Raw genomic sequence first — 72089 nt, 5'->3', positions numbered from 1 at the left:
CTTTTTAAGCGAACGTCTGATTGAAAAAGAGTTTTTGGTTTTTGTTTGTTACAGAAAATGGGGAAACCACTCGTCTTCGTGACTGGAAATATAAAGAAACTAGAAGAGGTCGTATCAATATTGGGGAAGAATTTTCCCCGTGAGATCATAAACAAAGACATTGATCTAGCGGAATATCAAGGGGATGCGGATGATATAAGCATAGCAAAATGTCGTGCAGCGTATGAAATCGTAAAAGGTCCGGTGATCATCGAGGATACGTGCTTATGTTTCGACGCGATGAACGGTCTACCGGGTCCTTACATTAAATGGTTCTCGGACAAGCTAGGACCCGATGGACTGCACAAAATGCTAGATGGTTGGAAGGATAAAGGTGCTGAAGCAATATGCACGTTTGCTTACACGAACGGAGACTCGGACGGATCTGTCATCCTTTTCAAAGGTCGTACAAGAGGAACAATCGTCAGTCCAAAAGGTCCCCGGGACTTCGGTTGGGATCCCATTTTTCTTCCAGACGGTTTCGACCAAACTTATGCAGAATTACCGAAATCGGTAAAAAATGAAATCTCACACAGACACCGAGCATTAGAAAAATTGAAGGATTATTTTAACGGCAAAGAAACTCTCGTACATTGCAATTAATTTTTTACATATTATATGTTAAACAAATGTACCATCATTAAAATTTCATTTTCAAACACGATCATTATTTTAACGGCTTATTTATTCAATCCCTCGAACCTCTCTCTTTCTCACTCTTTTTCGCTGTCTCTCTCCATCTCTCTCCATCTTTCCATTTCTCTATGTATCAATTCGCTCTATTTCGTTATTCCTCTATATATCTATCTATCTTTCTAAATTTCTATCTTTTTCTATCCCACTCTAACTATCTCTTTCTAACTTCGCTTTGTTATCTCTCTTCGTCACTTCATTTCTCTTTTTCCATCTTTGCATTTCCCTTTCTCTCTATCTTTTTCTGTCACCTTACCACTACCTACCATCTCTCACCGTCTCTCTCGCTCACCGTCTCTCTCTCTCTCACCGTCTCTCTCTCTCTCTCTCTCTGTCCCTCTCTCTCTCTTTCTCTCTCTCTTTCTCTCTCTCTCTCGCCGTCTCTCTATCTTTCTCTTTCTCTCCCTCTCTCTCTCTTTCACTGTCTGTCTGTCTCCCTCTCTCTCTCTCTCTTTCTTTCCATCTCTCTCTATCTTTCGATTTTTGTATCTCTTAATTCGTTCTATTTTGTTATCCCTCTAACTCCCGATATCTATCTATCTTTCTATCTCTCTATTTCTTTCTATCCCTCTCTCACTATCTTTTTCTTACTTCGCTTCTATATCTATCTTTGTCTCTTTATTAATCACTCTATCTCTGCGTCTCCCGTTCTCTCTATCTTTATACCTATTAACTATATCTATCCCTAACACCGAAAGTTTTTCTCTCAATAGTCGTTTCCCCCTCTGAATCGCACGAGCCAATGGCGATCGGCGTTAGAGAGGACAAGAATTGACATGCACATGCGCCTTAACGCTTCATGTTGCATTTACTTCACACGCTTCCGTAAACGTTCACCAGTGTAGCCTCCAATCCTCGGGGGCCTATAAAAGTTTAAAATGAAAAAAAAAATTGTGCAAATTTGTTTCAGTTTTTATTCCTATTTATATTTCTCTCACCTCTGAAGAGTAGCGAAGCGTAGCGTGGCCGAACGATGAAAATACAATAGTTACGTTCGAGAACGCTACTGTACAGATGGCGCCACTATACTTTTGCCGGAACGACGCGCTCCGAAGCTTCGAGAATGCGCCACTCTTGGGCTGGCTGGCCTGACCGGGCAGTCTGAGCACAGGACTGGAAGAGAGCGGACGCGTAATCTTCCGAATAGTGCAACATTAAATAAAATATTTCGAGGACGCGTGCAGTTTTGGAGTACAATCCCATCGGTCTCTGATAGCTTCGTGGTCTCGGTACGTCTGAGCGTAAAAAGACTAGATCACGACGAGATCCTACATTTTCCCTGTGCCAGTATAAAATCCAAAAGAATCGCTTGTTACTTTTTAAGCGAACGTCTGATTGAAAAAGAGTTTTTGGTTTTTGTTTGTTACAGAAAATGGGGAAACCACTCGTCTTCGTGACTGGAAATATAAAGAAACTAGAAGAGGTCGTATCAATATTGGGGAAGAATTTTCCCCGTGAGATCATAAACAAAGACATTGATCTAGCGGAATATCAAGGGGATGCGGATGATATAAGCATAGCAAAATGTCGTGCAGCGTATGAAATCGTAAAAGGTCCGGTGATCATCGAGGATACGTGCTTATGTTTCGACGCGATGAACGGTCTACCGGGTCCTTACATTAAATGGTTCTCGGACAAGCTAGGACCCGATGGACTGCACAAAATGCTAGATGGTTGGAAGGATAAAGGTGCTGAAGCAATATGCACGTTTGCTTACACGAACGGAGACTCGGACGGATCTGTCATCCTTTTCAAAGGTCGTACAAGAGGAACAATCGTCAGTCCAAAAGGTCCCCGGGACTTCGGTTGGGATCCCATTTTTCTTCCAGACGGTTACGACCAAACTTATGCAGAATTACCGAAATCGGTAAAAAATGAAATCTCACACAGACACCGAGCATTAGAAAAATTGAAGGATTATTTTAACGGCAAAGAAACTCTCGTACATTGCACTTAATTTTTTACATATTATATGTTAAACAAATGTACCATCATTAAAATTTCATTTTCAAACACGATCATTATTTTAACGGCTTATTTATTCAATCCCTCGAACCTCTCTCTTTCTCACTCTTTTTCGCTGTCTCTCTCCATCTCTCTCCATCTTTCCATTTCTCTATGTATCAATTCGCTCTATTTCGTTATTCCTCTATATATCTATCTATCTTTCTAAATTTCTATCTTTTTCTATCCCACTCTAACTATCTCTTTCTAACTTCGCTTTGTTATCTCTCTTCGTCACTTCATTTCTCTTTTTCCATCTTTGCATTTCCCTTTCTCTCTATCTTTTTCTGTCACCTTACCACTACCTACCATCTCTCACCGTCTCTCTCGCTCACCGTCTCTCTCTCTCTCACCGTCTCTCTCTCTCTCTCTCTCTCTGTCCCTCTCTCTCTCTTTCTCTCTCTCTTTCTCTCTCTCTCTCGCCGTCTCTCTATCTTTCTCTTTCTCTCCCTCTCTCTCTCTTTCACTGTCTGTCTGTCTCCCTCTCTCTCTCTCTCTTTCTTTCCATCTCTCTCTATCTTTCGATTTTTGTATCTCTTAATTCGTTCTATTTTGTTATCCCTCTAACTCCCGATATCTATCTATCTTTCTATCTCTCTATTTCTTTCTATCCCTCTCTCACTATCTTTTTCTTACTTCGCTTCTATATCTATCTTTGTCTCTTTATTAATCACTCTATCTCTGCGTCTCCCGTTCTCTCTATCTTTATACCTATTAACTATATCTATCCCTAACACCGAAAGTTTTTCTCTCAATAGTCGTTTCCCCCTCTGAATCGCACGAGCCAATGGCGATCGGCGTTAGAGAGGACAAGAATTGACATGCACATGCGCCTTAACGCTTCATGTTGCATTTACTTCACACGCTTCCGTAAACGTTCACCAGTGTAGCCTCCAATCCTCGGGGGCCTATAAAAGTTTAAAATGAAAAAAAAAATTGTGCAAATTTGTTTCAGTTTTTATTCCTATTTATATTTCTCTCACCTCTGAAGAGTAGCGAAGCGTAGCGTGGCCGAACGATGAAAATACAATAGTTACGTTCGAGAACGCTACTGTACAGATGGCGCCACTATACTTTTGCCGGAACGACGCGCTCCGAAGCTTCGAGAATGCGCCACTCTTGGGCTGGCTGGCCTGACCGGGCAGTCTGAGCACAGGACTGGAAGAGAGCGGACGCGTAATCTTCCGAATAGTGCAACATTAAATAAAATATTTCGAGGACGCGTGCAGTTTTGCAGTACAATCCCATCGGTCTCTGATAGCTTCGTGGTCTCGGTACGTCTGAGCGTAAAAAGACTAGATCACGACGAGATCCTACATTTTCCCTGTGCCAGTATAAAATCCAAAAGAATCGCTTGTTACTTTTTAAGCGAACGTCTGATTGAAAAAGAGTTTTTGGTTTTTGTTTGTTACAGAAAATGGGGAAACCACTCGTCTTCGTGACTGGAAATATAAAGAAACTAGAAGAGGTCGTATCAATATTGGGGAAGAATTTTCCCCGTGAGATCATAAACAAAGACATTGATCTAGCGGAATATCAAGGGGATGCGGATGATATAAGCATAGCAAAATGTCGTGCAGCGTATGAAATCGTAAAAGGTCCGGTGATCATCGAGGATACGTGCTTATGTTTCGACGCGATGAACGGTCTACCGGGTCCTTACATTAAATGGTTCTCGGACAAGCTAGGACCCGATGGACTGCACAAAATGCTAGATGGTTGGAAGGATAAAGGTGCTGAAGCAATATGCACGTTTGCTTACACGAACGGAGACTCGGACGGATCTGTCATCCTTTTCAAAGGTCGTACAAGAGGAACAATCGTCAGTCCAAAAGGTCCCCGGGACTTCGGTTGGGATCCCATTTTTCTTCCAGACGGTTACGACCAAACTTATGCAGAATTACCGAAATCGGTAAAAAATGAAATCTCACACAGACACCGAGCATTAGAAAAATTGAAGGATTATTTTAACGGCAAAGAAACTCTCGTACATTGCAATTAATTTTTTACATATTATATGTTAAACAAATGTACCATCATTAAAATTTCATTTTCAAACACGATCATTATTTTAACGGCTTATTTATTCAATCCCTCGAACCTCTCTCTTTCTCACTCTTTTTCGCTGTCTCTCTCCATCTCTCTCCATCTTTCCATTTCTATATGTATCAATTCGCTCTATTTCGTTATTCCTCTATATATCTATCTATCTTTCTAAATTTCTATCTTTTTCTATCCCACTCTAACTATCTCTTTCTAACTTCGCTTTGTTATCTCTCTTCGTCACTTCATTTCTCTTTTTCCATCTTTGCATTTCCCTTTCTCTCTATCTTTTTCTGTCACCTTACCACTACCTACCATCTCTCACCGTCTCTCTCGCTCACCGTCTCTCTCTCTCTCACCGTCTCTCTCTCTCTCTCTCTCTCTGTCCCTCTCTCTCTCTTTCTCTCTCTCTTTCTCTCTCTCTCTCGCCGTCTCTCTATCTTTCTCTTTCTCTCCCTCTCTCTCTCTTTCACTGTCTGTCTGTCTCCCTCTCTCTCTCTCTCTTTCTTTCCATCTCTCTCTATCTTTCGATTTTTGTATCTCTTAATTCGTTCTATTTTGTTATCCCTCTAACTCCCGATATCTATCTATCTTTCTATCTCTCTATTTCTTTCTATCCCTCTCTCACTATCTTTTTCTTACTTCGCTTCTATATCTATCTTTGTCTCTTTATTAATCACTCTATCTCTGCGTCTCCCGTTCTCTCTATCTTTATACCTATTAACTATATCTATCCCTAACACCGAAAGTTTTTCTCTCAATAGTCGTTTCCCCCTCTGAATCGCACGAGCCAATGGCGATCGGCGTTAGAGAGGACAAGAATTGACATGCACATGCGCCTTAACGCTTCATGTTGCATTTACTTCACACGCTTCCGTAAACGTTCACCAGTGTAGCCTCCAATCCTCGGGGGCCTATAAAAGTTTAAAATGAAAAAAAAAATTGTGCAAATTTGTTACAGTTTTTATTTCTATTTATATTTCTCTCACCTCTGAAGAGTAGCGAAGCGTAGCGTGGCCGAACGATGAAAATACAATAGTTACGTTCGAGAACGCTACTGTACAGATGGCGCCACTATACTTTTGCCGGAACGACGCGCTCCGAAGCTTCGAGAATGCGCCACTCTTGGGCTGGCTGGCCTGACCGGGCAGTCTGAGCACAGGACTGGAAGAGAGCGGACGCGTAATCTTCCGAATAGTGCAACATTAAATAAAATATTTCGAGGACGCGTGCAGTTTTGGAGTACAATCCCATCGGTCTCTGATAGCTTCGTGGTCTCGGTACGTCTGAGCGTAAAAAGACTAGATCACGACGAGATCCTACATTTTCCCTGTGCCAGTATAAAATCCAAAAGAATCGCTTGTTACTTTTTAAGCGAACGTCTGATTGAAAAAGAGTTTTTAGTTTTTGTTTGTTACAGAAAATGGGGAAACCACTCGTCTTCGTGACTGGAAATATAAAGAAACTAGAAGAGGTCGTATCAATATTGGGGAAGAATTTTCCCCGTGAGATCATAAACAAAGACATTGATCTAGCGGAATATCAAGGGGATGCGGATGATATAAGCATAGCAAAATGTCGTGCAGCGTATGAAATCGTAAAAGGTCCGGTGATCATCGAGGATACGTGCTTATGTTTCGACGCGATGAACGGTCTACCGGGTCCTTACATTAAATGGTTCTCGGACAAGCTAGGACCCGATGGACTGCACAAAATGCTAGATGGTTGGAAGGATAAAGGTGCTGAAGCAATATGCACGTTTGCTTACACGAACGGAGACTCGGACGGATCTGTCATCCTTTTCAAAGGTCGTACAAGAGGAACAATCGTCAGTCCAAAAGGTCCCCGGGACTTCGGTTGGGATCCCATTTTTCTTCCAGACGGTTTCGACCAAACTTATGCAGAATTACCGAAATCGGTAAAAAATGAAATCTCACACAGACACCGAGCATTAGAAAAATTGAAGGATTATTTTAACGGCAAAGAAACTCTCGTACATTGCAATTAATTTTTTACATATTATATGTTAAACAAATGTACCATCATTAAAATTTCATTTTCAAACACGATCATTATTTTAACGGCTTATTTATTCAATCCCTCGAACCTCTCTCTTTCTCACTCTTTTTCGCTGTCTCTCTCCATCTCTCTCCATCTTTCCATTTCTCTATGTATCAATTCGCTCTATTTCGTTATTCCTCTATATATCTATCTATCTTTCTAAATTTCTATCTTTTTCTATCCCACTCTAACTATCTCTTTCTAACTTCGCTTTGTTATCTCTCTTCGTCACTTCATTTCTCTTTTTCCATCTTTGCATTTCCCTTTCTCTCTATCTTTTTCTGTCACCTTACCACTACCTACCATCTCTCACCGTCTCTCTCGCTCACCGTCTCTCTCTCTCTCACCGTCTCTCTCTCTCTCTCTCTCTGTCCCTCTCTCTCTCTTTCTCTCTCTCTTTCTCTCTCTCTCTCGCCGTCTCTCTATCTTTCTCTTTCTCTCCCTCTCTCTCTCTTTCACTGTCTGTCTGTCTCCCTCTCTCTCTCTCTCTTTCTTTCCATCTCTCTCTATCTTTCGATTTTTGTATCTCTTAATTCGTTCTATTTTGTTATCCCTCTAACTCCCGATATCTATCTATCTTTCTATCTCTCTATTTCTTTCTATCCCTCTCTCACTATCTTTTTCTTACTTCGCTTCTATATCTATCTTTGTCTCTTTATTAATCACTCTATCTCTGCGTCTCCCGTTCTCTCTATCTTTATACCTATTAACTATATCTATCCCTAACACCGAAAGTTTTTCTCTCAATAGTCGTTTCCCCCTCTGAATCGCACGAGCCAATGGCGATCGGCGTTAGAGAGGACAAGAATTGACATGCACATGCGCCTTAACGCTTCATGTTGCATTTACTTCACACGCTTCCGTAAACGTTCACCAGTGTAGCCTCCAATCCTCGGGGGCCTATAAAAGTTTAAAATGAAAAAAAAAATTGTGCAAATTTGTTTCAGTTTTTATTCCTATTTATATTTCTCTCACCTCTGAAGAGTAGCGAAGCGTAGCGTGGCCGAACGATGAAAATACAATAGTTACGTTCGAGAACGCTACTGTACAGATGGCGCCACTATACTTTTGCCGGAACGACGCGCTCCGAAGCTTCGAGAATGCGCCACTCTTGGGCTGGCTGGCCTGACCGGGCAGTCTGAGCACAGGACTGGAAGAGAGCGGACGCGTAATCTTCCGAATAGTGCAACATTAAATAAAATATTTCGAGGACGCGTGCAGTTTTGGAGTACAATCCCATCGGTCTCTGATAGCTTCGTGGTCTCGGTACGTCTGAGCGTAAAAAGACTAGATCACGACGAGATCCTACATTTTCCCTGTGCCAGTATAAAATCCAAAAGAATCGCTTGTTACTTTTTAAGCGAACGTCTGATTGAAAAAGAGTTTTTGGTTTTTGTTTGTTACAGAAAATGGGGAAACCACTCGTCTTCGTGACTGGAAATATAAAGAAACTAGAAGAGGTCGTATCAATATTGGGGAAGAATTTTCCCCGTGAGATCATAAACAAAGACATTGATCTAGCGGAATATCAAGGGGATGCGGATGATATAAGCATAGCAAAATGTCGTGCAGCGTATGAAATCGTAAAAGGTCCGGTGATCATCGAGGATACGTGCTTATGTTTCGACGCGATGAACGGTCTACCGGGTCCTTACATTAAATGGTTCTCGGACAAGCTAGGACCCGATGGACTGCACAAAATGCTAGATGGTTGGAAGGATAAAGGTGCTGAAGCAATATGCACGTTTGCTTACACGAACGGAGACTCGGACGGATCTGTCATCCTTTTCAAAGGTCGTACAAGAGGAACAATCGTCAGTCCAAAAGGTCCCCGGGACTTCGGTTGGGATCCCATTTTTCTTCCAGACGGTTACGACCAAACTTATGCAGAATTACCGAAATCGGTAAAAAATGAAATCTCACACAGACACCGAGCATTAGAAAAATTGAAGGATTATTTTAACGGCAAAGAAACTCTCGTACATTGCAATTAATTTTTTACATATTATATGTTAAACAAATGTACCATCATTAAAATTTCATTTTCAAACACGATCATTATTTTAACGGCTTATTTATTCAATCCCTCGAACCTCTCTCTTTCTCACTCTTTTTCGCTGTCTCTCTCCATCTCTCTCCATCTTTCCATTTCTCTATGTATCAATTCGCTCTATTTCGTTATTCCTCTATATATCTATCTATCTTTCTAAATTTCTATCTTTTTCTATCCCACTCTAACTATCTCTTTCTAACTTCGCTTTGTTATCTCTCTTCGTCACTTCATTTCTCTTTTTCCATCTTTGCATTTCCCTTTCTCTCTATCTTTTTCTGTCACCTTACCACTACCTACCATCTCTCACCGTCTCTCTCGCTCACCGTCTCTCTCTCTCTCACCGTCTCTCTCTCTCTCTCTCTCTGTCCCTCTCTCTCTCTTTCTCTCTCTCTTTCTCTCTCTCTCTCGCCGTCTCTCTATCTTTCTCTTTCTCTCCCTCTCTCTCTCTTTCACTGTCTGTCTGTCTCCCTCTCTCTCTCTCTTTCTTTCCATCTCTCTCTATCTTTCGATTTTTGTATCTCTTAATTCGTTCTATTTTGTTATCCCTCTAACTCCCGATATCTATCTATCTTTCTATCTCTCTATTTCTTTCTATCCTTCTCTCACTATCTTTTTCTTACTTCGCTTCTATATCTATCTTTGTCTCTTTATTAATCACTCTATCTCTGCGTCTCCCGTTCTCTCTATCTTTATACCTATTAACTATATCTATCCCTAACACCGAAAGTTTTTCTCTCAATAGTCGTTTCCCCCTCTGAATCGCACGAGCCAATGGCGATCGGCGTTAGAGAGGACAAGAATTGACATGCACATGCGCCTTAACGCTTCATGTTGCATTTACTTCACACGCTTCCGTAAACGTTCACCAGTGTAGCCTCCAATCCTCGGGGGCCTATAAAAGTTTAAAATGAAAAAAAAAATTGTGCAAATTTGTTTCAGTTTTTATTCCTATTTATATTTCTCTCACCTCTGAAGAGTAGCGAAGCGTAGCGTGGCCGAACGATGAAAATACAATAGTTACGTTCGAGAACGCTACTGTACAGATGGCGCCACTATACTTTTGCCGGAACGACGCGCTCCGAAGCTTCGAGAATGCGCCACTCTTGGGCTGGCTGGCCTGACCGGGCAGTCTGAGCACAGGACTGGAAGAGAGCGGACGCGTAATCTTCCGAATAGTGCAACATTAAATAAAATATTTCGAGGACGCGTGCAGTTTTGCAGTACAATCCCATCGGTCTCTGATAGCTTCGTGGTCTCGGTACGTCTGAGCGTAAAAAGACTAGATCACGACGAGATCCTACATTTTCCCTGTGCCAGTATAAAATCCAAAAGAATCGCTTGTTACTTTTTAAGCGAACGTCTGATTGAAAAAGAGTTTTTGGTTTTTGTTTGTTACAGAAAATGGGGAAACCACTCGTCTTCGTGACTGGAAATATAAAGAAACTAGAAGAGGTCGTATCAATATTGGGGAAGAATTTTCCCCGTGAGATCATAAACAAAGACATTGATCTAGCGGAATATCAAGGGGATGCGGATGATATAAGCATAGCAAAATGTCGTGCAGCGTATGAAATCGTAAAAGGTCCGGTGATCATCGAGGATACGTGCTTATGTTTCGACGCGATGAACGGTCTACCGGGTCCTTACATTAAATGGTTCTCGGACAAGCTAGGACCCGATGGACTGCACAAAATGCTAGATGGTTGGAAGGATAAAGGTGCTGAAGCAATATGCACGTTTGCTTACACGAACGGAGACTCGGACGGATCTGTCATCCTTTTCAAAGGTCGTACAAGAGGAACAATCGTCAGTCCAAAAGGTCCCCGGGACTTCGGTTGGGATCCCATTTTTCTTCCAGACGGTTACGACCAAACTTATGCAGAATTACCGAAATCGGTAAAAAATGAAATCTCACACAGACACCGAGCATTAGAAAAATTGAAGGATTATTTTAACGGCAAAGAAACTCTCGTACATTGCAATTAATTTTTTACATATTATATGTTAAACAAATGTACCATCATTAAAATTTCATTTTCAAACACGATCATTATTTTAACGGCTTATTTATTCAATCCCTCGAACCTCTCTCTTTCTCACTCTTTTTCGCTGTCTCTCTCCATCTCTCTCCATCTTTCCATTTCTATATGTATCAATTCGCTCTATTTCGTTATTCCTCTATATATCTATCTATCTTTCTAAATTTCTATCTTTTTCTATCCCACTCTAACTATCTCTTTCTAACTTCGCATTGTTATCTCTCTTCGTCACTTCATTTCTCTTTTTCCATCTTTGCATTTCCCTTTCTCTCTATCTTTTTCTGTCACCTTACCACTACCTACCATCTCTCACCGTCTCTCTCGCTCACCGTCTCTCTCTCTCTCACCGTCTCTCTCTCTCTCTCTCTCTCTGTCCCTCTCTCTCTCTTTCTCTCTCTCTTTCTCTCTCTCTCTCGCCGTCTCTCTATCTTTCTCTTTCTCTCCCTCTCTCTCTCTTTCACTGTCTGTCTGTCTCCCTCTCTCTCTCTCTCTTTCTTTCCATCTCTCTCTATCTTTCGATTTTTGTATCTCTTAATTCGTTCTATTTTGTTATCCCTCTAACTCCCGATATCTATCTATCTTTCTATCTCTCTATTTCTTTCTATCCCTCTCTCACTATCTTTTTCTTACTTCGCTTCTATATCTATCTTTGTCTCTTTATTAATCACTCTATCTCTGCGTCTCCCGTTCTCTCTATCTTTATACCTATTAACTATATCTATCCCTAACACCGAAAGTTTTTCTCTCAATAGTCGTTTCCCCCTCTGAATCGCACGAGCCAATGGCGATCGGCGTTAGAGAGGACAAGAATTGACATGCACATGCGCCTTAACGCTTCATGTTGCATTTACTTCACACGCTTCCGTAAACGTTCACCAGTGTAGCCTCCAATCCTCGGGGGCCTATAAAAGTTTAAAATGAAAAAAAAAATTGTGCAAATTTGTTACAGTTTTTATTTCTATTTATATTTCTCTCACCTCTGAAGAGTAGCGAAGCGTAGCGTGGCCGAACGATGAAAATACAATAGTTACGTTCGAGAACGCTACTGTACAGATGGCGCCACTATACTTTTGCCGGAACGACGCGCTCCGAAGCTTCGAGAATGCGCCACTCTTGGGCTGGCTGGCCTGACCGGGCAGTCTGAGCACAGGACTGGAAGAGAGCGGACGCGTAATCTTCCGAATAGTGCAACATTAAATAAAATATTTCGAGGACGCGTGCAGTTTTGGAGTACAATCCCATCGGTCTCTGATAGCTTCGTGGTCTCGGTACGTCTGAGCGTAAAAAGACTAGATCACGACGAGATCCTACATTTTCCCTGTGCCAGTATAAAATCCAAAAGAATCGCTTGTTACTTTTTAAGCGAACGTCTGATTGAAAAAGAGTTTTTAGTTTTTGTTTGTTACAGAAAATGGGGAAACCACTCGTCTTCGTGACTGGAAATATAAAGAAACTAGAAGAGGTCGTATCAATATTGGGGAAGAATTTTCCCCGTGAGATCATAAACAAAGACATTGATCTAGCGGAATATCAAGGGGATGCGGATGATATAAGCATAGCAAAATGTCGTGCAGCGTATGAAATCGTAAAAGGTCCGGTGATCATCGAGGATACGTGCTTATGTTTCGACGCGATGAACGGTCTACCGGGTCCTTACATTAAATGGTTCTCGGACAAGCTAGGACCCGATGGACTGCACAAAATGCTAGATGGTTGGAAGGATAAAGGTGCTGAAGCAATATGCACGTTTGCTTACACGAACGGAGACTCGGACGGATCTGTCATCCTTTTCAAAGGTCGTACAAGAGGAACAATCGTCAGTCCAAAAGGTCCCCGGGACTTCGGTTGGGATCCCATTTTTCTTCCAGACGGTTTCGACCAAACTTATGCAGAATTACCGAAATCGGTAAAAAATGAAATCTCACACAGACACCGAGCATTAGAAAAATTGAAGGATTATTTTAACGGCAAAGAAACTCTCGTACATTGCAATTAATTTTTTACATATTATATGTTAAACAAATGTACCATCATTAAAATTTCATTTTCAAACACGATCATTATTTTAACGGCTTATTTATTCAATCCCTCGAACCTCTCTCTTTCTCACTCTTTTTCGCTGTCTCTCTCCATCTCTCTCCATCTTTCCATTTCTCTATGTATCAATTCGCTCTATTTCGTTATTCCTCTATATATCTATCTATCTTTCTAAATTTCTATCTTTTTCTATCCCACTCTAACTATCTCTTTCTAACTTCGCTTTGTTATCTCTCTTCGTCACTTCATTTCTCTTTTTCCATCTTTGCATTTCCCTTTCTCTCTATCTTTTTCTGTCACCTTACCACTACCTACCATCTCTCACCGTCTCTCTCGCTCACCGTCTCTCTCTCTCTCACCGTCTCTCTCTCTCTCTCTCTCTGTCCCTCTCTCTCTCTTTCTCTCTCTCTTTCTCTCTCTCTCTCGCCGTCTCTCTATCTTTCTCTTTCTCTCCCTCTCTCTCTCTTTCACTGTCTGTCTGTCTCCCTCTCTCTCTCTCTCTTTCTTTCCATCTCTCTCTATCTTTCGATTTTTGTATCTCTTAATTCGTTCTATTTTGTTATCCCTCTAACTCCCGATATCTATCTATCTTTCTATCTCTCTATTTCTTTCTATCCCTCTCTCACTATCTTTTTCTTACTTCGCTTCTATATCTATCTTTGTCTCTTTATTAATCACTCTATCTCTGCGTCTCCCGTTCTCTCTATCTTTATACCTATTAACTATATCTATCCCTAACACCGAAAGTTTTTCTCTCAATAGTCGTTTCCCCCTCTGAATCGCACGAGCCAATGGCGATCGGCGTTAGAGAGGACAAGAATTGACATGCACATGCGCCTTAACGCTTCATGTTGCATTTACTTCACACGCTTCCGTAAACGTTCACCAGTGTAGCCTCCAATCCTCGGGGGCCTATAAAAGTTTAAAATGAAAAAAAAAATTGTGCAAATTTGTTTCAGTTTTTATTCCTATTTATATTTCTCTCACCTCTGAAGAGTAGCGAAGCGTAGCGTGGCCGAACGATGAAAATACAATAGTTACGTTCGAGAACGCTACTGTACAGATGGCGCCACTATACTTTTGCCGGAACGACGCGCTCCGAAGCTTCGAGAATGCGCCACTCTTGGGCTGGCTGGCCTGACCGGGCAGTCTGAGCACAGGACTGGAAGAGAGCGGACGCGTAATCTTCCGAATAGTGCAACATTAAATAAAATATTTCGAGGACGCGTGCAGTTTTGGAGTACAATCCCATCGGTCTCTGATAGCTTCGTGGTCTCGGTACGTCTGAGCGTAAAAAGACTAGATCACGACGAGATCCTACATTTTCCCTGTGCCAGTATAAAATCCAAAAGAATCGCTTGTTACTTTTTAAGCGAACGTCTGATTGAAAAAGAGTTTTTGGTTTTTGTTTGTTACAGAAAATGGGGAAACCACTCGTCTTCGTGACTGGAAATATAAAGAAACTAGAAGAGGTCGTATCAATATTGGGGAAGAATTTTCCCCGTGAGATCATAAACAAAGACATTGATCTAGCGGAATATCAAGGGGATGCGGATGATATAAGCATAGCAAAATGTCGTGCAGCGTATGAAATCGTAAAAGGTCCGGTGATCATCGAGGATACGTGCTTATGTTTCGACGCGATGAACGGTCTACCGGGTCCTTACATTAAATGGTTCTCGGACAAGCTAGGACCCGATGGACTGCACAAAATGCTAGATGGTTGGAAGGATAAAGGTGCTGAAGCAATATGCACGTTTGCTTACACGAACGGAGACTCGGACGGATCTGTCATCCTTTTCAAAGGTCGTACAAGAGGAACAATCGTCAGTCCAAAAGGTCCCCGGGACTTCGGTTGGGATCCCATTTTTCTTCCAGACGGTTACGACCAAACTTATGCAGAATTACCGAAATCGGTAAAAAATGAAATCTCACACAGACACCGAGCATTAGAAAAATTGAAGGATTATTTTAACGGCAAAGAAACTCTCGTACATTGCAATTAATTTTTTACATATTATATGTTAAACAAATGTACCATCATTTAAATTTCATTTTCAAACACGATCATTATTTTAACGGCTTATTTATTCAATCCCTCGAACCTCTCTCTTTCTCACTCTTTTTCGCTGTCTCTCTCCATCTCTCTCCATCTTTCCATTTCTCTATGTATCAATTCGCTCTATTTCGTTATTCCTCTATATATCTATCTATCTTTCTAAATTTCTATCTTTTTCTATCCCACTCTAACTATCTCTTTCTAACTTCGCTTTGTTATCTCTCTTCGTCACTTCGTTTCTCTTTTTCCATCTTTGCATTTCCCTTTCTCTCTATCTTTTTCTGTCACCTTACCACTACCTACCATCTCTCACCGTCTCTCTCTCTCTCTCTCTCTCTGTCCCTCTCTCTCTCTTTCTCTCTCTCTTTCTCTCTCTCTCTCGCCGTCTCTCTATCTTTCTCTTTCTCTCCCTCTCTCTCTCTTTCACTGTCTGTCTGTCTCCCTCTCTCTCTCTCTCTTTCTTTCCATCTCTCTCTATCTTTCGATTTTTGTATCTCTTAATTCGTTCTATTTTGTTATCCCTCTAACTCCCGATATCTATCTATCTTTCTATCTCTCTATTTCTTTCTATCCCTCTCTCACTATCTTTTTCTTACTTCGCTTCTATATCTATCTTTGTCTCTTTATTAATCACTCTATCTCTGCGTCTCCCGTTCTCTCTATCTTTATACCTATTAACTATATCTATCCCTAACACCGAAAGTTTTTCTCTCAATAGTCGTTTCCCCCTCTGAATCGCACGAGCCAATGGCGATCGGCGTTAGAGAGGACAAGAATTGACATGCACATGCGCCTTAACGCTTCATGTTGCATTTACTTCACACGCTTCCGTAAACGTTCACCAGTGTAGCCTCCAATCCTCGGGGGCCTATAAAAGTTTAAAATGAAAAAAAAAATTGTGCAAATTTGTTACAGTTTTTATTTCTATTTATATTTCTCTCACCTCTGAAGAGTAGCGAAGCGTAGCGTGGCCGAACGATGAAAATACAATAGTTACGTTCGAGAACGCTACTGTACAGATGGCGCCACTATACTTTTGCCGGAACGACGCGCTCCGAAGCTTCGAGAATGCGCCACTCTTGGGCTGGCTGGCCTGACCGGGCAGTCTGAGCACAGGACTGGAAGAGAGCGGACGCGTAATCTTCCGAATAGTGCAACATTAAATAAAATATTTCGAGGACGCGTGCAGTTTTGGAGTACAATCCCATCGGTCTCTGATAGCTTCGTGGTCTCGGTACGTCTGAGCGTAAAAAGACTAGATCACGACGAGATCCTACATTTTCCCTGTGCCAGTATAAAATCCAAAAGAATCGCTTGTTACTTTTTAAGCGAACGTCTGATTGAAAAAGAGTTTTTAGTTTTTGTTTGTTACAGAAAATGGGGAAACCACTCGTCTTCGTGACTGGAAATATAAAGAAACTAGAAGAGGTCGTATCAATATTGGGGAAGAATTTTCCCCGTGAGATCATAAACAAAGACATTGATCTAGCGGAATATCAAGGGGATGCGGATGATATAAGCATAGCAAAATGTCGTGCAGCGTATGAAATCGTAAAAGGTCCGGTGATCATCGAGGATACGTGCTTATGTTTCGACGCGATGAACGGTCTACCGGGTCCTTACATTAAATGGTTCTCGGACAAGCTAGGACCCGATGGACTGCACAAAATGCTAGATGGTTGGAAGGATAAAGGTGCTGAAGCAATATGCACGTTTGCTTACACGAACGGAGACTCGGACGGATCTGTCATCCTTTTCAAAGGTCGTACAAGAGGAACAATCGTCAGTCCAAAAGGTCCCCGGGACTTCGGTTGGGATCCCATTTTTCTTCCAGACGGTTTCGACCAAACTTATGCAGAATTACCGAAATCGGTAAAAAATGAAATCTCACACAGACACCGAGCATTAGAAAAATTGAAGGATTATTTTAACGGCAAAGAAACTCTCGTACATTGCAATTAATTTTTTACATATTATATGTTAAACAAATGTACCATCATTAAAATTTCATTTTCAAACACGATCATTATTTTAACGGCTTATTTATTCAATCCCTCGAACCTCTCTCTTTCTCACTCTTTTTCGCTGTCTCTCTCCATCTCTCTCCATCTTTCCATTTCTCTATGTATCAATTCGCTCTATTTCGTTATTCCTCTATATATCTATCTATCTTTCTAAATTTCTATCTTTTTCTATCCCACTCTAACTATCTCTTTCTAACTTCGCTTTGTTATCTCTCTTCGTCACTTCATTTCTCTTTTTCCATCTTTGCATTTCCCTTTCTCTCTATCTTTTTCTGTCACCTTACCACTACCTACCATCTCTCACCGTCTCTCTCGCTCACCGTCTCTCTCTCTCTCACCGTCTCTCTCTCTCTCTCTCTCTGTCCCTCTCTCTCTCTTTCTCTCTCTCTTTCTCTCTCTCTCTCGCCGTCTCTCTATCTTTCTCTTTCTCTCCCTCTCTCTCTCTTTCACTGTCTGTCTGTCTCCCTCTCTCTCTCTCTTTCTTTCCATCTCTCTCTATCTTTCGATTTTTGTATCTCTTAATTCGTTCTATTTTGTTATCCCTCTAACTCCCGATATCTATCTATCTTTCTATCTCTCTATTTCTTTCTATCCTTCTCTCACTATCTTTTTCTTACTTCGCTTCTATATCTATCTTTGTCTCTTTATTAATCACTCTATCTCTGCGTCTCCCGTTCTCTCTATCTTTATACCTATTAACTATATCTATCCCTAACACCGAAAGTTTTTCTCTCAATAGTCGTTTCCCCCTCTGAATCGCACGAGCCAATGGCGATCGGCGTTAGAGAGGACAAGAATTGACATGCACATGCGCCTTAACGCTTCATGTTGCATTTACTTCACACGCTTCCGTAAACGTTCACCAGTGTAGCCTCCAATCCTCGGGGGCCTATAAAAGTTTAAAATGAAAAAAAAAATTGTGCAAATTTGTTTCAGTTTTTATTCCTATTTATATTTCTCTCACCTCTGAAGAGTAGCGAAGCGTAGCGTGGCCGAACGATGAAAATACAATAGTTACGTTCGAGAACGCTACTGTACAGATGGCGCCACTATACTTTTGCCGGAACGACGCGCTCCGAAGCTTCGAGAATGCGCCACTCTTGGGCTGGCTGGCCTGACCGGGCAGTCTGAGCACAGGACTGGAAGAGAGCGGACGCGTAATCTTCCGAATAGTGCAACATTAAATAAAATATTTCGAGGACGCGTGCAGTTTTGGAGTACAATCCCATCGGTCTCTGATAGCTTCGTGGTCTCGGTACGTCTGAGCGTAAAAAGACTAGATCACGACGAGATCCTACATTTTCCCTGTGCCAGTATAAAATCCAAAAGAATCGCTTGTTACTTTTTAAGCGAACGTCTGATTGAAAAAGAGTTTTTGGTTTTTGTTTGTTACAGAAAATGGGGAAACCACTCGTCTTCGTGACTGGAAATATAAAGAAACTAGAAGAGGTCGTATCAATATTGGGGAAGAATTTTCCCCGTGAGATCATAAACAAAGACATTGATCTAGCGGAATATCAAGGGGATGCGGATGATATAAGCATAGCAAAATGTCGTGCAGCGTATGAAATCGTAAAAGGTCCGGTGATCATCGAGGATACGTGCTTATGTTTCGACGCGATGAACGGTCTACCGGGTCCTTACATTAAATGGTTCTCGGACAAGCTAGGACCCGATGGACTGCACAAAATGCTAGATGGTTGGAAGGATAAAGGTGCTGAAGCAATATGCACGTTTGCTTACACGAACGGAGACTCGGACGGATCTGTCATCCTTTTCAAAGGTCGTACAAGAGGAACAATCGTCAGTCCAAAAGGTCCCCGGGACTTCGGTTGGGATCCCATTTTTCTTCCAGACGGTTACGACCAAACTTATGCAGAATTACCGAAATCGGTAAAAAATGAAATCTCACACAGACACCGAGCATTAGAAAAATTGAAGGATTATTTTAACGGCAAAGAAACTCTCGTACATTGCAATTAATTTTTTACATATTATATGTTAAACAAATGTACCATCATTTAAATTTCATTTTCAAACACGATCATTATTTTAACGGCTTATTTATTCAATCCCTCGAACCTCTCTCTTTCTCACTCTTTTTCGCTGTCTCTCTCCATCTCTCTCCATCTTTCCATTTCTCTATGTATCAATTCGCTCTATTTCGTTATTCCTCTATATATCTATCTATCTTTCTAAATTTCTATCTTTTTCTATCCCACTCTAACTATCTCTTTCTAACTTCGCTTTGTTATCTCTCTTCGTCACTTCGTTTCTCTTTTTCCATCTTTGCATTTCCCTTTCTCTCTATCTTTTTCTGTCACCTTACCACTACCTACCATCTCTCACCGTCTCTCTCTCTCTCTCTCTCTCTGTCCCTCTCTCTCTCTTTCTCTCTCTCTTTCTCTCTCTCTCTCGCCGTCTCTCTATCTTTCTCTTTCTCTCCCTCTCTCTCTCTTTCACTGTCTGTCTGTCTCCCTCTCTCTCTCTCTCTTTCTTTCCATCTCTCTCTATCTTTCGATTTTTGTATCTCTTAATTCGTTCTATTTTGTTATCCCTCTAACTCCCGATATCTATCTATCTTTCTATCTCTCTATTTCTTTCTATCCCTCTCTCACTATCTTTTTCTTACTTCGCTTCTATATCTATCTTTGTCTCTTTATTAATCACTCTATCTCTGCGTCTCCCGTTCTCTCTATCTTTATACCTATTAACTATATCTATCCCTAACACCGAAAGTTTTTCTCTCAATAGTCGTTTCCCCCTCTGAATCGCACGAGCCAATGGCGATCGGCGTTAGAGAGGACAAGAATTGACATGCACATGCGCCTTAACGCTTCATGTTGCATTTACTTCACACGCTTCCGTAAACGTTCACCAGTGTAGCCTCCAATCCTCGGGGGCCTATAAAAGTTTAAAATGAAAAAAAAAATTGTGCAAATTTGTTACAGTTTTTATTTCTATTTATATTTCTCTCACCTCTGAAGAGTAGCGAAGCGTAGCGTGGCCGAACGATGAAAATACAATAGTTACGTTCGAGAACGCTACTGTACAGATGGCGCCACTATACTTTTGCCGGAACGACGCGCTCCGAAGCTTCGAGAATGCGCCACTCTTGGGCTGGCTGGCCTGACCGGGCAGTCTGAGCACAGGACTGGAAGAGAGCGGACGCGTAATCTTCCGAATAGTGCAACATTAAATAAAATATTTCGAGGACGCGTGCAGTTTTGGAGTACAATCCCATCGGTCTCTGATAGCTTCGTGGTCTCGGTACGTCTGAGCGTAAAAAGACTAGATCACGACGAGATCCTACATTTTCCCTGTGCCAGTATAAAATCCAAAAGAATCGCTTGTTACTTTTTAAGCGAACGTCTGATTGAAAAAGAGTTTTTAGTTTTTGTTTGTTACAGAAAATGGGGAAACCACTCGTCTTCGTGACTGGAAATATAAAGAAACTAGAAGAGGTCGTATCAATATTGGGGAAGAATTTTCCCCGTGAGATCATAAACAAAGACATTGATCTAGCGGAATATCAAGGGGATGCGGATGATATAAGCATAGCAAAATGTCGTGCAGCGTATGAAATCGTAAAAGGTCCGGTGATCATCGAGGATACGTGCTTATGTTTCGACGCGATGAACGGTCTACCGGGTCCTTACATTAAATGGTTCTCGGACAAGCTAGGACCCGATGGACTGCACAAAATGCTAGATGGTTGGAAGGATAAAGGTGCTGAAGCAATATGCACGTTTGCTTACACGAACGGAGACTCGGACGGATCTGTCATCCTTTTCAAAGGTCGTACAAGAGGAACAATCGTCAGTCCAAAAGGTCCCCGGGACTTCGGTTGGGATCCCATTTTTCTTCCAGACGGTTTCGACCAAACTTATGCAGAATTACCGAAATCGGTAAAAAATGAAATCTCACACAGACACCGAGCATTAGAAAAATTGAAGGATTATTTTAACGGCAAAGAAACTCTCGTACATTGCAATTAATTTTTTACATATTATATGTTAAACAAATGTACCATCATTAAAATTTCATTTTCAAACACGATCATTATTTTAACGGCTTATTTATTCAATCCCTCGAACCTCTCTCTTTCTCACTCTTTTTCGCTGTCTCTCTCCATCTCTCTCCATCTTTCCATTTCTCTATGTATCAATTCGCTCTATTTCGTTATTCCTCTATATATCTATCTATCTTTCTAAATTTCTATCTTTTTCTATCCCACTCTAACTATCTCTTTCTAACTTCGCTTTGTTATCTCTCTTCGTCACTTCATTTCTCTTTTTCCATCTTTGCATTTCCCTTTCTCTCTATCTTTTTCTGTCACCTTACCACTACCTACCATCTCTCACCGTCTCTCTCGCTCACCGTCTCTCTCTCTCTCACCGTCTCTCTCTCTCTCTCTCTCTGTCCCTCTCTCTCTCTTTCTCTCTCTCTTTCTCTCTCTCTCTCGCCGTCTCTCTATCTTTCTCTTTCTCTCCCTCTCTCTCTCTTTCACTGTCTGTCTGTCTCCCTCTCTCTCTCTCTTTCTTTCCATCTCTCTCTATCTTTCGATTTTTGTATCTCTTAATTCGTTCTATTTTGTTATCCCTCTAACTCCCGATATCTATCTATCTTTCTATCTCTCTATTTCTTTCTATCCTTCTCTCACTATCTTTTTCTTACTTCGCTTCTATATCTATCTTTGTCTCTTTATTAATCACTCTATCTCTGCGTCTCCCGTTCTCTCTATCTTTATACCTATTAACTATATCTATCCCTAACACCGAAAGTTTTTCTCTCAATAGTCGTTTCCCCCTCTGAATCGCACGAGCCAATGGCGATCGGCGTTAGAGAGGACAAGAATTGACATGCACATGCGCCTTAACGCTTCATGTTGCATTTACTTCACACGCTTCCGTAAACGTTCACCAGTGTAGCCTCCAATCCTCGGGGGCCTATAAAAGTTTAAAATGAAAAAAAAAATTGTGCAAATTTGTTTCAGTTTTTATTCCTATTTATATTTCTCTCACCTCTGAAGAGTAGCGAAGCGTAGCGTGGCCGAACGATGAAAATACAATAGTTACGTTCGAGAACGCTACTGTACAGATGGCGCCACTATACTTTTGCCGGAACGACGCGCTCCGAAGCTTCGAGAATGCGCCACTCTTGGGCTGGCTGGCCTGACCGGGCAGTCTGAGCACAGGACTGGAAGAGAGCGGACGCGTAATCTTCCGAATAGTGCAACATTAAATAAAATATTTCGAGGACGCGTGCAGTTTTGGAGTACAATCCCATCGGTCTCTGATAGCTTCGTGGTCTCGGTACGTCTGAGCGTAAAAAGACTAGATCACGACGAGATCCTACATTTTCCCTGTGCCAGTATAAAATCCAAAAGAATCGCTTGTTACTTTTTAAGCGAACGTCTGATTGAAAAAGAGTTTTTGGTTTTTGTTTGTTACAGAAAATGGGGAAACCACTCGTCTTCGTGACTGGAAATATAAAGAAACTAGAAGAGGTCGTATCAATATTGGGGAAGAATTTTCCCCGTGAGATCATAAACAAAGACATTGATCTAGCGGAATATCAAGGGGATGCGGATGATATAAGCATAGCAAAATGTCGTGCAGCGTATGAAATCGTAAAAGGTCCGGTGATCATCGAGGATACGTGCTTATGTTTCGACGCGATGAACGGTCTACCGGGTCCTTACATTAAATGGTTCTCGGACAAGCTAGGACCCGATGGACTGCACAAAATGCTAGATGGTTGGAAGGATAAAGGTGCTGAAGCAATATGCACGTTTGCTTACACGAACGGAGACTCGGACGGATCTGTCATCCTTTTCAAAGGTCGTACAAGAGGAACAATCGTCAGTCCAAAAGGTCCCCGGGACTTCGGTTGGGATCCCATTTTTCTTCCAGACGGTTACGACCAAACTTATGCAGAATTACCGAAATCGGTAAAAAATGAAATCTCACACAGACACCGAGCATTAGAAAAATTGAAGGATTATTTTAACGGCAAAGAAACTCTCGTACATTGCAATTAATTTTTTACATATTATATGTTAAACAAATGTACCATCATTTAAATTTCATTTTCAAACACGATCATTATTTTAACGGCTTATTTATTCAATCCCTCGAACCTCTCTCTTTCTCACTCTTTTTCGCTGTCTCTCTCCATCTCTCTCCATCTTTCCATTTCTCTATGTATCAATTCGCTCTATTTCGTTATTCCTCTATATATCTATCTATCTTTCTAAATTTCTATCTTTTTCTATCCCACTCTAACTATCTCTTTCTAACTTCGCTTTGTTATCTCTCTTCGTCACTTCGTTTCTCTTTTTCCATCTTTGCATTTCCCTTTCTCTCTATCTTTTTCTGTCACCTTACCACTACCTACCATCTCTCACCGTCTCTCTCTCTCTCTCTCTCTCTGTCCCTCTCTCTCTCTTTCTCTCTCTCTTTCTCTCTCTCTCTCGCCGTCTCTCTATCTTTCTCTTTCTCTCCCTCTCTCTCTCTTTCACTGTCTGTCTGTCTCCCTCTCTCTCTCTCTCTTTCTTTCCATCTCTCTCTATCTTTCGATTTTTGTATCTCTTAATTCGTTCTATTTTGTTATCCCTCTAACTCCCGATATCTATCTATCTTTCTATCTCTCTATTTCTTTCTATCCCTCTCTCACTATCTTTTTCTTACTTCGCTTCTATATCTATCTTTGTCTCTTTATTAATCACTCTATCTCTGCGTCTCCCGTTCTCTCTATCTTTATACCTATTAACTATATCTATCCCTAACACCGAAAGTTTTTCTCTCAATAGTCGTTTCCCCCTCTGAATCGCACGAGCCAATGGCGATCGGCGTTAGAGAGGACAAGAATTGACATGCACATGCGCCTTAACGCTTCATGTTGCATTTACTTCACACGCTTCCGTAAACGTTCACCAGTGTAGCCTCCAATCCTCGGGGGCCTATAAAAGTTTAAAATGAAAAAAAAAATTGTGCAAATTTGTTACAGTTTTTATTTCTATTTATATTTCTCTCACCTCTGAAGAGTAGCGAAGCGTAGCGTGGCCGAACGATGAAAATACAATAGTTACGTTCGAGAACGCTACTGTACAGATGGCGCCACTATACTTTTGCCGGAACGACGCGCTCCGAAGCTTCGAGAATGCGCCACTCTTGGGCTGGCTGGCCTGACCGGGCAGTCTGAGCACAGGACTGGAAGAGAGCGGACGCGTAATCTTCCGAATAGTGCAACATTAAATAAAATATTTCGAGGACGCGTGCAGTTTTGGAGTACAATCCCATCGGTCTCTGATAGCTTCGTGGTCTCGGTACGTCTGAGCGTAAAAAGACTAGATCACGACGAGATCCTACATTTTCCCTGTGCCAGTATAAAATCCAAAAGAATCGCTTGTTACTTTTTAAGCGAACGTCTGATTGAAAAAGAGTTTTTAGTTTTTGTTTGTTACAGAAAATGGGGAAACCACTCGTCTTCGTGACTGGAAATATAAAGAAACTAGAAGAGGTCGTATCAATATTGGGGAAGAATTTTCCCCGTGAGATCATAAACAAAGACATTGATCTAGCGGAATATCAAGGGGATGCGGATGATATAAGCATAGCAAAATGTCGTGCAGCGTATGAAATCGTAAAAGGTCCGGTGATCATCGAGGATACGTGCTTATGTTTCGACGCGATGAACGGTCTACCGGGTCCTTACATTAAATGGTTCTCGGACAAGCTAGGACCCGATGGACTGCACAAAATGCTAGATGGTTGGAAGGATAAAGGTGCTGAAGCAATATGCACGTTTGCTTACACGAACGGAGACTCGGACGGATCTGTCATCCTTTTCAAAGGTCGTACAAGAGGAACAATCGTCAGTCCAAAAGGTCCCCGGGACTTCGGTTGGGATCCCATTTTTCTTCCAGACGGTTTCGACCAAACTTATGCAGAATTACCGAAATCGGTAAAAAATGAAATCTCACACAGACACCGAGCATTAGAAAAATTGAAGGATTATTTTAACGGCAAAGAAACTCTCGTACATTGCAATTAATTTTTTACATATTATATGTTAAACAAATGTACCATCATTAAAATTTCATTTTCAAACACGATCATTATTTTAACGGCTTATTTATTCAATCCCTCGAACCTCTCTCTTTCTCACTCTTTTTCGCTGTCTCTCTCCATCTCTCTCCATCTTTCCATTTCTCTATGTATCAATTCGCTCTATTTCGTTATTCCTCTATATATCTATCTATCTTTCTAAATTTCTATCTTTTTCTATCCCACTCTAACTATCTCTTTCTAACTTCGCTTTGTTATCTCTCTTCGTCACTTCATTTCTCTTTTTCCATCTTTGCATTTCCCTTTCTCTCTATCTTTTTCTGTCACCTTACCACTACCTACCATCTCTCACCGTCTCTCTCGCTCACCGTCTCTCTCTCTCTCACCGTCTCTCTCTCTCTCTCTCTCTGTCCCTCTCTCTCTCTTTCTCTCTCTCTTTCTCTCTCTCTCTCGCCGTCTCTCTATCTTTCTCTTTCTCTCCCTCTCTCTCTCTTTCACTGTCTGTCTGTCTCCCTCTCTCTCTCTCTCTTTCTTTCCATCTCTCTCTATCTTTCGATTTTTGTATCTCTTAATTCGTTCTATTTTGTTATCCCTCTAACTCCCGATATCTATCTATCTTTCTATCTCTCTATTTCTTTCTATCCCTCTCTCACTATCTTTTTCTTACTTCGCTTCTATATCTATCTTTGTCTCTTTATTAATCACTCTATCTCTGCGTCTCCCGTTCTCTCTATCTTTATACCTATTAACTATATCTATCCCTAACACCGAAAGTTTTTCTCTCAATAGTCGTTTCCCCCTCTGAATCGCACGAGCCAATGGCGATCGGCGTTAGAGAGGACAAGAATTGACATGCACATGCGCCTTAACGCTTCATGTTGCATTTACTTCACACGCTTCCGTAAACGTTCACCAGTGTAGCCTCCAATCCTCGGGGGCCTATAAAAGTTTAAAATGAAAAAAAAAATTGTGCAAATTTGTTTCAGTTTTTATTCCTATTTATATTTCTCTCACCTCTGAAGAGTAGCGAAGCGTAGCGTGGCCGAACGATGAAAATACAATAGTTACGTTCGAGAACGCTACTGTACAGATGGCGCCACTATACTTTTGCCGGAACGACGCGCTCCGAAGCTTCGAGAATGCGCCACTCTTGGGCTGGCTGGCCTGACCGGGCAGTCTGAGCACAGGACTGGAAGAGAGCGGACGCGTAATCTTCCGAATAGTGCAACATTAAATAAAATATTTCGAGGACGCGTGCAGTTTTGGAGTACAATCCCATCGGTCTCTGATAGCTTCGTGGTCTCGGTACGTCTGAGCGTAAAAAGACTAGATCACGACGAGATCCTACATTTTCCCTGTGCCAGTATAAAATCCAAAAGAATCGCTTGTTACTTTTTAAGCGAACGTCTGATTGAAAAAGAGTTTTTGGTTTTTGTTTGTTACAGAAAATGGGGAAACCACTCGTCTTCGTGACTGGAAATATAAAGAAACTAGAAGAGGTCGTATCAATATTGGGGAAGAATTTTCCCCGTGAGATCATAAACAAAGACATTGATCTAGCGGAATATCAAGGGGATGCGGATGATATAAGCATAGCAAAATGTCGTGCAGCGTATGAAATCGTAAAAGGTCCGGTGATCATCGAGGATACGTGCTTATGTTTCGACGCGATGAACGGTCTACCGGGTCCTTACATTAAATGGTTCTCGGACAAGCTAGGACCCGATGGACTGCACAAAATGCTAGATGGTTGGAAGGATAAAGGTGCTGAAGCAATATGCACGTTTGCTTACACGAACGGAGACTCGGACGGATCTGTCATCCTTTTCAAAGGTCGTACAAGAGGAACAATCGTCAGTCCAAAAGGTCCCCGGGACTTCGGTTGGGATCCCATTTTTCTTCCAGACGGTTACGACCAAACTTATGCAGAATTACCGAAATCGGTAAAAAATGAAATCTCACACAGACACCGAGCATTAGAAAAATTGAAGGATTATTTTAACGGCAAAGAAACTCTCGTACATTGCAATTAATTTTTTACATATTATATGTTAAACAAATGTACCATCATTAAAATTTCATTTTCAAACACGATCATTATTTTAACGGCTTATTTATTCAATCCCTCGAACCTCTCTCTTTCTCACTCTTTTTCGCTGTCTCTCTCCATCTCTCTCCATCTTTCCATTTCTCTATGTATCAATTCGCTCTATTTCGTTATTCCTCTATATATCTATCTATCTTTCTAAATTTCTATCTTTTTCTATCCCACTCTAACTATCTCTTTCTAACTTCGCTTTGTTATCTCTCTTCGTCACTTCATTTCTCTTTTTCCATCTTTGCATTTCCCTTTCTCTCTATCTTTTTCTGTCACCTTACCACTACCTACCATCTCTCACCGTCTCTCTCGCTCACCGTCTCTCTCTCTCTCACCGTCTCTCTCTCTCTCTCTCTCTCTCTCTGTCCCTCTCTCTCTCTTTCTCTCTCTCTTTCTCTCTCTCTCTCGCCGTCTCTCTATCTTTCTCTTTCTCTCCCTCTCTCTCTCTTTCACTGTCTGTCTGTCTCCCTCTCTCTCTCTCTTTCTTTCCATCTCTCTCTATCTTTCGATTTTTGTATCTCTTAATTCGTTCTATTTTGTTATCCCTCTAACTCCCGATATCTATCTATCTTTCTATCTCTCTATTTCTTTCTATCCCTCTCTCACTATCTTTTTCTTACTTCGCTTCTATATCTATCTTTGTCTCTTTATTAATCACTCTATCTCTGCGTCTCCCGTTCTCTCTATCTTTATACCTATTAACTATATCTATCCCTAACACCGAAAGTTTTTCTCTCAATAGTCGTTTCCCCCTCTGAATCGCACGAGCCAATGGCGATCGGCGTTAGAGAGGACAAGAATTGACATGCACATGCGCCTTAACGCTTCATGTTGCATTTACTTCACACGCTTCCGTAAACGTTCACCAGTGTAGCCTCCAATCCTCGGGGGCCTATAAAAGTTTAAAATGAAAAAAAAAATTGTGCAAATTTGTTTCAGTTTTTATTCCTATTTATATTTCTCTCACCTCTGAAGAGTAGCGAAGCGTAGCGTGGCCGAACGATGAAAATACAATAGTTACGTTCGAGAACGCTACTGTACAGATGGCGCCACTATACTTTTGCCGGAACGACGCGCTCCGAAGCTTCGAGAATGCGCCACTCTTGGGCTGGCTGGCCTGACCGGGCAGTCTGAGCACAGGACTGGAAGAGAGCGGACGCGTAATCTTCCGAATAGTGCAACATTAAATAAAATATTTCGAGGACGCGTGCAGTTTTGGAGTACAATCCCATCGGTCTCTGATAGCTTCGTGGTCTCGGTACGTCTGAGCGTAAAAAGACTAGATCACGACGAGATCCTACATTTTCCCTGTGCCAGTATAAAATCCAAAAGAATCGCTTGTTACTTTTTAAGCGAACGTCTGATTGAAAAAGAGTTTTTGGTTTTTGTTTGTTACAGAAAATGGGGAAACCACTCGTCTTCGTGACTGGAAATATAAAGAAACTAGAAGAGGTCGTATCAATATTGGGGAAGAATTTTCCCCGTGAGATCATAAACAAAGACATTGATCTAGCGGAATATCAAGGGGATGCGGATGATATAAGCATAGCAAAATGTCGTGCAGCGTATGAAATCGTAAAAGGTCCGGTGATCATCGAGGATACGTGCTTATGTTTCGACGCGATGAACGGTCTACCGGGTCCTTACATTAAATGGTTCTCGGACAAGCTAGGACCCGATGGACTGCACAAAATGCTAGATGGTTGGAAGGATAAAGGTGCTGAAGCAATATGCACGTTTGCTTACACGAACGGAGACTCGGACGGATCTGTCATCCTTTTCAAAGGTCGTACAAGAGGAACAATCGTCAGTCCAAAAGGTCCCCGGGACTTCGGTTGGGATCCCATTTTTCTTCCAGACGGTTACGACCAAACTTATGCAGAATTACCGAAATCGGTAAAAAATGAAATCTCACACAGACACCGAGCATTAGAAAAATTGAAGGATTATTTTAACGGCAAAGAAACTCTCGTACATTGCAATTAATTTTTTACATATTATATGTTAAACAAATGTACCATCATTAAAATTTCATTTTCAAACACGATCATTATTTTAACGGCTTATTTATTCAATCCCTCGAACCTCTCTCTTTCTCACTCTTTTTCGCTGTCTCTCTCCATCTCTCTCCATCTTTCCATTTCTCTATGTATCAATTCGCTCTATTTCGTTATTCCTCTATATATCTATCTATCTTTCTAAATTTCTATCTTTTTCTATCCCACTCTAACTATCTCTTTCTAACTTCGCTTTGTTATCTCTCTTCGTCACTTCATTTCTCTTTTTCCATCTTTGCATTTCCCTTTCTCTCTATCTTTTTCTGTCACCTTACCACTACCTACCATCTCTCACCGTCTCTCTCGCTCACCGTCTCTCTCTCTCTCACCGTCTCTCTCTCTCTCTCTCTCTGTCCCTCTCTCTCTCTTTCTCTCTCTCTTTCTCTCTCTCTCTCGCCGTCTCTCTATCTTTCTCTTTCTCTCCCTCTCTCTCTCTTTCACTGTCTGTCTGTCTCCCTCTCTCTCTCTCTTTCTTTCCATCTCTCTCTATCTTTCGATTTTTGTATCTCTTAATTCGTTCTATTTTGTTATCCCTCTAACTCCCGATATCTATCTATCTTTCTATCTCTCTATTTCTTTCTATCCTTCTCTCACTATCTTTTTCTTACTTCGCTTCTATATCTATCTTTGTCTCTTTATTAATCACTCTATCTCTGCGTCTCCCGTTCTCTCTATCTTTATACCTATTAACTATATCTATCCCTAACACCGAAAGTTTTTCTCTCAATAGTCGTTTCCCCCTCTGAATCGCACGAGCCAATGGCGATCGGCGTTAGAGAGGACAAGAATTGACATGCACATGCGCCTTAACGCTTCATGTTGCATTTACTTCACACGCTTCCGTAAACGTTCACCAGTGTAGCCTCCAATCCTCGGGGGCCTATAAAAGTTTAAAATGAAAAAAAAAATTGTGCAAATTTGTTTCAGTTTTTATTCCTATTTATATTTCTCTCACCTCTGAAGAGTAGCGAAGCGTAGCGTGGCCGAACGATGAAAATACAATAGTTACGTTCGAGAACGCTACTGTACAGATGGCGCCACTATACTTTTGCCGGAACGACGCGCTCCGAAGCTTCGAGAATGCGCCACTCTTGGGCTGGCTGGCCTGACCGGGCAGTCTGAGCACAGGACTGGAAGAGAGCGGACGCGTAATCTTCCGAATAGTGCAACATTAAATAAAATATTTCGAGGACGCGTGCAGTTTTGCAGTACAATCCCATCGGTCTCTGATAGCTTCGTGGTCTCGGTACGTCTGAGCGTAAAAAGACTAGATCACGACGAGATCCTACATTTTCCCTGTGCCAGTATAAAATCCAAAAGAATCGCTTGTTACTTTTTAAGCGAACGTCTGATTGAAAAAGAGTTTTTGGTTTTTGTTTGTTACAGAAAATGGGGAAACCACTCGTCTTCGTGACTGGAAATATAAAGAAACTAGAAGAGGTCGTATCAATATTGGGGAAGAATTTTCCCCGTGAGATCATAAACAAAGACATTGATCTAGCGGAATATCAAGGGGATGCGGATGATATAAGCATAGCAAAATGTCGTGCAGCGTATGAAATCGTAAAAGGTCCGGTGATCATCGAGGATACGTGCTTATGTTTCGACGCGATGAACGGTCTACCGGGTCCTTACATTAAATGGTTCTCGGACAAGCTAGGACCCGATGGACTGCACAAAATGCTAGATGGTTGGAAGGATAAAGGTGCTGAAGCAATATGCACGTTTGCTTACACGAACGGAGACTCGGACGGATCTGTCATCCTTTTCAAAGGTCGTACAAGAGGAACAATCGTCAGTCCAAAAGGTCCCCGGGACTTCGGTTGGGATCCCATTTTTCTTCCAGACGGTTACGACCAAACTTATGCAGAATTACCGAAATCGGTAAAAAATGAAATCTCACACAGACACCGAGCATTAGAAAAATTGAAGGATTATTTTAACGGCAAAGAAACTCTCGTACATTGCAATTAATTTTTTACATATTATATGTTAAACAAATGTACCATCATTAAAATTTCATTTTCAAACACGATCATTATTTTAACGGCTTATTTATTCAATCCCTCGAACCTCTCTCTTTCTCACTCTTTTTCGCTGTCTCTCTCCATCTCTCTCCATCTTTCCATTTCTATATGTATCAATTCGCTCTATTTCGTTATTCCTCTATATATCTATCTATCTTTCTAAATTTCTATCTTTTTCTATCCCACTCTAACTATCTCTTTCTAACTTCGCATTGTTATCTCTCTTCGTCACTTCATTTCTCTTTTTCCATCTTTGCATTTCCCTTTCTCTCTATCTTTTTCTGTCACCTTACCACTACCTACCATCTCTCACCGTCTCTCTCGCTCACCGTCTCTCTCTCTCTCACCGTCTCTCTCTCTCTCTCTCTCTCTGTCCCTCTCTCTCTCTTTCTCTCTCTCTTTCTCTCTCTCTCTCGCCGTCTCTCTATCTTTCTCTTTCTCTCCCTCTCTCTCTCTTTCACTGTCTGTCTGTCTCCCTCTCTCTCTCTCTCTTTCTTTCCATCTCTCTCTATCTTTCGATTTTTGTATCTCTTAATTCGTTCTATTTTGTTATCCCTCTAACTCCCGATATCTATCTATCTTTCTATCTCTCTATTTCTTTCTATCCCTCTCTCACTATCTTTTTCTTACTTCGCTTCTATATCTATCTTTGTCTCTTTATTAATCACTCTATCTCTGCGTCTCCCGTTCTCTCTATCTTTATACCTATTAACTATATCTATCCCTAACACCGAAAGTTTTTCTCTCAATAGTCGTTTCCCCCTCTGAATCGCACGAGCCAATGGCGATCGGCGTTAGAGAGGACAAGAATTGACATGCACATGCGCCTTAACGCTTCATGTTGCATTTACTTCACACGCTTCCGTAAACGTTCACCAGTGTAGCCTCCAATCCTCGGGGGCCTATAAAAGTTTAAAATGAAAAAAAAAATTGTGCAAATTTGTTACAGTTTTTATTTCTATTTATATTTCTCTCACCTCTGAAGAGTAGCGAAGCGTAGCGTGGCCGAACGATGAAAATACAATAGTTACGTTCGAGAACGCTACTGTACAGATGGCGCCACTATACTTTTGCCGGAACGACGCGCTCCGAAGCTTCGAGAATGCGCCACTCTTGGGCTGGCTGGCCTGACCGGGCAGTCTGAGCACAGGACTGGAAGAGAGCGGACGCGTAATCTTCCGAATAGTGCAACATTAAATAAAATATTTCGAGGACGCGTGCAGTTTTGGAGTACAATCCCATCGGTCTCTGATAGCTTCGTGGTCTCGGTACGTCTGAGCGTAAAAAGACTAGATCACGACGAGATCCTACATTTTCCCTGTGCCAGTATAAAATCCAAAAGAATCGCTTGTTACTTTTTAAGCGAACGTCTGATTGAAAAAGAGTTTTTAGTTTTTGTTTGTTACAGAAAATGGGGAAACCACTCGTCTTCGTGACTGGAAATATAAAGAAACTAGAAGAGGTCGTATCAATATTGGGGAAGAATTTTCCCCGTGAGATCATAAACAAAGACATTGATCTAGCGGAATATCAAGGGGATGCGGATGATATAAGCATAGCAAAATGTCGTGCAGCGTATGAAATCGTAAAAGGTCCGGTGATCATCGAGGATACGTGCTTATGTTTCGACGCGATGAACGGTCTACCGGGTCCTTACATTAAATGGTTCTCGGACAAGCTAGGACCCGATGGACTGCACAAAATGCTAGATGGTTGGAAGGATAAAGGTGCTGAAGCAATATGCACGTTTGCTTACACGAACGGAGACTCGGACGGATCTGTCATCCTTTTCAAAGGTCGTACAAGAGGAACAATCGTCAGTCCAAAAGGTCCCCGGGACTTCGGTTGGGATCCCATTTTTCTTCCAGACGGTTTCGACCAAACTTATGCAGAATTACCGAAATCGGTAAAAAATGAAATCTCACACAGACACCGAGCATTAGAAAAATTGAAGGATTATTTTAACGGCAAAGAAACTCTCGTACATTGCAATTAATTTTTTACATATTATATGTTAAACAAATGTACCATCATTAAAATTTCATTTTCAAACACGATCATTATTTTAACGGCTTATTTATTCAATCCCTCGAACCTCTCTCTTTCTCACTCTTTTTCGCTGTCTCTCTCCATCTCTCTCCATCTTTCCATTTCTCTATGTATCAATTCGCTCTATTTCGTTATTCCTCTATATATCTATCTATCTTTCTAAATTTCTATCTTTTTCTATCCCACTCTAACTATCTCTTTCTAACTTCGCTTTGTTATCTCTCTTCGTCACTTCATTTCTCTTTTTCCATCTTTGCATTTCCCTTTCTCTCTATCTTTTTCTGTCACCTTACCACTACCTACCATCTCTCACCGTCTCTCTCGCTCACCGTCTCTCTCTCTCTCACCGTCTCTCTCTCTCTCTCTCTCTGTCCCTCTCTCTCTCTTTCTCTCTCTCTTTCTCTCTCTCTCTCGCCGTCTCTCTATCTTTCTCTTTCTCTCCCTCTCTCTCTCTTTCACTGTCTGTCTGTCTCCCTCTCTCTCTCTCTCTTTCTTTCCATCTCTCTCTATCTTTCGATTTTTGTATCTCTTAATTCGTTCTATTTTGTTATCCCTCTAACTCCCGATATCTATCTATCTTTCTATCTCTCTATTTCTTTCTATCCCTCTCTCACTATCTTTTTCTTACTTCGCTTCTATATCTATCTTTGTCTCTTTATTAATCACTCTATCTCTGCGTCTCCCGTTCTCTCTATCTTTATACCTATTAACTATATCTATCCCTAACACCGAAAGTTTTTCTCTCAATAGTCGTTTCCCCCTCTGAATCGCACGAGCCAATGGCGATCGGCGTTAGAGAGGACAAGAATTGACATGCACATGCGCCTTAACGCTTCATGTTGCATTTACTTCACACGCTTCCGTAAACGTTCACCAGTGTAGCCTCCAATCCTCGGGGGCCTATAAAAGTTTAAAATGAAAAAAAAAATTGTGCAAATTTGTTTCAGTTTTTATTCCTATTTATATTTCTCTCACCTCTGAAGAGTAGCGAAGCGTAGCGTGGCCGAACGATGAAAATACAATAGTTACGTTCGAGAACGCTACTGTACAGATGGCGCCACTATACTTTTGCCGGAACGACGCGCTCCGAAGCTTCGAGAATGCGTCACTCTTGGGCTGGCTGGCCTGACCGGGCAGTCTGAGCACAGGACTGGAAGAGAGCGGACGCGTAATCTTCCGAATAGTGCAACATTAAATAAAATATTTCGAGGACGCGTGCAGTTTTGGAGTACAATCCCATCGGTCTCTGATAGCTTCGTGGTCTCGGTACGTCTGAGCGTAAAAAGACTAGATCACGACGAGATCCTACATTTTCCCTGTGCCAGTATAAAATCCAAAAGAATCGCTTGTTACTTTTTAAGCGAACGTCTGATTGAAAAAGAGTTTTTGGTTTTTGTTTGTTACAGAAAATGGGGAAACCACTCGTCTTCGTGACTGGAAATATAAAGAAACTAGAAGAGGTCGTATCAATATTGGGGAAGAATTTTCCCCGTGAGATCATAAACAAAGACATTGATCTAGCGGAATATCAAGGGGATGCGGATGATATAAGCATAGCAAAATGTCGTGCAGCGTATGAAATCGTAAAAGGTCCGGTGATCATCGAGGATACGTGCTTATGTTTCGACGCGATGAACGGTCTACCGGGTCCTTACATTAAATGGTTCTCGGACAAGCTAGGACCCGATGGACTGCACAAAATGCTAGATGGTTGGAAGGATAAAGGTGCTGAAGCAATATGCACGTTTGCTTACACGAACGGAGACTCGGACGGATCTGTCATCCTTTTCAAAGGTCGTACAAGAGGAACAATCGTCAGTCCAAAAGGTCCCCGGGACTTCGGTTGGGATCCCATTTTTCTTCCAGACGGTTACGACCAAACTTATGCAGAATTACCGAAATCGGTAAAAAATGAAATCTCACACAGACACCGAGCATTAGAAAAATTGAAGGATTATTTTAACGGCAAAGAAACTCTCGTACATTGCAATTAATTTTTTACATATTATATGTTAAACAAATGTACCATCATTAAAATTTCATTTTCAAACACGATCATTATTTTAACGGCTTATTTATTCAATCCCTCGAACCTCTCTCTTTCTCACTCTTTTTCGCTGTCTCTCTCCATCTCTCTCCATCTTTCCATTTCTCTATGTATCAATTCGCTCTATTTCGTTATTCCTCTATATATCTATCTATCTTTCTAAATTTCTATCTTTTTCTATCCCACTCTAACTATCTCTTTCTAACTTCGCTTTGTTATCTCTCTTCGTCACTTCATTTCTCTTTTTCCATCTTTGCATTTCCCTTTCTCTCTATCTTTTTCTGTCACCTTACCACTACCTACCATCTCTCACCGTCTCTCTCGCTCACCGTCTCTCTCTCTCTCACCGTCTCTCTCTCTCTCTCTCTCTGTCCCTCTCTCTCTCTTTCTCTCTCTCTTTCTCTCTCTCTCTCGCCGTCTCTCTATCTTTCTCTTTCTCTCCCTCTCTCTCTCTTTCACTGTCTGTCTGTCTCCCTCTCTCTCTCTCTTTCTTTCCATCTCTCTCTATCTTTCGATTTTTGTATCTCTTAATTCGTTCTATTTTGTTATCCCTCTAACTCCCGATATCTATCTATCTTTCTATCTCTCTATTTCTTTCTATCCTTCTCTCACTATCTTTTTCTTACTTCGCTTCTATATCTATCTTTGTCTCTTTATTAATCACTCTATCTCTGCGTCTCCCGTTCTCTCTATCTTTATACCTATTAACTATATCTATCCCTAACACCGAAAGTTTTTCTCTCAATAGTCGTTTCCCCCTCTGAATCGCACGAGCCAATGGCGATCGGCGTTAGAGAGGACAAGAATTGACATGCACATGCGCCTTAACGCTTCATGTTGCATTTACTTCACACGCTTCCGTAAACGTTCACCAGTGTAGCCTCCAATCCTCGGGGGCCTATAAAAGTTTAAAATGAAAAAAAAAATTGTGCAAATTTGTTTCAGTTTTTATTCCTATTTATATTTCTCTCACCTCTGAAGAGTAGCGAAGCGTAGCGTGGCCGAACGATGAAAATACAATAGTTACGTTCGAGAACGCTACTGTACAGATGGCGCCACTATACTTTTGCCGGAACGACGCGCTCCGAAGCTTCGAGAATGCGCCACTCTTGGGCTGGCTGGCCTGACCGGGCAGTCTGAGCACAGGACTGGAAGAGAGCGGACGCGTAATCTTCCGAATAGTGCAACATTAAATAAAATATTTCGAGGACGCGTGCAGTTTTGGAGTACAATCCCATCGGTCTCTGATAGCTTCGTGGTCTCGGTACGTCTGAGCGTAAAAAGACTAGATCACGACGAGATCCTACATTTTCCCTGTGCCAGTATAAAATCCAAAAGAATCGCTTGTTACTTTTTAAGCGAACGTCTGATTGAAAAAGAGTTTTTGGTTTTTGTTTGTTACAGAAAATGGGGAAACCACTCGTCTTCGTGACTGGAAATATAAAGAAACTAGAAGAGGTCGTATCAATATTGGGGAAGAATTTTCCCCGTGAGATCATAAACAAAGACATTGATCTAGCGGAATATCAAGGGGATGCGGATGATATAAGCATAGCAAAATGTCGTGCAGCGTATGAAATCGTAAAAGGTCCGGTGATCATCGAGGATACGTGCTTATGTTTCGACGCGATGAACGGTCTACCGGGTCCTTACATTAAATGGTTCTCGGACAAGCTAGGACCCGATGGACTGCACAAAATGCTAGATGGTTGGAAGGATAAAGGTGCTGAAGCAATATGCACGTTTGCTTACACGAACGGAGACTCGGACGGATCTGTCATCCTTTTCAAAGGTCGTACAAGAGGAACAATCGTCAGTCCAAAAGGTCCCCGGGACTTCGGTTGGGATCCCATTTTTCTTCCAGACGGTTACGACCAAACTTATGCAGAATTACCGAAATCGGTAAAAAATGAAATCTCACACAGACACCGAGCATTAGAAAAATTGAAGGATTATTTTAACGGCAAAGAAACTCTCGTACATTGCAATTAATTTTTTACATATTATATGTTAAACAAATGTACCATCATTTAAATTTCATTTTCAAACACGATCATTATTTTAACGGCTTATTTATTCAATCCCTCGAACCTCTCTCTTTCTCACTCTTTTTCGCTGTCTCTCTCCATCTCTCTCCATCTTTCCATTTCTCTATGTATCAATTCGCTCTATTTCGTTATTCCTCTATATATCTATCTATCTTTCTAAATTTCTATCTTTTTCTATCCCACTCTAACTATCTCTTTCTAACTTCGCTTTGTTATCTCTCTTCGTCACTTCGTTTCTCTTTTTCCATCTTTGCATTTCCCTTTCTCTCTATCTTTTTCTGTCACCTTACCACTACCTACCATCTCTCACCGTCTCTCTCTCTCTCTCTCTCTCTGTCCCTCTCTCTCTCTTTCTCTCTCTCTTTCTCTCTCTCTCTCGCCGTCTCTCTATCTTTCTCTTTCTCTCCCTCTCTCTCTCTTTCACTGTCTGTCTGTCTCCCTCTCTCTCTCTCTCTTTCTTTCCATCTCTCTCTATCTTTCGATTTTTGTATCTCTTAATTCGTTCTATTTTGTTATCCCTCTAACTCCCGATATCTATCTATCTTTCTATCTCTCTATTTCTTTCTATCCCTCTCTCACTATCTTTTTCTTACTTCGCTTCTATATCTATCTTTGTCTCTTTATTAATCACTCTATCTCTGCGTCTCCCGTTCTCTCTATCTTTATACCTATTAACTATATCTATCCCTAACACCGAAAGTTTTTCTCTCAATAGTCGTTTCCCCCTCTGAATCGCACGAGCCAATGGCGATCGGCGTTAGAGAGGACAAGAATTGACATGCACATGCGCCTTAACGCTTCATGTTGCATTTACTTCACACGCTTCCGTAAACGTTCACCAGTGTAGCCTCCAATCCTCGGGGGCCTATAAAAGTTTAAAATGAAAAAAAAAATTGTGCAAATTTGTTACAGTTTTTATTTCTATTTATATTTCTCTCACCTCTGAAGAGTAGCGAAGCGTAGCGTGGCCGAACGATGAAAATACAATAGTTACGTTCGAGAACGCTACTGTACAGATGGCGCCACTATACTTTTGCCGGAACGACGCGCTCCGAAGCTTCGAGAATGCGCCACTCTTGGGCTGGCTGGCCTGACCGGGCAGTCTGAGCACAGGACTGGAAGAGAGCGGACGCGTAATCTTCCGAATAGTGCAACATTAAATAAAATATTTCGAGGACGCGTGCAGTTCTTCCGAATAGTGCAACATTAAATAAAATATTTCGAGGACGCGTGCAGTTTTGGAGTACAATCCCATCGGTCTCTGATAGCTTCGTGGTCTCGGTACGTCTGAGCGTAAAAAGACTAGATCACGACGAGATCCTACATTTTCCCTGTGCCAGTATAAAATCCAAAAGAATCGCTTGTTACTTTTTAAGCGAACGTCTGATTGAAAAAGAGTTTTTAGTTTTTGTTTGTTACAGAAAATGGGGAAACCACTCGTCTTCGTGACTGGAAATATAAAGAAACTAGAAGAGGTCGTATCAATATTGGGGAAGAATTTTCCCCGTGAGATCATAAACAAAGACATTGATCTAGCGGAATATCAAGGGGATGCGGATGATATAAGCATAGCAAAATGTCGTGCAGCGTATGAAATCGTAAAAGGTCCGGTGATCATCGAGGATACGTGCTTATGTTTCGACGCGATGAACGGTCTACCGGGTCCTTACATTAAATGGTTCTCGGACAAGCTAGGACCCGATGGACTGCACAAAATGCTAGATGGTTGGAAGGATAAAGGTGCTGAAGCAATATGCACGTTTGCTTACACGAACGGAGACTCGGACGGATCTGTCATCCTTTTCAAAGGTCGTACAAGAGGAACAATCGTCAGTCCAAAAGGTCCCCGGGACTTCGGTTGGGATCCCATTTTTCTTCCAGACGGTTTCGACCAAACTTATGCAGAATTACCGAAATCGGTAAAAAATGAAATCTCACACAGACACCGAGCATTAGAAAAATTGAAGGATTATTTTAACGGCAAAGAAACTCTCGTACATTGCAATTAATTTTTTACATATTATATGTTAAACAAATGTACCATCATTAAAATTTCATTTTCAAACACGATCATTATTTTAACGGCTTATTTATTCAATCCCTCGAACCTCTCTCTTTCTCACTCTTTTTCGCTGTCTCTCTCCATCTCTCTCCATCTTTCCATTTCTCTATGTATCAATTCGCTCTATTTCGTTATTCCTCTATATATCTATCTATCTTTCTAAATTTCTATCTTTTTCTATCCCACTCTAACTATCTCTTTCTAACTTCGCTTTGTTATCTCTCTTCGTCACTTCATTTCTCTTTTTCCATCTTTGCATTTCCCTTTCTCTCTATCTTTTTCTGTCACCTTACCACTACCTACCATCTCTCACCGTCTCTCTCGCTCACCGTCTCTCTCTCTCTCACCGTCTCTCTCTCTCTCTCTCTCTGTCCCTCTCTCTCTCTTTCTCTCTCTCTTTCTCTCTCTCTCTCGCCGTCTCTCTATCTTTCTCTTTCTCTCCCTCTCTCTCTCTTTCACTGTCTGTCTGTCTCCCTCTCTCTCTCTCTTTCTTTCCATCTCTCTCTATCTTTCGATTTTTGTATCTCTTAATTCGTTCTATTTTGTTATCCCTCTAACTCCCGATATCTATCTATCTTTCTATCTCTCTATTTCTTTCTATCCTTCTCTCACTATCTTTTTCTTACTTCGCTTCTATATCTATCTTTGTCTCTTTATTAATCACTCTATCTCTGCGTCTCCCGTTCTCTCTATCTTTATACCTATTAACTATATCTATCCCTAACACCGAAAGTTTTTCTCTCAATAGTCGTTTCCCCCTCTGAATCGCACGAGCCAATGGCGATCGGCGTTAGAGAGGACAAGAATTGACATGCACATGCGCCTTAACGCTTCATGTTGCATTTACTTCACACGCTTCCGTAAACGTTCACCAGTGTAGCCTCCAATCCTCGGGGGCCTATAAAAGTTTAAAATGAAAAAAAAAATTGTGCAAATTTGTTTCAGTTTTTATTCCTATTTATATTTCTCTCACCTCTGAAGAGTAGCGAAGCGTAGCGTGGCCGAACGATGAAAATACAATAGTTACGTTCGAGAACGCTACTGTACAGATGGCGCCACTATACTTTTGCCGGAACGACGCGCTCCGAAGCTTCGAGAATGCGCCACTCTTGGGCTGGCTGGCCTGACCGGGCAGTCTGAGCACAGGACTGGAAGAGAGCGGACGCGTAATCTTCCGAATAGTGCAACATTAAATAAAATATTTCGAGGACGCGTGCAGTTTTGGAGTACAATCCCATCGGTCTCTGATAGCTTCGTGGTCTCGGTACGTCTGAGCGTAAAAAGACTAGATCACGACGAGATCCTACATTTTCCCTGTGCCAGTATAAAATCCAAAAGAATCGCTTGTTACTTTTTAAGCGAACGTCTGATTGAAAAAGAGTTTTTGGTTTTTGTTTGTTACAGAAAATGGGGAAACCACTCGTCTTCGTGACTGGAAATATAAAGAAACTAGAAGAGGTCGTATCAATATTGGGGAAGAATTTTCCCCGTGAGATCATAAACAAAGACATTGATCTAGCGGAATATCAAGGGGATGCGGATGATATAAGCATAGCAAAATGTCGTGCAGCGTATGAAATCGTAAAAGGTCCGGTGATCATCGAGGATACGTGCTTATGTTTCGACGCGATGAACGGTCTACCGGGTCCTTACATTAAATGGTTCTCGGACAAGCTAGGACCCGATGGACTGCACAAAATGCTAGATGGTTGGAAGGATAAAGGTGCTGAAGCAATATGCACGTTTGCTTACACGAACGGAGACTCGGACGGATCTGTCATCCTTTTCAAAGGTCGTACAAGAGGAACAATCGTCAGTCCAAAAGGTCCCCGGGACTTCGGTTGGGATCCCATTTTTCTTCCAGACGGTTACGACCAAACTTATGCAGAATTACCGAAATCGGTAAAAAATGAAATCTCACACAGACACCGAGCATTAGAAAAATTGAAGGATTATTTTAACGGCAAAGAAACTCTCGTACATTGCAATTAATTTTTTACATATTATATGTTAAACAAATGTACCATCATTTAAATTTCATTTTCAAACACGATCATTATTTTAACGGCTTATTTATTCAATCCCTCGAACCTCTCTCTTTCTCACTCTTTTTCGCTGTCTCTCTCCATCTCTCTCCATCTTTCCATTTCTCTATGTATCAATTCGCTCTATTTCGTTATTCCTCTATATATCTATCTATCTTTCTAAATTTCTATCTTTTTCTATCCCACTCTAACTATCTCTTTCTAACTTCGCTTTGTTATCTCTCTTCGTCACTTCGTTTCTCTTTTTCCATCTTTGCATTTCCCTTTCTCTCTATCTTTTTCTGTCACCTTACCACTACCTACCATCTCTCACCGTCTCTCTCTCTCTCTCTCTCTCTGTCCCTCTCTCTCTCTTTCTCTCTCTCTTTCTCTCTCTCTCTCGCCGTCTCTCTATCTTTCTCTTTCTCTCCCTCTCTCTCTCTTTCACTGTCTGTCTGTCTCCCTCTCTCTCTCTCTCTTTCTTTCCATCTCTCTCTATCTTTCGATTTTTGTATCTCTTAATTCGTTCTATTTTGTTATCCCTCTAACTCCCGATATCTATCTATCTTTCTATCTCTCTATTTCTTTCTATCCCTCTCTCACTATCTTTTTCTTACTTCGCTTCTATATCTATCTTTGTCTCTTTATTAATCACTCTATCTCTGCGTCTCCCGTTCTCTCTATCTTTATACCTATTAACTATATCTATCCCTAACACCGAAAGTTTTTCTCTCAATAGTCGTTTCCCCCTCTGAATCGCACGAGCCAATGGCGATCGGCGTTAGAGAGGACAAGAATTGACATGCACATGCGCCTTAACGCTTCATGTTGCATTTACTTCACACGCTTCCGTAAACGTTCACCAGTGTAGCCTCCAATCCTCGGGGGCCTATAAAAGTTTAAAATGAAAAAAAAAATTGTGCAAATTTGTTACAGTTTTTATTTCTATTTATATTTCTCTCACCTCTGAAGAGTAGCGAAGCGTAGCGTGGCCGAACGATGAAAATACAATAGTTACGTTCGAGAACGCTACTGTACAGATGGCGCCACTATACTTTTGCCGGAACGACGCGCTCCGAAGCTTCGAGAATGCGCCACTCTTGGGCTGGCTGGCCTGACCGGGCAGTCTGAGCACAGGACTGGAAGAGAGCGGACGCGTAATCTTCCGAATAGTGCAACATTAAATAAAATATTTCGAGGACGCGTGCAGTTTTGGAGTACAATCCCATCGGTCTCTGATAGCTTCGTGGTCTCGGTACGTCTGAGCGTAAAAAGACTAGATCACGACGAGATCCTACATTTTCCCTGTGCCAGTATAAAATCCAAAAGAATCGCTTGTTACTTTTTAAGCGAACGTCTGATTGAAAAAGAGTTTTTAGTTTTTGTTTGTTACAGAAAATGGGGAAACCACTCGTCTTCGTGACTGGAAATATAAAGAAACTAGAAGAGGTCGTATCAATATTGGGGAAGAATTTTCCCCGTGAGATCATAAACAAAGACATTGATCTAGCGGAATATCAAGGGGATGCGGATGATATAAGCATAGCAAAATGTCGTGCAGCGTATGAAATCGTAAAAGGTCCGGTGATCATCGAGGATACGTGCTTATGTTTCGACGCGATGAACGGTCTACCGGGTCCTTACATTAAATGGTTCTCGGACAAGCTAGGACCCGATGGACTGCACAAAATGCTAGATGGTTGGAAGGATAAAGGTGCTGAAGCAATATGCACGTTTGCTTACACGAACGGAGACTCGGACGGATCTGTCATCCTTTTCAAAGGTCGTACAAGAGGAACAATCGTCAGTCCAAAAGGTCCCCGGGACTTCGGTTGGGATCCCATTTTTCTTCCAGACGGTTTCGACCAAACTTATGCAGAATTACCGAAATCGGTAAAAAATGAAATCTCACACAGACACCGAGCATTAGAAAAATTGAAGGATTATTTTAACGGCAAAGAAACTCTCGTACATTGCAATTAATTTTTTACATATTATATGTTAAACAAATGTACCATCATTAAAATTTCATTTTCAAACACGATCATTATTTTAACGGCTTATTTATTCAATCCCTCGAACCTCTCTCTTTCTCACTCTTTTTCGCTGTCTCTCTCCATCTCTCTCCATCTTTCCATTTCTCTATGTATCAATTCGCTCTATTTCGTTATTCCTCTATATATCTATCTATCTTTCTAAATTTCTATCTTTTTCTATCCCACTCTAACTATCTCTTTCTAACTTCGCTTTGTTATCTCTCTTCGTCACTTCATTTCTCTTTTTCCATCTTTGCATTTCCCTTTCTCTCTATCTTTTTCTGTCACCTTACCACTACCTACCATCTCTCACCGTCTCTCTCGCTCACCGTCTCTCTCTCTCTCACCGTCTCTCTCTCTCTCTCTCTCTGTCCCTCTCTCTCTCTTTCTCTCTCTCTTTCTCTCTCTCTCTCGCCGTCTCTCTATCTTTCTCTTTCTCTCCCTCTCTCTCTCTTTCACTGTCTGTCTGTCTCCCTCTCTCTCTCTCTTTCTTTCCATCTCTCTCTATCTTTCGATTTTTGTATCTCTTAATTCGTTCTATTTTGTTATCCCTCTAACTCCCGATATCTATCTATCTTTCTATCTCTCTATTTCTTTCTATCCTTCTCTCACTATCTTTTTCTTACTTCGCTTCTATATCTATCTTTGTCTCTTTATTAATCACTCTATCTCTGCGTCTCCCGTTCTCTCTATCTTTATACCTATTAACTATATCTATCCCTAACACCGAAAGTTTTTCTCTCAATAGTCGTTTCCCCCTCTGAATCGCACGAGCCAATGGCGATCGGCGTTAGAGAGGACAAGAATTGACATGCACATGCGCCTTAACGCTTCATGTTGCATTTACTTCACACGCTTCCGTAAACGTTCACCAGTGTAGCCTCCAATCCTCGGGGGCCTATAAAAGTTTAAAATGAAAAAAAAAATTGTGCAAATTTGTTTCAGTTTTTATTCCTATTTATATTTCTCTCACCTCTGAAGAGTAGCGAAGCGTAGCGTGGCCGAACGATGAAAATACAATAGTTACGTTCGAGAACGCTACTGTACAGATGGCGCCACTATACTTTTGCCGGAACGACGCGCTCCGAAGCTTCGAGAATGCGCCACTCTTGGGCTGGCTGGCCTGACCGGGCAGTCTGAGCACAGGACTGGAAGAGAGCGGACGCGTAATCTTCCGAATAGTGCAACATTAAATAAAATATTTCGAGGACGCGTGCAGTTTTGGAGTACAATCCCATCGGTCTCTGATAGCTTCGTGGTCTCGGTACGTCTGAGCGTAAAAAGACTAGATCACGACGAGATCCTACATTTTCCCTGTGCCAGTATAAAATCCAAAAGAATCGCTTGTTACTTTTTAAGCGAACGTCTGATTGAAAAAGAGTTTTTGGTTTTTGTTTGTTACAGAAAATGGGGAAACCACTCGTCTTCGTGACTGGAAATATAAAGAAACTAGAAGAGGTCGTATCAATATTGGGGAAGAATTTTCCCCGTGAGATCATAAACAAAGACATTGATCTAGCGGAATATCAAGGGGATGCGGATGATATAAGCATAGCAAAATGTCGTGCAGCGTATGAAATCGTAAAAGGTCCGGTGATCATCGAGGATACGTGCTTATGTTTCGACGCGATGAACGGTCTACCGGGTCCTTACATTAAATGGTTCTCGGACAAGCTAGGACCCGATGGACTGCACAAAATGCTAGATGGTTGGAAGGATAAAGGTGCTGAAGCAATATGCACGTTTGCTTACACGAACGGAGACTCGGACGGATCTGTCATCCTTTTCAAAGGTCGTACAAGAGGAACAATCGTCAGTCCAAAAGGTCCCCGGGACTTCGGTTGGGATCCCATTTTTCTTCCAGACGGTTACGACCAAACTTATGCAGAATTACCGAAATCGGTAAAAAATGAAATCTCACACAGACACCGAGCATTAGAAAAATTGAAGGATTATTTTAACGGCAAAGAAACTCTCGTACATTGCAATTAATTTTTTACATATTATATGTTAAACAAATGTACCATCATTTAAATTTCATTTTCAAACACGATCATTATTTTAACGGCTTATTTATTCAATCCCTCGAACCTCTCTCTTTCTCACTCTTTTTCGCTGTCTCTCTCCATCTCTCTCCATCTTTCCATTTCTCTATGTATCAATTCGCTCTATTTCGTTATTCCTCTATATATCTATCTATCTTTCTAAATTTCTATCTTTTTCTATCCCACTCTAACTATCTCTTTCTAACTTCGCTTTGTTATCTCTCTTCGTCACTTCGTTTCTCTTTTTCCATCTTTGCATTTCCCTTTCTCTCTATCTTTTTCTGTCACCTTACCACTACCTACCATCTCTCACCGTCTCTCTCTCTCTCTCTCTCTCTGTCCCTCTCTCTCTCTTTCTCTCTCTCTTTCTCTCTCTCTCTCGCCGTCTCTCTATCTTTCTCTTTCTCTCCCTCTCTCTCTCTTTCACTGTCTGTCTGTCTCCCTCTCTCTCTCTCTCTTTCTTTCCATCTCTCTCTATCTTTCGATTTTTGTATCTCTTAATTCGTTCTATTTTGTTATCCCTCTAACTCCCGATATCTATCTATCTTTCTATCTCTCTATTTCTTTCTATCCCTCTCTCACTATCTTTTTCTTACTTCGCTTCTATATCTATCTTTGTCTCTTTATTAATCACTCTATCTCTGCGTCTCCCGTTCTCTCTATCTTTATACCTATTAACTATATCTATCCCTAACACCGAAAGTTTTTCTCTCAATAGTCGTTTCCCCCTCTGAATCGCACGAGCCAATGGCGATCGGCGTTAGAGAGGACAAGAATTGACATGCACATGCGCCTTAACGCTTCATGTTGCATTTACTTCACACGCTTCCGTAAACGTTCACCAGTGTAGCCTCCAATCCTCGGGGGCCTATAAAAGTTTAAAATGAAAAAAAAAATTGTGCAAATTTGTTACAGTTTTTATTTCTATTTATATTTCTCTCACCTCTGAAGAGTAGCGAAGCGTAGCGTGGCCGAACGATGAAAATACAATAGTTACGTTCGAGAACGCTACTGTACAGATGGCGCCACTATACTTTTGCCGGAACGACGCGCTCCGAAGCTTCGAGAATGCGCCACTCTTGGGCTGGCTGGCCTGACCGGGCAGTCTGAGCACAGGACTGGAAGAGAGCGGACGCGTAATCTTCCGAATAGTGCAACATTAAATAAAATATTTCGAGGACGCGTGCAGTTTTGGAGTACAATCCCATCGGTCTCTGATAGCTTCGTGGTCTCGGTACGTCTGAGCGTAAAAAGACTAGATCACGACGAGATCCTACATTTTCCCTGTGCCAGTATAAAATCCAAAAGAATCGCTTGTTACTTTTTAAGCGAACGTCTGATTGAAAAAGAGTTTTTAGTTTTTGTTTGTTACAGAAAATGGGGAAACCACTCGTCTTCGTGACTGGAAATATAAAGAAACTAGAAGAGGTCGTATCAATATTGGGGAAGAATTTTCCCCGTGAGATCATAAACAAAGACATTGATCTAGCGGAATATCAAGGGGATGCGGATGATATAAGCATAGCAAAATGTCGTGCAGCGTATGAAATCGTAAAAGGTCCGGTGATCATCGAGGATACGTGCTTATGTTTCGACGCGATGAACGGTCTACCGGGTCCTTACATTAAATGGTTCTCGGACAAGCTAGGACCCGATGGACTGCACAAAATGCTAGATGGTTGGAAGGATAAAGGTGCTGAAGCAATATGCACGTTTGCTTACACGAACGGAGACTCGGACGGATCTGTCATCCTTTTCAAAGGTCGTACAAGAGGAACAATCGTCAGTCCAAAAGGTCCCCGGGACTTCGGTTGGGATCCCATTTTTCTTCCAGACGGTTTCGACCAAACTTATGCAGAATTACCGAAATCGGTAAAAAATGAAATCTCACACAGACACCGAGCATTAGAAAAATTGAAGGATTATTTTAACGGCAAAGAAACTCTCGTACATTGCAATTAATTTTTTACATATTATATGTTAAACAAATGTACCATCATTAAAATTTCATTTTCAAACACGATCATTATTTTAACGGCTTATTTATTCAATCCCTCGAACCTCTCTCTTTCTCACTCTTTTTCGCTGTCTCTCTCCATCTCTCTCCATCTTTCCATTTCTCTATGTATCAATTCGCTCTATTTCGTTATTCCTCTATATATCTATCTATCTTTCTAAATTTCTATCTTTTTCTATCCCACTCTAACTATCTCTTTCTAACTTCGCTTTGTTATCTCTCTTCGTCACTTCATTTCTCTTTTTCCATCTTTGCATTTCCCTTTCTCTCTATCTTTTTCTGTCACCTTACCACTACCTACCATCTCTCACCGTCTCTCTCGCTCACCGTCTCTCTCTCTCTCACCGTCTCTCTCTCTCTCTCTCTCTGTCCCTCTCTCTCTCTTTCTCTCTCTCTTTCTCTCTCTCTCTCGCCGTCTCTCTATCTTTCTCTTTCTCTCCCTCTCTCTCTCTTTCACTGTCTGTCTGTCTCCCTCTCTCTCTCTCTCTTTCTTTCCATCTCTCTCTATCTTTCGATTTTTGTATCTCTTAATTCGTTCTATTTTGTTATCCCTCTAACTCCCGATATCTATCTATCTTTCTATCTCTCTATTTCTTTCTATCCCTCTCTCACTATCTTTTTCTTACTTCGCTTCTATATCTATCTTTGTCTCTTTATTAATCACTCTATCTCTGCGTCTCCCGTTCTCTCTATCTTTATACCTATTAACTATATCTATCCCTAACACCGAAAGTTTTTCTCTCAATAGTCGTTTCCCCCTCTGAATCGCACGAGCCAATGGCGATCGGCGTTAGAGAGGACAAGAATTGACATGCACATGCGCCTTAACGCTTCATGTTGCATTTACTTCACACGCTTCCGTAAACGTTCACCAGTGTAGCCTCCAATCCTCGGGGGCCTATAAAAGTTTAAAATGAAAAAAAAAATTGTGCAAATTTGTTTCAGTTTTTATTCCTATTTATATTTCTCTCACCTCTGAAGAGTAGCGAAGCGTAGCGTGGCCGAACGATGAAAATACAATAGTTACGTTCGAGAACGCTACTGTACAGATGGCGCCACTATACTTTTGCCGGAACGACGCGCTCCGAAGCTTCGAGAATGCGCCACTCTTGGGCTGGCTGGCCTGACCGGGCAGTCTGAGCACAGGACTGGAAGAGAGCGGACGCGTAATCTTCCGAATAGTGCAACATTAAATAAAATATTTCGAGGACGCGTGCAGTTTTGGAGTACAATCCCATCGGTCTCTGATAGCTTCGTGGTCTCGGTACGTCTGAGCGTAAAAAGACTAGATCACGACGAGATCCTACATTTTCCCTGTGCCAGTATAAAATCCAAAAGAATCGCTTGTTACTTTTTAAGCGAACGTCTGATTGAAAAAGAGTTTTTGGTTTTTGTTTGTTACAGAAAATGGGGAAACCACTCGTCTTCGTGACTGGAAATATAAAGAAACTAGAAGAGGTCGTATCAATATTGGGGAAGAATTTTCCCCGTGAGATCATAAACAAAGACATTGATCTAGCGGAATATCAAGGGGATGCGGATGATATAAGCATAGCAAAATGTCGTGCAGCGTATGAAATCGTAAAAGGTCCGGTGATCATCGAGGATACGTGCTTATGTTTCGACGCGATGAACGGTCTACCGGGTCCTTACATTAAATGGTTCTCGGACAAGCTAGGACCCGATGGACTGCACAAAATGCTAGATGGTTGGAAGGATAAAGGTGCTGAAGCAATATGCACGTTTGCTTACACGAACGGAGACTCGGACGGATCTGTCATCCTTTTCAAAGGTCGTACAAGAGGAACAATCGTCAGTCCAAAAGGTCCCCGGGACTTCGGTTGGGATCCCATTTTTCTTCCAGACGGTTACGACCAAACTTATGCAGAATTACCGAAATCGGTAAAAAATGAAATCTCACACAGACACCGAGCATTAGAAAAATTGAAGGATTATTTTAACGGCAAAGAAACTCTCGTACATTGCAATTAATTTTTTACATATTATATGTTAAACAAATGTACCATCATTAAAATTTCATTTTCAAACACGATCATTATTTTAACGGCTTATTTATTCAATCCCTCGAACCTCTCTCTTTCTCACTCTTTTTCGCTGTCTCTCTCCATCTCTCTCCATCTTTCCATTTCTCTATGTATCAATTCGCTCTATTTCGTTATTCCTCTATATATCTATCTATCTTTCTAAATTTCTATCTTTTTCTATCCCACTCTAACTATCTCTTTCTAACTTCGCTTTGTTATCTCTCTTCGTCACTTCATTTCTCTTTTTCCATCTTTGCATTTCCCTTTCTCTCTATCTTTTTCTGTCACCTTACCACTACCTACCATCTCTCACCGTCTCTCTCGCTCACCGTCTCTCTCTCTCTCACCGTCTCTCTCTCTCTCTCTCTCTCTCTCTGTCCCTCTCTCTCTCTTTCTCTCTCTCTTTCTCTCTCTCTCTCGCCGTCTCTCTATCTTTCTCTTTCTCTCCCTCTCTCTCTCTTTCACTGTCTGTCTGTCTCCCTCTCTCTCTCTCTTTCTTTCCATCTCTCTCTATCTTTCGATTTTTGTATCTCTTAATTCGTTCTATTTTGTTATCCCTCTAACTCCCGATATCTATCTATCTTTCTATCTCTCTATTTCTTTCTATCCCTCTCTCACTATCTTTTTCTTACTTCGCTTCTATATCTATCTTTGTCTCTTTATTAATCACTCTATCTCTGCGTCTCCCGTTCTCTCTATCTTTATACCTATTAACTATATCTATCCCTAACACCGAAAGTTTTTCTCTCAATAGTCGTTTCCCCCTCTGAATCGCACGAGCCAATGGCGATCGGCGTTAGAGAGGACAAGAATTGACATGCACATGCGCCTTAACGCTTCATGTTGCATTTACTTCACACGCTTCCGTAAACGTTCACCAGTGTAGCCTCCAATCCTCGGGGGCCTATAAAAGTTTAAAATGAAAAAAAAAATTGTGCAAATTTGTTTCAGTTTTTATTCCTATTTATATTTCTCTCACCTCTGAAGAGTAGCGAAGCGTAGCGTGGCCGAACGATGAAAATACAATAGTTACGTTCGAGAACGCTACTGTACAGATGGCGCCACTATACTTTTGCCGGAACGACGCGCTCCGAAGCTTCGAGAATGCGCCACTCTTGGGCTGGCTGGCCTGACCGGGCAGTCTGAGCACAGGACTGGAAGAGAGCGGACGCGTAATCTTCCGAATAGTGCAACATTAAATAAAATATTTCGAGGACGCGTGCAGTTTTGGAGTACAATCCCATCGGTCTCTGATAGCTTCGTGGTCTCGGTACGTCTGAGCGTAAAAAGACTAGATCACGACGAGATCCTACATTTTCCCTGTGCCAGTATAAAATCCAAAAGAATCGCTTGTTACTTTTTAAGCGAACGTCTGATTGAAAAAGAGTTTTTGGTTTTTGTTTGTTACAGAAAATGGGGAAACCACTCGTCTTCGTGACTGGAAATATAAAGAAACTAGAAGAGGTCGTATCAATATTGGGGAAGAATTTTCCCCGTGAGATCATAAACAAAGACATTGATCTAGCGGAATATCAAGGGGATGCGGATGATATAAGCATAGCAAAATGTCGTGCAGCGTATGAAATCGTAAAAGGTCCGGTGATCATCGAGGATACGTGCTTATGTTTCGACGCGATGAACGGTCTACCGGGTCCTTACATTAAATGGTTCTCGGACAAGCTAGGACCCGATGGACTGCACAAAATGCTAGATGGTTGGAAGGATAAAGGTGCTGAAGCAATATGCACGTTTGCTTACACGAACGGAGACTCGGACGGATCTGTCATCCTTTTCAAAGGTCGTACAAGAGGAACAATCGTCAGTCCAAAAGGTCCCCGGGACTTCGGTTGGGATCCCATTTTTCTTCCAGACGGTTACGACCAAACTTATGCAGAATTACCGAAATCGGTAAAAAATGAAATCTCACACAGACACCGAGCATTAGAAAAATTGAAGGATTATTTTAACGGCAAAGAAACTCTCGTACATTGCAATTAATTTTTTACATATTATATGTTAAACAAATGTACCATCATTTAAATTTCATTTTCAAACACGATCATTATTTTAACGGCTTATTTATTCAATCCCTCGAACCTCTCTCTTTCTCACTCTTTTTCGCTGTCTCTCTCCATCTCTCTCCATCTTTCCATTTCTCTATGTATCAATTCGCTCTATTTCGTTATTCCTCTATATATCTATCTATCTTTCTAAATTTCTATCTTTTTCTATCCCACTCTAACTATCTCTTTCTAACTTCGCTTTGTTATCTCTCTTCGTCACTTCGTTTCTCTTTTTCCATCTTTGCATTTCCCTTTCTCTCTATCTTTTTCTGTCACCTTACCACTACCTACCATCTCTCACCGTCTCTCTCGCTCACCGTCTCTCTCTCTCTCACCGTCTCTCTCTCTCTCTCTCTCTCTGTCCCTCTCTCTCTCTTTCTCTCTCTCTTTCTCTCTCTCTCTCGCCGTCTCTCTATCTTTCTCTTTCTCTCCCTCTCTCTCTCTTTCACTGTCTGTCTGTCTCCCTCTCTCTCTCTCTTTCTTTCCATCTCTCTCTATCTTTCGATTTTTGTATCTCTTAATTCGTTCTATTTTGTTATCCCTCTAACTCCCGATATCTATCTATCTTTCTATCTCTCTATTTCTTTCTATCCCTCTCTCACTATCTTTTTCTTACTTCGCTTCTATATCTATCTTTGTCTCTTTATTAATCACTCTATCTCTGCGTCTCCCGTTCTCTCTATCTTTATACCTATTAACTATATCTATCCCTAACACCGAAAGTTTTTCTCTCAATAGTCGTTTCCCCCTCTGAATCGCACGAGCCAATGGCGATCGGCGTTAGAGAGGACAAGAATTGACATGCACATGCGCCTTAACGCTTCATGTTGCATTTACTTCACACGCTTCCGTAAACGTTCACCAGTGTAGCCTCCAATCCTCGGGGGCCTATAAAAGTTTAAAATGAAAAAAAAAAATTGTGCAAATTTGTTTCAGTTTTTATTTCTATTTATATTTCTCTCACCTCTGAAGAGTAGCGAAGCGTAGCGTGGCCGAACGATGAAAATACAATAGTTACGTTCGAGAACGCTACTGTACAGATGGCGCCACTATACTTTTGCCGGAACGACGCGCTCCGAAGCTTCGAGAATGCGCCACTCTTGGGCTGGCTGGCCTGACCGGGCAGTCTGAGCACAGGACTGGAAGAGAGCGGACGCGTAATCTTCCGAATAGTGCAACATTAAATAAAATATTTCGAGGACGCGTGCAGTTTTGGAGTACAATCCCATCGGTCTCTGATAGCTTCGTGGTCTCGGTACGTCTGAGCGTAAAAAGACTAGATCACGACGAGATCCTACATTTTCCCTGTGCCAGTATAAAATCCAAAAGAATCGCTTGTTACTTTTTAAGCGAACGTCTGATTGAAAAAGAGTTTTTGGTTTTTGTTTGTTACAGAAAATGGGGAAACCACTCGTCTTCGTGACTGGAAATATAAAGAAACTAGAAGAGGTCGTATCAATATTGGGGAAGAATTTTCCCCGTGAGATCATAAACAAAGACATTGATCTAGCGGAATATCAAGGGGATGCGGATGATATAAGCATAGCAAAATGTCGTGCAGCGTATGAAATCGTAAAAGGTCCGGTGATCATCGAGGATACGTGCTTATGTTTCGACGCGATGAACGGTCTACCGGGTCCTTACATTAAATGGTTCTCGGACAAGCTAGGACCCGATGGACTGCACAAAATGCTAGATGGTTGGAAGGATAAAGGTGCTGAAGCAATATGCACGTTTGCTTACACGAACGGAGACTCGGACGGATCTGTCATCCTTTTCAAAGGTCGTACAAGAGGAACAATCGTCAGTCCAAAAGGTCCCCGGGACTTCGGTTGGGATCCCATTTTTCTTCCAGACGGTTACGACCAAACTTATGCAGAATTACCGAAATCGGTAAAAAATGAAATCTCACACAGACACCGAGCATTAGAAAAATTGAAGGATTATTTTAACGGCAAAGAAACTCTCGTACATTGCAATTAATTTTTTACATATTATATGTTAAACAAATGTACCATCATTAAAATTTCATTTTCAAACACGATCATTATTTTAACGGCTTATTTATTCAATCCCTCGAACCTCTCTCTTTCTCACTCTTTTTCGCTGTCTCTCTCCATCTCTCTCCATCTTTCCATTTCTATATGTATCAATTCGCTCTATTTCGTTATTCCTCTATATATCTATCTATCTTTCTAAATTTCTATCTTTTTCTATCCCACTCTAACTATCTCTTTCTAACTTCGCTTTGTTATCTCTCTTCGTCACTTCATTTCTCTTTTTCCATCTTTGCATTTCCCTTTCTCTCTATCTTTTTCTGTCACCTTACCACTACCTACCATCTCTCACCGTCTCTCTCGCTCACCGTCTCTCTCTCTCTCACCGTCTCTCTCTCTCTCTCTCTCTCTGTCCCTCTCTCTCTCTTTCTCTCTCTCTTTCTCTCTCTCTCTCGCCGTCTCTCTATCTTTCTCTTTCTCTCCCTCTCTCTCTCTTTCACTGTCTGTCTGTCTCCCTCTCTCTCTCTCTCTTTCTTTCCATCTCTCTCTATCTTTCGATTTTTGTATCTCTTAATTCGTTCTATTTTGTTATCCCTCTAACTCCCGATATCTATCTATCTTTCTATCTCTCTATTTCTTTCTATCCCTCTCTCACTATCTTTTTCTTACTTCGCTTCTATATCTATCTTTGTCTCTTTATTAATCACTCTATCTCTGCGTCTCCCGTTCTCTCTATCTTTATACCTATTAACTATATCTATCCCTAACACCGAAAGTTTTTCTCTCAATAGTCGTTTCCCCCTCTGAATCGCACGAGCCAATGGCGATCGGCGTTAGAGAGGACAAGAATTGACATGCACATGCGTCTTAACGCTTCATGTTGCATTTACTTCACACGCTTCCGTAAACGTTCACCAGTGTAGCCTCCAATCCTCGGGGGCCTATAAAAGTTTAAAATGAAAAAAAAAAATTGTGCAAATTTGTTTCAGTTTTTATTTCTATTTATATTTCTCTCACCTCTGAAGAGTAGCGAAGCGTAGCGTGGCCGAACGATGAAAATACAATAGTTACGTTCGAGAACGCTACTGTACAGATGGCGCCACTATACTTTTGCCGGAACGACGCGCTCCGAAGCTTCGAGAATGCGCCACTCTTGGGCTGGCTGGCCTGACCGGGCAGTCTGAGCACAGGACTGGAAGAGAGCGGACGCGTAATCTTCCGAATAGTGCAACATTAACCCCTTCGCAGTGAGGTGAAAATCACGTTTTCGTGCCATTTTTGTGTTGGAAAAAAATTTTCTTAGATTTGTCTCAAAGTCACAGTATGAACGTTTTTGGGGTCACTGATTACGAATTCGACATCAGATTTTCAAAATTCAAAATGGCGGATCCAATATGGCGGACGCAAATTCGAAAAATGGTTTGATTTCGACGAAAGTGAGTACCTCATGGTTTTTGGGGTCGCTGAATCCGAATCTGGAATCGGTTTTTCAAAATTCAAAATGGCGGATCCAATATGGTGGACGCAAATTCGAAAAATGGTTTGATTTTAACGAAAGTGAGTACCTTATGATTTTCGGGGCCGCTGATTACGAATTCAACATCAGATTTTCAAAATTCAAAATGGCGGATTCAATATGGTGGACGCAAATACAAAAAATACGGCTTTAAGTTTTGATTTAATTGAGTTGATTTAAACTCAAGCGCCTAAATGTGAGAAAGAATTCAACATAATATAAAAGTATTCTAAACCATGTAAATATATAGCGAGATTTTTTCTTTTCGTATAGGCTCCCAGGTCGCGGAAATAAAGACACCACACTCATACTCGGTATAGATCAGTTTCATTTGGCTTCATACGCGTATTTTTGTACTCAATCAGTTGTAGATTAATTTTATCACTACTCTTCATCTCATATCCGAGCCCGCTGGACCTATGTCTGCACTCTAATGCTTCTACAATGTTCCCGCCACACCTGTGACATGAAAATCGAGGGTACCATCCTAGGGGCATCCACTATACCCTTGAATCGCTCTCTTTTGACCCGAAGTTGATCTATGATCCCATCGTCGTTCTCTAATAATCAACTCACCATCCCACACACGGTCATCATCGAAGGATTGGGAGAACCAATATATTTTTCTTGAGGGTGTCAAATAGAGTAAAAATCGAATTTTCATTCTTTGAAGAAGTAAGAAGAAGGACTAAGAATAAAAGTACTCACTTTCGTCGAATTCAAACCATTTTTCGAATTTGCGTCCGCCATATTGGATCCGCCATTTTGAATTTTGAAAATCTGATGTTGAATTCGTAATCAGCGACTCCAAAAACCATAGTGTACCAAATTTCAATCGAATCGGTGCAGTAGAAATATGTTTTTTTTCAAATGCCCCTATACGTGTCATGACACAAAAATGGCACGACTTTTTTTTGCCCCTATACGTGTCACTCACAGTGAAGGGGTTAAATAAAATATTTCGAGGACGCGTGCAGTTTTGGAGTACAATCCCATCGGTCTCTGATAGCTTCGTGGTCTCGGTACGTCTGAGCGTAAAAAGACTAGATCACGACGAGATCCTACATTTTCCCTGTGCCAGTATAAAATCCAAAAGAATCGCTTGTTACTTTTTAAGCGAACGTCTGATTGAAAAAGAGTTTTTGGTTTTTGTTTGTTACAGAAAATGGGGAAACCACTCGTCTTCGTGACTGGAAATATAAAGAAACTAGAAGAGGTCGTATCAATATTGGGGAAGAATTTTCCCCGTGAGATCATAAACAAAGACATTGATCTAGCGGAATATCAAGGGGATGCGGATGATATAAGCATAGCAAAATGTCGTGCAGCGTATGAAATCGTAAAAGGTCCGGTGATCATCGAGGATACGTGCTTATGTTTCGACGCGATGAACGGTCTACCGGGTCCTTACATTAAATGGTTCTCGGACAAGCTAGGACCCGATGGACTGCACAAAATGCTAGATGGTTGGAAGGATAAAGGTGCTGAAGCAATATGCACGTTTGCTTACACGAACGGAGACTCGGACGGATCTGTCATCCTTTTCAAAGGTCGTACAAGAGGAACAATCGTCAGTCCAAAAGGTCCCCGGGACTTCGGTTGGGATCCCATTTTTCTTCCAGACGGTTACGACCAAACTTATGCAGAATTACCGAAATCGGTAAAAAATGAAATCTCACACAGACACCGAGCATTAGAAAAATTGAAGGATTATTTTAACGGCAAAGAAACTCTCGTACATTGCAATTAATTTTTTACATATTATATGTTAAACAAATGTACCATCATTAAAATTTCATTTTCAAACACGATCATTATTTTAACGGCTTATTTATTCAATCCCTCGAACCTCTCTCTTTCTCACTCTTTTTCGCTGTCTCTCTCCATCTCTCTCCATCTTTCCATTTCTCTATGTATCAATTCGCTCTATTTCGTTATTCCTCTATATATCTATCTATCTTTCTAAATTTCTATCTTTTTCTATCCCACTCTAACTATCTCTTTCTAACTTCGCTTTGTTATCTCTCTTCGTCACTTCATTTCTCTTTTTCCATCTTTGCATTTCCCTTTCTCTCTATCTTTTTCTGTCACCTTACCACTACCTACCATCTCTCACCGTCTCTCTCGCTCACCGTCTCTCTCTCTCTCACCGTCTCTCTCTCTCTCTCTCTCTGTCCCTCTCTCTCTCTTTCTCTCTCTCTTTCTCTCTCTCTCTCGCCGTCTCTCTATCTTTCTCTCTCTCTCCCTCTCTCTCTCTTTCACTGTCTGTCTGTCTCCCTCTCTCTCTCTCTCTTTCTTTCCATCTCTCTCTATCTTTCGATTTTTGTATCTCTTAATTCGTTCTATTTTGTTATCCCTCTAACTCCCGATATCTATCTATCTTTCTATCTCTCTATTTCTTTCTATCCCTCTCTCACTATCTTTTTCTTACTTCGCTTCTATATCTATCTTTGTCTCTTTATTAATCACTCTATCTCTGCGTCTCCCGTTCTCTCTATCTTTATACCTATTAACTATATCTATCCCTAACACCGAAAGTTTTTCTCTCAATAGTCGTTTCCCCCTCTGAATCGCACGAGCCAATGGCGATCGGCGTTAGAGAGGACAAGAATTGACATGCACATGCGCCTTAACGCTTCATGTTGCATTTACTTCACACGCTTCCGTAAACGTTCACCAGTGTAGCCTCCAATCCTCGGGGGCCTATAAAAGTTTAAAATGAAAAAAAAAATTGTGCAAATTTGTTTCAGTTTTTATTCCTATTTATATTTCTCTCACCTCTGAAGAGTAGCGAAGCGTAGCGTGGCCGAACGATGAAAATACAATAGTTACGTTCGAGAACGCTACTGTACAGATGGCGCCACTATACTTTTGCCGGAACGACGCGCTCCGAAGCTTCGAGAATGCGCCACTCTTGGGCTGGCTGGCCTGACCGGGCAGTCTGAGCACAGGACTGGAAGAGAGCGGACGCGTAATCTTCCGAATAGTGCAACATTAAATAAAATATTTCGAGGACGCGTGCAGTTTTGGAGTACAATCCCATCGGTCTCTGATAGCTTCGTGGTCTCGGTACGTCTGAGCGTAAAAAGACTAGATCACGACGAGATCCTACATTTTCCCTGTGCCAGTATAAAATCCAAAAGAATCGCTTGTTACTTTTTAAGCGAACGTCTGATTGAAAAAGAGTTTTTGGTTTTTGTTTGTTACAGAAAATGGGGAAACCACTCGTCTTCGTGACTGGAAATATAAAGAAACTAGAAGAGGTCGTATCAATATTGGGGAAGAATTTTCCCCGTGAGATCATAAACAAAGACATTGATCTAGCGGAATATCAAGGGGATGCGGATGATATAAGCATAGCAAAATGTCGTGCAGCGTATGAAATCGTAAAAGGTCCGGTGATCATCGAGGATACGTGCTTATGTTTCGACGCGATGAACGGTCTACCGGGTCCTTACATTAAATGGTTCTCGGACAAGCTAGGACCCGATGGACTGCACAAAATGCTAGATGGTTGGAAGGATAAAGGTGCTGAAGCAATATGCACGTTTGCTTACACGAACGGAGACTCGGACGGATCTGTCATCCTTTTCAAAGGTCGTACAAGAGGAACAATCGTCAGTCCAAAAGGTCCCCGGGACTTCGGTTGGGATCCCATTTTTCTTCCAGACGGTTACGACCAAACTTATGCAGAATTACCGAAATCGGTAAAAAATGAAATCTCACACAGACACCGAGCATTAGAAAAATTGAAGGATTATTTTAACGGCAAAGAAACTCTCGTACATTGCAATTAATTTTTTACATATTATATGTTAAACAAATGTACCATCATTAAAATTTCATTTTCAAACACGATCATTATTTTAACGGCTTATTTATTCAATCCCTCGAACCTCTCTCTTTCTCACTCTTTTTCGCTGTCTCTCTCCATCTCTCTCCATCTTTCCATTTCTCTATGTATCAATTCGCTCTATTTCGTTATTCCTCTATATATCTATCTATCTTTCTAAATTTCTATCTTTTTCTATCCCACTCTAACTATCTCTTTCTAACTTCGCTTTGTTATCTCTCTTCGTCACTTCATTTCTCTTTTTCCATCTTTGCATTTCCCTTTCTCTCTATCTTTTTCTGTCACCTTACCACTACCTACCATCTCTCACCGTCTCTCTCGCTCACCGTCTCTCTCTCTCTCACCGTCTCTCTCTCTCTCTTTCTGTCCCTCTCTCTCTCTTTCTCTCTCTCTTTCTCTCTCTCTCTCGCCGTCTCTCTATCTTTCTCTTTCTCTCCCTCTCTCTCTCTTTCACTGTCTGTCTGTCTCCCTCTCTCTCTCTCTTTCTTTCCATCTCTCTCTATCTTTCGATTTTTGTATCTCTTAATTCGTTCTATTTTGTTATCCCTCTAACTCCCGATATCTATCTATCTTTCTATCTCTCTATTTCTTTCTATCCCTCTCTCACTATCTTTTTCTTACTTCGCTTCTATATCTATCTTTGTCTCTTTATTAATCACTCTATCTCTGCGTCTCCCGTTCTCTCTATCTTTATACCTATTAACTATATCTATCCCTAACACCGAAAGTTTTTCTCTCAATAGTCGTTTCCCCCTCTGAATCGCACGAGCCAATGGCGATCGGCGTTAGAGAGGACAAGAATTGACATGCACATGCGCCTTAACGCTTCATGTTGCATTTACTTCACACGCTTCCGTAAACGTTCACCAGTGTAGCCTCCAATCCTCGGGGGCCTATAAAAGTTTAAAATGAAAAAAAAAATTGTGCAAATTTGTTTCAGTTTTTATTCCTATTTATATTTCTCTCACCTCTGAAGAGTAGCGAAGCGTAGCGTGGCCGAACGATGAAAATACAATAGTTACGTTCGAGAACGCTACTGTACAGATGGCGCCACTATACTTTTGCCGGAACGACGCGCTCCGAAGCTTCGAGAATGCGCCACTCTTGGGCTGGCTGGCCTGACCGGGCAGTCTGAGCACAGGACTGGAAGAGAGCGGACGCGTAATCTTCCGAATAGTGCAACATTAAATAAAATATTTCGAGGACGCGTGCAGTTTTGGAGTACAATCCCATCGGTCTCTGATAGCTTCGTGGTCTCGGTACGTCTGAGCGTAAAAAGACTAGATCACGACGAGATCCTACATTTTCCCTGTGCCAGTATAAAATCCAAAAGAATCGCTTGTTACTTTTTAAGCGAACGTCTGATTGAAAAAGAGTTTTTGGTTTTTGTTTGTTACAGAAAATGGGGAAACCACTCGTCTTCGTGACTGGAAATATAAAGAAACTAGAAGAGGTCGTATCAATATTGGGGAAGAATTTTCCCCGTGAGATCATAAACAAAGACATTGATCTAGCGGAATATCAAGGGGATGCGGATGATATAAGCATAGCAAAATGTCGTGCAGCGTATGAAATCGTAAAAGGTCCGGTGATCATCGAGGATACGTGCTTATGTTTCGACGCGATGAACGGTCTACCGGGTCCTTACATTAAATGGTTCTCGGACAAGCTAGGACCCGATGGACTGCACAAAATGCTAGATGGTTGGAAGGATAAAGGTGCTGAAGCAATATGCACGTTTGCTTACACGAACGGAGACTCGGACGGATCTGTCATCCTTTTCAAAGGTCGTACAAGAGGAACAATCGTCAGTCCAAAAGGTCCCCGGGACTTCGGTTGGGATCCCATTTTTCTTCCAGACGGTTACGACCAAACTTATGCAGAATTACCGAAATCGGTAAAAAATGAAATCTCACACAGACACCGAGCATTAGAAAAATTGAAGGATTATTTTAACGGCAAAGAAACTCTCGTACATTGCAATTAATTTTTTACATATTATATGTTAAACAAATGTACCATCATTAAAATTTCATTTTCAAACACGATCATTATTTTAACGGCTTATTTATTCAATCCCTCGAACCTCTCTCTTTCTCACTCTTTTTCGCTGTCTCTCTCCATCTCTCTCCATCTTTCCATTTCTCTATGTATCAATTCGCTCTATTTCGTTATTCCTCTATATATCTATCTATCTTTCTAAATTTCTATCTTTTTCTATCCCACTCTAACTATCTCTTTCTAACTTCGCTTTGTTATCTCTCTTCGTCACTTCATTTCTCTTTTTCCATCTTTGCATTTCCCTTTCTCTCTATCTTTTTCTGTCACCTTACCACTACCTACCATCTCTCACCGTCTCTCTCGCTCACCGTCTCTCTCTCTCTCACCGTCTCTCTCTCTCTCTCTCTCTCTCTCTGTCCCTCTCTCTCTCTTTCTCTCTCTCTTTATCTCTCTCTCTCTCGCCGTCTCTCTATCTTTCTCTTTCTCTCCCTCTCTCTCTCTTTCACTGTCTGTCTGTCTCCCTCTCTCTCTCTCTTTCTTTCCATCTCTCTCTATCTTTCGATTTTTGTATCTCTTAATTCGTTCTATTTTGTTATCCCTCTAACTCCCGATATCTATCTATCTTTCTATCTCTCTATTTCTTTCTATCCCTCTCTCACTATCTTTTTCTTACTTCGCTTCTATATCTATCTTTGTCTCTTTATTAATCACTCTATCTCTGCGTCTCCCGTTCTCTCTATCTTTATACCTATTAACTATATCTATCCCTAACACCGAAAGTTTTTCTCTCAATAGTCGTTTCCCCCTCTGAATCGCACGAGCCAATGGCGATCGGCGTTAGAGAGGACAAGAATTGACATGCACATGCGCCTTAACGCTTCATGTTGCATTTACTTCACACGCTTCCGTAAACGTTCACCAGTGTAGCCTCCAATCCTCGGGGGCCTATAAAAGTTTAAAATGAAAAAAAAAATTGTGCAAATTTGTTTCAGTTTTTATTCCTATTTATATTTCTCTCACCTCTGAAGAGTAGCGAAGCGTAGCGTGGCCGAACGATGAAAATACAATAGTTACGTTCGAGAACGCTACTGTACAGATGGCGCCACTATACTTTTGCCGGAACGACGCGCTCCGAAGCTTCGAGAATGCGCCACTCTTGGGCTGGCTGGCCTGACCGGGCAGTCTGAGCACAGGACTGGAAGAGAGCGGACGCGTAATCTTCCGAATAGTGCAACATTAAATAAAATATTTCGAGGACGCGTGCAGTTTTGGAGTACAATCCCATCGGTCTCTGATAGCTTCGTGGTCTCGGTACGTCTGAGCGTAAAAAGACTATATCACGACGAGATCCTACATTTTCCCTGTGCCAGTATAAAATCCAAAAGAATCGCTTGTTACTTTTTAAGCGAACGTCTGATTGAAAAAGAGTTTTTGGTTTTTGTTTGTTACAGAAAATGGGGAAACCACTCGTCTTCGTGACTGGAAATATAAAGAAACTAGAAGAGGTCGTATCAATATTGGGGAAGAATTTTCCCCGTGAGATCATAAACAAAGACATTGATCTAGCGGAATATCAAGGGGATGCGGATGATATAAGCATAGCAAAATGTCGTGCAGCGTATGAAATCGTAAAAGGTCCGGTGATCATCGAGGATACGTGCTTATGTTTCGACGCGATGAACGGTCTACCGGGTCCTTACATTAAATGGTTCTCGGACAAGCTAGGACCCGATGGACTGCACAAAATGCTAGATGGTTGGAAGGATAAAGGTGCTGAAGCAATATGCACGTTTGCTTACACGAACGGAGACTCGGACGGATCTGTCATCCTTTTCAAAGGTCGTACAAGAGGAACAATCGTCAGTCCAAAAGGTCCCCGGGACTTCGGTTGGGATCCCATTTTTCTTCCAGACGGTTACGACCAAACTTATGCAGAATTACCGAAATCGGTAAAAAATGAAATCTCACACAGACACCGAGCAATAGAAAAATTGAAGAATTATTTTAACCGCAAAGAAACTCTCGTACATTGCAATTAATTTTTTACATATTATATGTTAAACAAATGTACCATCATTAAAATTTCATTTTCAAACACGATCATTATTTTAACGGCTTATTTATTCAATCCCTCGAACCTCTCTCTTTCTCACTCTTTTTCGCTGTCTCTCTCCATCTCTCTCCATCTTTCCATTTCTCTATGTATCAATTCGCTCTATTTCGTTATTCCTCTATATATCTATCTATCTTTCTAAATTTCTATCTTTTTCTATCCCACTCTAACTATCTCTTTCTAACTTCGCTTTGTTATCTCTCTTCGTCACTTCATTTCTCTTTTTCCATCTTTGCATTTCCCTTTCTCTCTATCTTTTTCTGTCACCTTACCACTACCTACCATCTCTCACCGTCTCTCTCGCTCACCGTCTCTCTCTCTCTCACCGTCTCTCTCTCTCTCTCTCTCTCTCTGTCCCTCTCTCTCTCTCTCTCTCTCTTTCTCTCTCTCTCTCGCCGTCTCTCTATCTTTCTCTTTCTCTCCCTCTCTCTCTCTTTCACTGTCTGTCTGTCTCCCTCTCTCTCTCTCTCTCTTTCTTTCCATCTCTCTCTATCTTTCGATTTTTGTATCTCTTAATTCGTTCTATTTTGTTATCCCTCTAACTCCCGATATCTATCTATCTTTCTATCTCTCTATTTCTTTCTATCCCTCTCTCACTATCTTTTTCTTACTTCGCTTCTATATCTATCTTTGTCTCTTTATTAATCACTCTATCTCTGCGTCTCCCGTTCTCTCTATCTTTATACCTATTAACTATATCTATCCCTAACACCGAAAGTTTTTCTCTCAATAGTCGTTTCCCCCTCTGAATCGCACGAGCCAATGGCGATCGGCGTTAGAGAGGACAAGAATTGACATGCACATGCGCCTTAACGCTTCATGTTGCATTTACTTCACACGCTTCCGTAAACGTTCACCAGTGTAGCCTCCAATCCTCGGGGGCCTATAAAAGTTTAAAATGAAAAAAAAAATTGTGCAAATTTGTTTCAGTTTTTATTCCTATTTATATTTCTCTCACCTCTGAAGAGTAGCGAAGCGTAGCGTGGCCGAACGATGAAAATACAATAGTTACGTTCGAGAACGCTACTGTACAGATGGCGCCACTATACTTTTGCCGGAACGACGCGCTCCGAAGCTTCGAGAATGCGCCACTGTTGGGCTGGCTGGCCTGACCGGGCAGTCTGAGCACAGGACTGGAAGAGAGCGGACGCGTAATCTTCCGAATAGTGCAACATTAAATAAAATATTTCGAGGACGCGTGCAGTTTTGGAGTACAATCCCATCGGTCTCTGATAGCTTCGTGGTCTCGGTACGTCTGAGCGTAAAAAGACTAGATCACGACGAGATCCTACATTTTCCCTGTGCCAGTATAAAATCCAAAAGAATCGCTTGTTACTTTTTAAGCGAACGTCTGATTGAAAAAGAGTTTTTGGTTTTTGTTTGTTACAGAAAATGGGGAAACCACTCGTCTTCGTGACTGGAAATATAAAGAAACTAGAAGAGGTCGTATCAATATTGGGGAAGAATTTTCCCCGTGAGATCATAAACAAAGACATTGATCTAGCGGAATATCAAGGGGATGCGGATGATATAAGCATAGCAAAATGTCGTGCAGCGTATGAAATCGTAAAAGGTCCGGTGATCATCGAGGATACGTGCTTATGTTTCGACGCGATGAACGGTCTACCGGGTCCTTACATTAAATGGTTCTCGGACAAGCTAGGACCCGATGGACTGCACAAAATGCTAGATGGTTGGAAGGATAAAGGTGCTGAAGCAATATGCACGTTTGCTTACACGAACGGAGACTCGGACGGATCTGTCATCCTTTTCAAAGGTCGTACAAGAGGAACAATCGTCAGTCCAAAAGGTCCCCGGGACTTCGGTTGGGATCCCATTTTTCTTCCAGACGGTTACGACCAAACTTATGCAGAATTACCGAAATCGGTAAAAAATGAAATCTCACACAGACACCGAGCATTAGAAAAATTGAAGGATTATTTTAACGGCAAAGAAACTCTCGTACATTGCAATTAATTTTTTACATATTATATGTTAAACAAATGTACCATCATTAAAATTTCATTTTCAAACACGATCATTATTTTAACGGCTTATTTATTCAATCCCTCGAACCTCTCTCTTTCTCACTCTTTTTCGCTGTCTCTCTCCATCTCTCTCCATCTTTCCATTTCTCTATGTATCAATTCGCTCTATTTCGTTATTCCTCTATATATCTATCTATCTTTCTAAATTTCTATCTTTTTCTATCCCACTCTAACTATCTCTTTCTAACTTCGCTTTGTTATCTCTCTTCGTCACTTCATTTCTCTTTTTCCATCTTTGCATTTCCCTTTCTCTCTATCTTTTTCTGTCACCTTACCACTACCTACCATCTCTCACCGTCTCTCTCGCTCACCGTCTCTCTCTCTCTCTCTCTCTCTCTGTCCCTCTCTCTCTCTTTCTCTCTCTCTTTCTCTCTCTCTCTCGCCGTCTCTCTATCTTTCTCTTTCTCTCCCTCTCTCTCTCTTTCACTGTCTGTCTGTCTCCCTCTCTCTCTCTCTCTTTCTTTCCATCTCTCTCTATCTTTCGATTTTTGTATCTCTTAATTCGTTCTATTTTGTTATCCCTCTAACTCCCGATATCTATCTATCTTTCTATCTCTCTATTTCTTTCTATCCCTCTCTCACTATCTTTTTCTTACTTCGCTTCTATATCTATCTTTGTCTCTTTATTAATCACTCTATCTCTGCGTCTCCCGTTCTCTCTATCTTTATACCTATTAACTATATCTATCCCTAACACCGAAAGTTTTTCTCTCAATAGTCGTTTCCCCCTCTGAATCGCACGAGCCAATGGCGATCGGCGTTAGAGAGGACAAGAATTGACATGCACATGCGCCTTAACGCTTCATGTTGCATTTACTTCACACGCTTCCGTAAACGTTCACCAGTGTAGCCTCCAATCCTCGGGGGCCTATAAAAGTTTAAAATGAAAAAAAAAATTGTGCAAATTTGTTTCAGTTTTTATTCCTATTTATATTTCTCTCACCTCTGAAGAGTAGCGAAGCGTAGCGTGGCCGAACGATGAAAATACAATAGTTACGTTCGAGAACGCTACTGTACAGATGGCGCCACTATACTTTTGCCGGAACGACGCGCTCCGAAGCTTCGAGAATGCGCCACTCTTGGGCTGGCTGGCCTGACCGGGCAGTCTGAGCACAGGACTGGAAGAGAGCGGACGCGTAATCTTCCGAATAGTGCAACATTAAATAAAATATTTCGAGGACGCGTGCAGTTTTGGAGTACAATCCCATCGGTCTCTGATAGCTTCGTGGTCTCGGTACGTCTGAGCGTAAAAAGACTAGATCACGACGAGATCCTACATTTTCCCTGTGCCAGTATAAAATCCAAAAGAATCGCTTGTTACTTTTTAAGCGAACGTCTGATTGAAAAAGAGTTTTTGGTTTTTGTTTGTTACAGAAAATGGGGAAACCACTCGTCTTCGTGACTGGAAATATAAAGAAACTAGAAGAGGTCGTATCAATATTGGGGAAGAATTTTCCCCGTGAGATCATAAACAAAGACATTGATCTAGCGGAATATCAAGGGGATGCGGATGATATAAGCATAGCAAAATGTCGTGCAGCGTATGAAATCGTAAAAGGTCCGGTGATCATCGAGGATACGTGCTTATGTTTCGACGCGATGAACGGTCTACCGGGTCCTTACATTAAATGGTTCTCGGACAAGCTAGGACCCGATGGACTGCACAAAATGCTAGATGGTTGGAAGGATAAAGGTGCTGAAGCAATATGCACGTTTGCTTACACGAACGGAGACTCGGACGGATCTGTCATCCTTTTCAAAGGTCGTACAAGAGGAACAATCGTCAGTCCAAAAGGTCCCCGGGACTTCGGTTGGGATCCCATTTTTCTTCCAGACGGTTACGACCAAACTTATGCAGAATTACCGAAATCGGTAAAAAATGAAATCTCACACAGACACCGAGCATTAGAAAAATTGAAGGATTATTTTAACGGCAAAGAAACTCTCGTACATTGCAATTAATTTTTTACATATTATATGTTAAACAAATGTACCATCATTAAAATTTCATTTTCAAACACGATCATTATTTTAACGGCTTATTTATTCAATCCCTCGAACCTCTCTCTTTCTCACTCTTTTTCGCTGTCTCTCTCCATCTCTCTCCATCTTTCCATTTCTCTATGTATCAATTCGCTCTATTTCGTTATTCCTCTATATATCTATCTATCTTTCTAAATTTCTATCTTTTTCTATCCCACTCTAACTATCTCTTTCTAACTTCGCTTTGTTATCTCTCTTCGTCACTTCATTTCTCTTTTTCCATCTTTGCATTTCCCTTTCTCTCTATCTTTTTCTGTCACCTTACCACTACCTACCATCTCTCACCGTCTCTCTCGCTCACCGTCTCTCTCTCTCTCACCGTCTCTCTCTCTCTCTCTCTCTCTCTGTCCCTCTCTCTCTCTTTCTCTCTCTCTTTCTCTCTCTCTCTCGCCGTCTCTCTATCTTTCTCTTTCTCTCCCTCTCTCTCTCTTTCACTGTCTGTCTGTCTCCCTCTCTCTCTCTCTTTCTTTCCATCTCTCTCTATCTTTCGATTTTTGTATCTCTTAATTCGTTCTATTTTGTTATCCCTCTAACTCCCGATATCTATCTATCTTTCTATCTCTCTATTTCTTTCTATCCCTCTCTCACTATCTTTTTCTTACTTCGCTTCTATATCTATCTTTGTCTCTTTATTAATCACTCTATCTCTGCGTCTCCCGTTCTCTCTATCTTTATACCTATTAACTATATCTATCCCTAACACCGAAAGTTTTTCTCTCAATAGTCGTTTCCCCCTCTGAATCGCACGAGCCAATGGCGATCGGCGTTAGAGAGGACAAGAATTGACATGCACATGCGCCTTAACGCTTCATGTTGCATTTACTTCACACGCTTCCGTAAACGTTCACCAGTGTAGCCTCCAATCCTCGGGGGCCTATAAAAGTTTAAAATGAAAAAAAAAATTGTGCAAATTTGTTTCAGTTTTTATTCCTATTTATATTTCTCTCACCTCTGAAGAGTAGCGAAGCGTAGCGTGGCCGAACGATGAAAATACAATAGTTACGTTCGAGAACGCTACTGTACAGATGGCGCCACTATACTTTTGCCGGAACGACGCGCTCCGAAGCTTCGAGAATGCGCCACTCTTGGGCTGGCTGGCCTGACCGGGCAGTCTGAGCACAGGACTGGAAGAGAGCGGACGCGTAATCTTCCGAATAGTGCAACATTAAATAAAATATTTCGAGGACGCGTGCAGTTTTGGAGTACAATCCCATCGGTCTCTGATAGCTTCGTGGTCTCGGTACGTCTGAGCGTAAAAAGACTAGATCACGACGAGATCCTACATTTTCCCTGTGCCAGTATAAAATCCAAAAGAATCGCTTGTTACTTTTTAAGCGAACGTCTGATTGAAAAAGAGTTTTTGGTTTTTGTTTGTTACAGAAAATGGGGAAACCACTCGTCTTCGTGACTGGAAATATAAAGAAACTAGAAGAGGTCGTATCAATATTGGGGAAGAATTTTCCCCGTGAGATCATAAACAAAGACATTGATCTAGCGGAATATCAAGGGGATGCGGATGATATAAGCATAGCAAAATGTCGTGCAGCGTATGAAATCGTAAAAGGTCCGGTGATCATCGAGGATACGTGCTTATGTTTCGACGCGATGAACGGTCTACCGGGTCCTTACATTAAATGGTTCTCGGACAAGCTAGGACCCGATGGACTGCACAAAATGCTAGATGGTTGGAAGGATAAAGGTGCTGAAGCAATATGCACGTTTGCTTACACGAACGGAGACTCGGACGGATCTGTCATCCTTTTCAAAGGTCGTACAAGAGGAACAATCGTCAGTCCAAAAGGTCCCCGGGACTTCGGTTGGGATCCCATTTTTCTTCCAGACGGTTACGACCAAACTTATGCAGAATTACCGAAATCGGTAAAAAATGAAATCTCACACAGACACCGAGCATTAGAAAAATTGAAGGATTATTTTAACGGCAAAGAAACTCTCGTACATTGCAATTAATTTTTTACATATTATATGTTAAACAAATGTACCATCATTAAAATTTCATTTTCAAACACGATCATTATTTTAACGGCTTATTTATTCAATCCCTCGAACCTCTCTCTTTCTCACTCTTTTTCGCTGTCTCTCTCCATCTCTCTCCATCTTTCCATTTCTCTATGTATCAATTCGCTCTATTTCGTTATTCCTCTATATATCTATCTATCTTTCTAAATTTCTATCTTTTTCTATCCCACTCTAACTATCTCTTTCTAACTTCGCTTTGTTATCTCTCTTCGTCACTTCATTTCTCTTTTTCCATCTTTGCATTTCCCTTTCTCTCTATCTTTTTCTGTCACCTTACCACTACCTACCATCTCTCACCGTCTCTCTCGCTCACCGTCTCTCTCTCTCTCACCGTCTCTCTCTCTCTCTCTCTGTCCCTCTCTCTCTCTTTCTCTCTCTCTTTCTCTCTCTCTCTCGCCGTCTCTCTATCTTTCTCTTTCTCTCCCTCTCTCTCTCTTTCACTGTCTGTCTGTCTCCCTCTCTCTCTCTCTCTTTCTTTCCATCTCTCTCTATCTTTCGATTTTTGTATCTCTTAATTCGTTCTATTTTGTTATCCCTCTAACTCCCGATATCTATCTATCTTTCTATCTCTCTATTTCTTTCTATCCCTCTCTCACTATCTTTTTCTTACTTCGCTTCTATATCTATCTTTGTCTCTTTATTAATCACTCTATCTCTGCGTCTCCCGTTCTCTCTATCTTTATACCTATTAACTATATCTATCCCTAACACCGAAAGTTTTTCTCTCAATAGTCGTTTCCCCCTCTGAATCGCACGAGCCAATGGCGATCGGCGTTAGAGAGGACAAGAATTGACATGCACATGCGCCTTAACGCTTCATGTTGCATTTACTTCACACGCTTCCGTAAACGTTCACCAGTGTAGCCTCCAATCCTCGGGGGCCTATAAAAGTTTAAAATGAAAAAAAAAATTGTGCAAATTTGTTTCAGTTTTTATTCCTATTTATATTTCTCTCACCTCTGAAGAGTAGCGAAGCGTAGCGTGGCCGAACGATGAAAATACAATAGTTACGTTCGAGAACGCTACTGTACAGATGGCGCCACTATACTTTTGCCGGAACGACGCGCTCCGAAGCTTCGAGAATGCGCCACTCTTGGGCTGGCTGGCCTGACCGGGCAGTCTGAGCACAGGACTGGAAGAGAGCGGACGCGTAATCTTCCGAATAGTGCAACATTAAATAAAATATTTCGAGGACGCGTGCAGTTTTGGAGTACAATCCCATCGGTCTCTGATAGCTTCGTGGTCTCGGTACGTCTGAGCGTAAAAAGACTAGATCACGACGAGATCCTACATTTTCCCTGTGCCAGTATAAAATCCAAAAGAATCGCTTGTTACTTTTTAAGCGAACGTCTGATTGAAAAAGAGTTTTTGGTTTTTGTTTGTTACAGAAAATGGGGAAACCACTCGTCTTCGTGACTGGAAATATAAAGAAACTAGAAGAGGTCGTATCAATATTGGGGAAGAATTTTCCCCGTGAGATCATAAACAAAGACATTGATCTAGCGGAATATCAAGGGGATGCGGATGATATAAGCATAGCAAAATGTCGTGCAGCGTATGAAATCGTAAAAGGTCCGGTGATCATCGAGGATACGTGCTTATGTTTCGACGCGATGAACGGTCTACCGGGTCCTTACATTAAATGGTTCTCGGACAAGCTAGGACCCGATGGACTGCACAAAATGCTAGATGGTTGGAAGGATAAAGGTGCTGAAGCAATATGCACGTTTGCTTACACGAACGGAGACTCGGACGGATCTGTCATCCTTTTCAAAGGTCGTACAAGAGGAACAATCGTCAGTCCAAAAGGTCCCCGGGACTTCGGTTGGGATCCCATTTTTCTTCCAGACGGTTACGACCAAACTTATGCAGAATTACCGAAATCGGTAAAAAATGAAATCTCACACAGACACCGAGCATTAGAAAAATTGAAGGATTATTTTAACGGCAAAGAAACTCTCGTACATTGCAATTAATTTTTTACATATTATATGTTAAACAAATGTACCATCATTAAAATTTCATTTTCAAACACGATCATTATTTTAACGGCTTATTTATTCAATCCCTCGAACCTCTCTCTTTCTCACTCTTTTTCGCTGTCTCTCTCCATCTCTCTCCATCTTTCCATTTCTCTATGTATCAATTCGCTCTATTTCGTTATTCCTCTATATATCTATCTATCTTTCTAAATTTCTATCTTTTTCTATCCCACTCTAACTATCTCTTTCTAACTTCGCTTTGTTATCTCTCTTCGTCACTTCATTTCTCTTTTTCCATCTTTGCATTTCCCTTTCTCTCTATCTTTTTCTGTCACCTTACCACTACCTACCATCTCTCACCGTCTCTCTCGCTCACCGTCTCTCTCTCTCTCACCGTCTCTCTCTCTCTCTCTCTCTGTCCCTCTCTCTCTCTTTCTCTCTCTCTTTCTCTCTCTCTCTCGCCGTCTCTCTATCTTTCTCTTTCTCTCCCTCTCTCTCTCTTTCACTGTCTGTCTGTCTCCCTCTCTCTCTCTCTCTTTCTTTCCATCTCTCTCTATCTTTCGATTTTTGTATCTCTTAATTCGTTCTATTTTGTTATCCCTCTAACTCCCGATATCTATCTATCTTTCTATCTCTCTATTTCTTTCTATCCCTCTCTCACTATCTTTTTCTTACTTCGCTTCTATATCTATCTTTGTCTCTTTATTAATCACTCTATCTCTGCGTCTCCCGTTCTCTCTATCTTTATACCTATTAA

The sequence above is a fragment of the Venturia canescens genome, unplaced genomic scaffold (assembly GCF_019457755.1).
Source record: "Venturia canescens isolate UGA unplaced genomic scaffold, ASM1945775v1 PGA_scaffold_16__1_contigs__length_574578, whole genome shotgun sequence".
In the NCBI taxonomy this organism is placed as follows: domain Eukaryota; kingdom Metazoa; phylum Arthropoda; class Insecta; order Hymenoptera; family Ichneumonidae; genus Venturia; species Venturia canescens.
This window is presented reverse-complemented; position numbering follows the sequence as displayed.